Source organism: Aquarana catesbeiana, linkage group LG01 (genome assembly GCF_042186555.1).
Source record: "Aquarana catesbeiana isolate 2022-GZ linkage group LG01, ASM4218655v1, whole genome shotgun sequence".
Lineage (NCBI taxonomy): Eukaryota > Metazoa > Chordata > Amphibia > Anura > Ranidae > Aquarana > Aquarana catesbeiana.
This window is the reverse complement of record NC_133324.1, coordinates 318,897,642-318,969,730: the sequence shown is the minus strand read 5'-3', so window position 1 is coordinate 318,969,730 and position 72,089 is coordinate 318,897,642. Positions and strand designations below refer to the sequence as shown.

Below are 72,089 nucleotides of genomic sequence, written 5' to 3'. Positions count from 1 at the left end.
GTCGCTGTGCTCTTAGGAATCTTAAGTGCAGCAGAAATTTTTTTGTAACCTTGGTCAGATCTGTGCCTTGACACAATTCTGTCTCTGAGCTCTTCAGACAGTTCCTTTGACCTCATGATTCTCATTTGCTCTGACATGCACTGTGAGCTGTAAGGTCTTATATAGACAGGAGTGTGGCTTTCCTAATCAAGTCCAATCAGTATAATCAAACACAGCTGGACTCAAATGAAGGTGTAGAACCATCTCAAGGATGATCAGAAGAAATGGACAGCACCTGAGTTAAATATATGAGTGTCCAGGGCTTTTTTCCAGGGGGAACTTGGTGGAACTCAGTTCCACCACCTCTGGCTCAGACCCTTTGGTGCCTGCTCACCACAATCACTTGTAAACACAGAAGTCTGGTTTCTGTGTTTACAAGTGACAGCTCTGCACTCTGTATGTAATGCAATCTTGGTATTTAATGCCCCTTTAAGACCCTCCTACTGTTTTCATGAAATTTAACTGTACACACCCACTATTTGATGTGATTTGGAGGGTGTGTGTAGGGGGAGTGTCACAGCAATGGGTCTGAATACTTAGGACCATGTGACATTTCAGTTTTTCTTTTTTAATAAATCTGCAAAAATGTCAACAATTCTGTGTTTTTCTGTCAATTTGGGGTGCTGTGTGTACATTAATGAGGTAAAAAAATGAACTTAAATGATGATTTTAGCAAATGGCTGCAATGTAACAAAGAGTGAAAAATTTAAGGGGGTCTGAATACTTTCCTTCCCCACTGTAATATATATATATATATATATATATATAGTCTATCTTCATTTCTTTTTTTAAATGGAATGGGTTGTTTTATAAGGAAAGGGTTCACATATACTTTAATATTCAGAACAGATAGTAGACAGTTGTTATACTCTGAGAATACTGGAATATATTAGCTCACATGCCGACTTGAAACACGTGCAATTTGCTTCATTTATTCCAGAATCTGAAAAGTTTGAAATGCAGCAAAGTGCACAGAAATGCAGCAAAACATTGACCAAAGCCTAGTAAAGGACACGAAATAATGGTAGAATGCACGTTAAAGGCACGTTAAAATATGTATGTATCCAACTGAAATAAAACAACAATACTTCAACCAACTCTTTTTTGCAGTTGAGTGTTTAAAGAGCAAGGGCGCCTCCTAGTGGTTGACAGAACAGAACATTTACATTTGTATATTATTTCTTTGCTTAGATATACATACATTATGTTACATTTCACTGATTCATGTCTCTCCGTTGTTACTTGATTTCCCCCTCTAGCATTAACCCTTCATCAAGGTGATGCATTAAAGGAGTATTGTGCTCTCAGGAACAAAATATATATATATATATATATATATATAATTTTTTTTTTTTTTTTTTTTTTTTTTCCTGCATGCTAGGTTTGTATTAGAGGTTTTTTGTGGAGATTCCAGTTATAATTTTTGCACCTTTTTTATTTACTCATGTATACAAATTGGATGATTTGGAAAAATAGTTAAAACCAGAAAGTAGATGTGTCTAAATTTACAACATTTAAAATTTAAATAAGGGATGAGAAGTTTTCCTACATTAACAAACCTACACTACCAACTAGCACACACTAGAGGGTTCTACACAACATATACATTTCCTGTATTTAGTGATGACAGAGAAGAGACAAGGCTATTCAATGCCTGCCCAAGTGACTTGCCCCAGTATAGCATACCTCCAAATTAGAAAGAGGGCATGTCTAGTCTGCTCATACTCTTTCTCAAACTTGATTACACGCCACACTTCATTCCTACTAACTCTTCCTCCTCCATGACCAGGGCCATCTTTAAGGCAGGGCAAAAGGGACAGCTGCCCTGGGCCCCATTATTGTTGTGGGGCCCAAAGCAGCTGCTTTATACTTTCCAACTATCTCAGTTTAAATTCCCTTGTCTCGTGAAGTTTTAGTCTGGTGCTATGTCCCAATATCTCAGTGTGAAGTTCTGTTACTAATGCTGCCCAGCTCTGCCCTATTGCCATGTGCAGATGACTCACCTGCAGACCCTGTGTTTACATGTAAATAACCTGCATTGATATGTAAATAGTGGCAGCATTAATATGTATTAATATGTAAATAGCGTCAGACCAGCGGCATTGATATGTAATTAGAGGCCGCATTCATATGTATATCATGCCCCCCTGAGGTCATATCCACAATCACTTCTGCTGAATGCTGCCCACTAGAGGGGTAAAGGGGCATGCTTAAAAGTCCTGCCTACAACTGTGTTCAATAAGCCTTACATCAGCCTGTTCTGCAAAGGTAAGCAAATTGGAGGTGGAACCCTTTTTCAAAATAACATGGTGCCACAGCCCTGTGAATTTTGGTGCATGTGAATATGCACATCTCAGAAGATGTGTGAGGGTGTCATTAACAATTAATGGCACTGCTGTGTATCTGCTAAAGGGCAGCACATTTTTTTTGTGTCAGGAAAGCGATTTTGTATGCGTTCCCGACACACACAAATGTAATCGCAGGCTAAATGTCTCAGTTACATTGGTGGTCAGTGTAAATCTTCTCATTACATTGGGGCTTGGTGTACAATCATTTAATTCACACTAGTGGCTAATGTGAAGGTTCCCCTTACATTGGTGGTCAGTGTAAATCCCTTCTTACATTGGTGGTTACTGTGAATGCCCCTATTACATTAGTGGTCAATGTAAATTCCTATTACATTAATGGTCAGTGTTAATCCCCATTACTTTAATGATCAGTGAAAATCCCCATTACATTAGTGTAAATCCCCATTACATTGGTGGACAGTGTAGAAACTCCTCTTTATATTGGTAATTGGTAAAAAAAAAAAATCCAAACTTTTATTTGTGGTTGAATGCTCCCTTACACTGGTTGTCCATGTAGAAGCCCGCTTTAAATTGGTGGTGAGTGTAAATCCCCCTTTATTGGCTGTTGATGTAAAATACCCTATTACATTGGTGATCAGTGTACATTTCCCTTTATATTGGTGATAATTGCAGAATTGCCCTTACATTGGTGGCCAGTGTAAATCCCTCTTTACATTGGTGGTCAGTGTAAATCCCCCTAACATTGGTGGTCGGTGTAGAAGTGTCACCTTGCATTGGTGGTCAGTACAAATCTCCATTGATGGTCAGTGTAAATTCCCCCTCACATGGAGATGATTGTATATCCCCCTTACACTGGTAGTTGGTGTAAATGCTCTTATTACGATGGTGTCAGTGTAGAAATCCCTCTTTATATTGGTGGGTGGTGTAAAATCCCCTGTTACATGGTGGTCAGTCCAAATTCCCCCTCACATTGGTGGCCAGTGTAAATCCCCCCTCACATTGGTGATAATTATAAATTCCCCTTTACATTGGTGGTCAGTGTAGAATCCCCCACTATATACTTGCCAATGATTTCCAGCTTTGCTCTACAAGATTCAGAATTTTCCACAGTGTACTGCCTCTTAACTAATCCCATCACCCCACCACTGCCACTGATCTCATCAACCCCCCCAGCATTGTCATTGATCACCCCCCCCCCCCCCAGCATTGATACTGATACTAGGGGTCCTAGGATTCCTTGGAGTTTCCTGTCTACTGATGGGTCCCCTCGCCTCCCCAGTCCATGGTGTGCAGGCAGTGAGAAGATTATGTGCTATAACCTTTAGCAACCAATCAGTGAGCAGTAATGATGTGCACTAACCTCTTGCAACCAATCATTGAATGGTAAAGATATGCAGTAACCTCTAGCAACCAATCAGTGAGCATTAATAACGATGCAGTAACCTCTAGCAACCAATTAGTGAGTGGTAAGGATGTCCAGTAACCTCTAGCAACCATTCAGTGAGCAGTATTGATGAACAGTAATCTCCAGCAACCAATCAACAAGCAGAAGTCATGTCCTGTAACCGCTATCAAATAATCAGTGAACCATAATGTGTGCTGTAAGCTCTAGCAGCCAATCAGTGAGCGTTAATGATACACTGTAACCTCTGGCAATCAATCGCAATTACTACCTGATCTGATTCATTAAACTGATTTTGAGTCTAGCTGCTTTTTATTGTATGTCTCAGAGCAGGTGGAGAGCAAAATTGCATGGAGGGAGGCCAAAGAAAATGTTTGCCCAGGGTCCAATCAATATTAAAGACGGCCCTGTCCATGACCCAAAATATGAAAAACCTAGTTAAAAATTGGGCTGTTGGTCCATTTCCCAGTTTCTCTTGCATTTTCAGTTCATGTGGTTTGACACTTGGCTTCTTTCTTATCATCATTGGTGCTGTCAATAATAAGTAACTATTTTTGGTGCTTACACAGGAGAAGGTTATCTACACTGCCCTGTGACACTGACAGTGACCAGAAATGAACCTATCAAAGATGTACTATATCTTTCTCTTGAAAGTAACCTATTGTCAGTGAAGAAGTTCAAGAAGCAAGGATACGTAGTAACAGCTGTATTATCACAAAAGATAGGCACATATTTGTAAGCAGGTTAAAAATAGCCAGTTAGGTGCTGTCCCAGATGGGAGGGAAGGAGTTAATGTTTTCCTGGGTCTTTGGTCTTTTGGCGGGTTTTTCTCCGTGCTACTTCAGCGCAATTTCAAAGCCGCCGGTCTGTGTGATTTCATGTGCGGCTTGCGGACATCTGTACGAGTCGCATAGGCATAAAAAGGATGCGACTTGTCATGCAATTTTAAACTGTCAAATCACATGACAATTTGCATCAGTGTGAACTGGGGCTGAGAGATGTTGGTTTTCAGTAGGGACTTCGCAAGTCTTTCAATTTTGGTTGCAAGTTTTGTTGAATAGGCTCACAGTCTTCACACTGCCAGGTCTGCAAGCTCTCACTATGTGACATTAGGAAGCAGACAGGAGAGCCAGGATCAACTATGGTTCCACTGGGGCCAACGGACGCAGGGGCAGCAAATGTGAGCATCTCATCCTTAACTGGATACAAACTCTTTATACTGCCCCCCAACCTGGTCAGCCTGCTGCCTTCACTACTGTCAGGTAATGAGCCCTGGCTGGGTGTCACTGCAGACCACTGAGACCAGGTGCCAAGACTATACAGGTTGCCACATGGGTGCAAGCTGTTTACCTCTTGAGTGGCTGGAAAGGAAAAGGCACCTGAAAGACGATTGGCACCTGCATAGTATGAGTATAGAAACACTGCCAGGGACAATGCTAGGATGTGTGTTTGCCGGAGACACATCCCTCGAAAACTTGGCATACAGGGATGAATGGTAACCACAGACCATTAATTGTGTTTTATGACCAATGATTGCTAATTAACTAATGCAGATGTATTATATAGAGACTTATTCATTAGTGAGCCTATTATAAAAAACAAGGCAAAGATCAAAGTCCTAAGTGCAAACTGTGTACATAGCAACCAATCAGAAACCAATATTATTAGAAGAACAACTGTAGAACTCAAATATATATAAGAAAGCGATTATTTCCATACTCATGATAATCTGCTAGCTCTCAGCTCCTTAGTTTTGAATGTTAAAGCGTTTGTTACCCCAACGTTTGATATTCCTGATATGTGTCTGCTGTACCATGTACTTGTATGAAAGAGTATCTTCTTCCCTTTGTATTGCTTCCTTTGTGTGAAATCCCTGTTGTTCCTGCCAGTCCCTCTGCTTTCCTATTAAAAATTGACCACCAATGATCAAACTTGTTCTGACATGCTCCCCCTGCACAGCCTGTCACTGGGATGCTCAGTGTGCTGTTGCTTCTCCTCCCCCAGCTCTTATGCAGCTGGGAACAGAGGGCATGTGATCATTTATAAAAAAAGGAAAAAAGGTATTTATTATTAATTTTTTTATATCTATACAATAATTGTTTGCCTTTTCATTTCTATTTTAAACTGAATGGGTTGTTTTTGCAAAGTGATAGTTTACAATCACTTTATCTTGTGAGTTTTAGTTTACATGTAAATCTATACTTCCCAAATTTCTGAAAGGGAACAGAGAGACACCTTTTATAAACAAAAATACTGAGCAGTCATGCCCTTGCCTTACCTTAATTACAAAAAAAAAAAAAAAAAAAACATACAAATCACATAAAAGCTATAGTGATTTTCCCTACCACCATAAACAAAACAATGTAATGAGTAATAAATTGGACATAAAATCTAGCACAACATAAGCATTTTTAGTAAATAATACAAACCCTAGTACAGCCTTAAAAAGAGACAAATTGTGAAGAAAAAAAAAAGCAATGGATGGATTTGGTAATCAAAACAGAAATAGTCATTGTAAATGAAGGACAGGTGGGAGCTATGCAAATCTGTTAGATCTGGCTGTATATGTGACGTTGGTGTGGTTGCAACTTGCAAGGTTCAAACACATCCAGGATTCAGTCTCTCACTTACCTTTCAAACAAGTTATAAACCTGAGCAGTCATGTACTAACAGTAGGAGTAACACCAGTCACTCACCACCCCTTATCACTCAATTGTCAAATGGCCAATCTTCAGTTGGCAATGAAGGCTTTTGACACATGGCTGACCACCAGAAAGACTGGGGCTTTGTAATATCTTGAAGGGCTTGTTCATACATGCAATATCTCTCGCTGTCCCTCTGAAAAGTGTTGTACGGTGGATTGCAACACTGCTGCCTCCTGAATTTCCTTTTTTTTAATCATTGAATAGGGATTATATATTTAAATACTATGCTGTAACCATATTGCAAACTTTTTTGGTTGCAGGTGCAGCTCCATTCACTGGAATGGTTTACATTTGGCAGCACTTTGGCCCACGGAAAATGACAGGGTGTATAACTTTTCCTGAGGCCTCAGTACAACGCTGAGCTGCTGCATGCTATGTATTACGTGGGCTATTGGGCGCAGTAAAACTGCAGCTCAATTGACTGTTTTGCAGCCCCTGGTTTGCCCATGTAAGCAAGGCCCAAGAGATGTAAAGGCCCTGTGTACAGAGACCAAATAGGCTCCACATGGAAAAAGAGCTATTGGTATCACAAGGTACCCAGATAGCAAGCAATTGTGCTGCAAGTTTGAAAATGACTTGCTAAGCTATTGCTAGACTTGCCAGGCTTCACAAATGTGTTGCACAATTTAAACCGCACTGCATGACTCCAGATCAACTTTCTTTGCAATCATTCTGCAAGTCTGCTGCAAGTTCTGGTTCAGTTATGTTGTGCAATAGTCATCCCGTCACTGTGGATTTTTCATGCTGTTGATGTGCAGAGCTCTTGCTGTAGACTCACCACTGCAACTTTGCTCTTGCTAGAGACTTGCTGCAGAAAAGCACTGCAGGCGCTGGAGACAAATGTGTCACACAGAAGTCAACAATATGATCAGATTACATAAAGCCGTTACTCTGTTCCTAAAGTTTAACTGGATCACCTCAGAAAAATGCAATTATATGTTTGAGAGCCAGCTAAAAACAGTTGCACGTTTCTGTCAGGGTTCCTGATTACTCCTGACATTAGTTGTCAGATATACTCACAAGGTGAACTTATGTACTTTTACAGAAGTTGCAGCAATAGTTTATTGTGCTATTACTGGCATTATAACAAAAAAGTAAAGCTGGAGTCACAATGCTGCGATACAATTATGATCAGACTTTCAGTGCGATTATGTAGTGCAACTTGGATGCTACTTTGAAGTGGTTTGCATATTCTATAGGGCCAAAATCATACTGGAATCACACGAAAGAAGTACAAGAACCTTTTGCAAATTTGTGCCGTGCTGAGCTGTATTGATGTGAACAGGCACCATTGAAAGCAACGTAATTTCCATTGTCATGTGATTATGTGCGACTCAAGTCACATCTGAAATTGCACTAGTATGAACAGAACTTTATTGTTTAAAATCAATTTTTAAATATTTTTTTTATTAGGACTTGGTAGGCTAAAACACAGGACAAACTTACATCCAGTGTAAAAAAACATATTGCTAGTGCAAATATAGTATATACATTTTTAGTTTTCTATTTGTTTCTTACCCTGCAGAAATTACAATACCTATACCCTAGCTATATAATAAAATATTATTTGCATGTGCTTATATTATGAATCTCTTTGCTGTAACAATGCTGTACTGTGGTGTACTGTACAAGATTGTTACAGGCACTCTATTCGTTGTGTGACAATGGCTCAACAAATATTCTTCTAGAACGCAATTAAAATGTCTATTCTTGTGTAAGATTCTAGCTTTCTACGTTACCTTCCTGAGTCCATCCTCAACCAGCTTGTACCATTCATTCAATTCTTATAAACAGAGGCGGCTGTAGGCTTTGTGAGGCCTTAGGCAAAACTTAGACATGAGGCCCCACTCACGCCCATAATGGGAAAATAATTCAAGCAAGAAAAATGTCTGCAGAAAGATGCATGGATCTAGCACACAGGTGATCAGCACCATTTCCAAGGCACCCTCCTCACCCATCAGACATATGCAGCCAATGCCAGAGGGGGAGGGGAGAGAGAGGGGAGGTGAGAAAGAGAGAGGGGTGATAGAGAGATCCCTAGCCCTGTCTCTGTCTGCAGCCCCTCCTGTGCCCCATGTGCCAGTCTGCAGTCCCTGTCTGTGGGAAGGTTTGTGTGATGCTTGGTACAGTAACTTCCATGCCAGCAGGATGTTCATGACAGCCAGCAGCAGGCAGGGTCCATTCTTGTTCCGGGTGGGGACAATGTTCTCCTCCTTCCAGAGGATCTGTTTGCTGTGAGATTGAGTGGTCCCTGGCCGCCAGCACCTTCTGCCCGACTTTGTTTTCTGGGCCCCAGTCAGCCTGTCCTCCAGTCCTGGAAGGTCTTCAGAGCTCTTTTCCCTCCAGGGCTATCAGTCCTTGCTGCCAATGCTTCTCACCTTCCCCACCAGGCCCGGACTGGGACAAAAAAAAGGGGGCCCAGGCATTTTAGAATGAGCAGCCCATGAAACTGGTCCCCTCCCTGCTCTCCATCCTGACAGATCCCCTGCAGCAGCCAGCAGAAGAGAGGAGACTGAAACCTTGCAGAGCTGCGGGGGGTGAGGGGGGCCGAGAAAGAGCACAGGGGTGGTGGATAGCATGGGAGTGAGGCGGAGAGCACCGGCGGGGGTAGAGAGCAGCCGGGCTGAGAGCACTGGGGAGGTGTAGAGCACGGGGTAGGGCAGAGAGTAGGGGGGAGCTGGAGAGCACTGGGGGAGCGAAAGAGCACTGGTGGGGCAGAGAGCACTGGTGTGGGGGGCAGAGAGCACTGATGTGGGGGGGGCAGAGAGCACCGGGGGAGCCAGAGAGCACTGGAGGGGCAAAGAGAATGGGGATGGAGAGTACAGGGGCTGGGGAGCATGGTGGGGTGGAGAGCACTAGGGAGAGGAGCCAGGGAGCACATGGGGGAGGCAGAAAACATGGTGGGGTGGAGAGCACCAGGGAGAGGAGCCAGGGAGCACATGAGGGACAGAGAGCACTAGGTGAGAAGGAAAGCATGGTGGGGTGGAGAGCAGTGAGGGGGGGGGCGACTGGAGAGCACAGTGGGGTGTAGAGCATAGGGGGAGCCAGAGAGCACATGGGGGTGGGCAGAGAGCACTGTGGGGGGGGACTGAAGAGTATGGTGGGGTGGAGAGCACTAAGGAGGGGAGCCAGGGAGCACATGGGAGACCGGAGAGCACGGTGTGGTGAAAAGCACTGAGGGGAGCCAGGGAATACATGGGGGGGCAGAAAGCACTGGGGGAGCTGAAGAGCACTGTTTGGGGAGCTGGAAAGCAAGGTGAGGTGGAGAGCATGGGGGGTGGAGAGCAGATGAGTGTTCAGAGCATGGTGGGGTGGAGAGCACCGGGGGGGGCGGAGAGAAGATGGGGACCGAGAGCATGGTGGGGTGGAGAGCACTGGGGAGGGATTCCGAGAGAACAGGGGGGGCGAAGGAGATCATAGAGGGTGGAGCAAGGGAGCACATGGGGGGACCGAGAGCATGACAGGGTGGAGAGCACAGGGGGGATGGAGGAGATTGTGGGGGGGAGCACATGGGGGACCGAGATCATAGTGGGGTGGAGAGCACAAGAGGGCCAGAGGAGATCATGGGGGCGGAGCCAGGGAGCACAGGGGGGGAACTGGAGAGCACGGTGGGGTGGGGAGCACTAGGGAGGGGAGCCAGGGAGCACATGGGGAGGCAGAGAGCACTGGGGGAGCTGAAGAGCACTGTGTGGGGAGCTGGAAAGCAAGGTGAGGTGGAGAACATGGGGGGCGGAGATCAGATGGGGGTTGAGAGCATGGTGGGGTGGAGAGCACTGGGGGGGGGGGGCAGAGAGCAGATGGGGGGACCGAGAGCATGGGGTGGGGTGGAGAGCAGGGGGGGCCAGAGAAGATCATGGGGGCGGAGCAAGGGAGCACATGGGGGGACCGAGAGCATGGGGTGGGGTGAAGAGCACAGGGGTGGGGCCGAAGGAGATCATGGGGCGGAGCCAGGGGGGCAGCAAAAAAGGATGGATAGGAGGAGCGGCAGAGCCGCTGCATATAGAAGAATTGATCTTTCCATATTCCTCCTGCAGCCGATGAATGCTAGTTTCTCCTCCCCTCCTGCAAACATTTAGCGGCTGTTGGAGGAATATGGAAAGATCAATTCTTCTATATGCAGCGGCCCCGCCGCTCCTCCTATCCAGTAGCACACAAGGGCTGCATGGCCAGGCAGCATCAGAAGATCGGATCCACTGAAGCTCCTTCCCCTTCACAGTCATGGGGCTGCGCTGCTGGGTAGTTTCTGTCCCTGACTGCTGAACTGAATTGGTGGTCGGGTCACAGGTGAGCGGCGCAGACTGAAGGAGCAGCCCAGCTACCTCAGCAGCTGTGTGCCTTATGGCTACCTGCACGCCTTGCTGAGATCGCACCTGGAGTCGGGTGCTGGCACCTAGAGGTCTTTGCTGTCCTGCTCCCCGCACCTGCTGCCACCAGACCGGGATACTCCATGATTGGCCCAGGGGGCCCTCAGGCAGTGCCCGATTGGTCAGTCCGTCCCGGCAGAAGGGGCAGGCAGAGCCGCCGGCGCCGACATTAATATTGATCACAGGCAAATTAGGCGGCCGCGAGGCCCCTGTGAGTGCGAGGCCTTAGGCGCCGCCTAATTTACCTCATTAGAGAGCCGCCTCTGCTTATAAAGTCATCCACATAGGGTATAGTGAATTAAAGGGCCAGTCCATAATTTCATTTTCAGTTATCTTTACCAACCAGATCCTCTAATTATTTTACTAACTTAAGTCTAGATCATTGCCAAATCCCATCTCTGCCTTCATGCCACGACCTTAAACAGTGGTCTGACTCACTCTTAGGGTACATTCACATTGGAGGCGGGATTGAAATCGTGCGAGTACAGCTGAACTCGCACGATTTCAAACCTGCATTTCATTCGGCGGCAATCTGAAAGACATCTGTGCGGGTTCTTGCACAGCTGTCTTTTGAAATTGCCCCCAAAGGCGCCAAAAGTAGTGCAAAGTCGGTGTCGCACCGATTCGGATGGTGCCGTTACCAGCATTAGGCTTTGATTTGGCATGTGATTTGACATGGCATGTCAAATCGCCCCGATGTGAAAAGGGGCTTATGGATTTTTTTTAGCTGAACTCCAACCTTGCCTATTTTCCCACACTTGTAGCAAATCTTCTCCTGTGTTGAAACCTATTTTTCTTGATTCCCTGCAATCTTGCATCTCCACAATATAAGCCATTAAAGCTGCAGCAGTTATCTTGAGCCCCCTTTATTTCCTCCCTGAATGCCTTTATTTATCAATCACTTCTCTACTTGATCCATACTTTTATTTTCCCTCTCTCGTAGCGATAAGCTTTCTCTACCGTCAATCATTTTGTTCCTGAGAGTTATATAAAAGAACCCATCCCTGCCATCAGTAGTGCATTTAGGTTTTGTGCTGCCCTAGGCCTGACTAAACTTGTGTACCCCCTAATTTAAATATGACCCACCCCTTCCTGTCAAGGCCACACCCCTTGCTGTTTAAGACCTGCCCTGAAATTTTCGAGTGGGGACACTAGTTCTGAGGGCCTGGGGGGGGGGCAATGGATTCCCTTAATTTGCATAGATTTCCTCTCACTTCCTGTTTGGCTTCACTTCGGCAGGAAGTGAAGGGAAATCTCTGCAATGGGACAGGGATGGTAAAAAATAAACTGACAGGGGCTGTAACCCTCCCTTACGCTATCCAAAATAAAAAAAAAGTGTTGCCTATAGTTCTACTTTAAGCACAAATTTCTGATAATTTTATGGAGAGGACTAAGAAGATGTAACCATGCCAATGGTGCAGCAGAAAACATAGCATAGTGAGGAAGGTTTGTGGTCCAGGATGATAGGACAGTCAAAAGAAGTAGAAGCGCACACAGTTGCGGAATGCCGGCCGCCTGCGTACTGGAAGCAGTGCGGCCGCTTTATGGGGGCGCTAGACTAATTTGCCTCTCAGCCCAGTCCATAAGACAAGGTAGCGCAAGCCGGTGGGGACTCTTTCCATGCTGCCCCCCTGCAAAGTGCTGCTCTAGGCCGGGGCCTTGTCGGCCTAGGCCAGGATACAGCGTTGCCTGGCATCCATTGGCCAACAGGGAGGAGATGGCACTTTTAAGGGATCCTGGAGATATGTTCTTTCATATAAAGAGTTGAAAAAGATCTAATGCTTTAATACAGAAGTTTTCTGGCCACTCACACCAAACTCAGAGCACAGAGTAGCAGAGATACTCAGTAAGACAAGCTATACGCAGAGCAAATTTCTTTCCTGTAACCATATGTTGACAGGGGAATCCCTCCTGCTGAGCCATTGTATTGTATTCAGGGGGGTGGGGGAAGCCAGTGATTATTGCTAAAGGCTATATCAGCCACTAGTGATAATCGCATGTAAAATCCAGCAGGCTGGTTGTACCTAAGTAGATCGATTGATCACTTGGCACATTCAGCCTGCCCATACATGGTTCGAATCATCTATGGTCGGCCTAATGAGGTCACTGGGGTTTAAAAAGTGAAATTTGAAAAATAAAATTGTTTGAAATTAATGCTGATTAGGGGTGGGGGGAGGGGACATGGGGAAGGTTTAATTTGCATACACTACAATGCCATTGCTGGCCTCCTGAAAATTCAATTTTTTCTGGCTTTTTTTTAGTTTTAAAACTTTATGAATCACTGATCCAGGACAAGTGTCAAGTGAATTCAGGGCTCCTAACCACATACTTGTCTTAGATCCGTTTTCAGATCAGAACAGCCAAGCAACTGATTTTTTCAAGAGAGGTCAGCAATAGCAACCTACACAGTTCCCTCAGCATGTTTCAGTATTAGTTCGTTTTATATTACAGTATACAATAAAGCATAAAGACGAAACTTTTTTGGGGGTGGGGTAAGCTAGGAACTCCTGCATGGGAATCTAGCAGCTGAATTCCCTGAGTTTGTTTAAGATGCAGGTCACTAAAGTCCAAGCATAGCTGAAATATCAGCTTTGAACTGACCTTTTAAAATTCTTTTAAAAGTTCTCACTAGTTCAGTATTCATTATCAATGCATTTTATTGCTCCATCGCTGGAAACAATTCCAACTATTTGTAAACTAGACGAAAAACACTATTAAACCTGCAAAAACTAGTTTTAGGCTTATCCTAATAGCATTACACAGTTTGACACTATACTACATACGTACAGTACATTTAAACAGAGTCCTTTAAATACTACATATAAAAACTGACAAAAACAAGTCATTCTGTTAGTGAGACCTCAGTCCCTTTTGCAATATAAGGTCCTGTTCACACCTGAGCGATTTTCTGCTTGAAGCTTGTAGCTCAAATACGCTCAACAAACAAAATCCCATTTATTTCAATGGCCCCTGTTCACATCTGAGCATTTCATCACAATGCCTGTAGCTCAAAAAAGTAAATGAGCTTCTTTTAGGCAGATTGGCCTCATAGACTTCAATAGGAATGCCTGAAAAATGCTCAACATGAGTGTTTTACAAATGTTTTGGTGCATGTTTTCTGGCAATACCTGATACCATGCTGCTGATATTTAATGCTAATTTCCAAGTTGTTGCTCAGTCAGTGGGCCTACTTTGTTAAAATTTGAGGTGTGATGAGGCATTGGCCCCATCACACCTCAAACTTTAACAAATCAGGTCCATTGTTTTCATGCAGGCTGTCTGGGTGGACAAAGGACCAGGGAAATATTTTCTCTCGGATATGTAACTGCTGACAAAGTTTTTCTGACCCAATTACCACCATGGTAAGGTGCATATTTATCATTGACCTCCAACATAAGAGAAATCTTCCTCCCACTGACAAACAGTGTAAAGGGGCACTTCTTCATTAACCATCAATGAAAGGGGGGTACTTCTTCGCTAACCACCAATTTAGAGCGGCACTTCTTCACTAACCACCAAATTAAAGTGGATGTAAACCTGAAAAAAAATTTTTAATTAAGACTTCTACCTGGTACAGTAGAGGATGTCATGTCATCTGTGCCGAGGCTTGCCACGAAGAGTTAATCCTGCTCTGAGCAATCCTCTTGTCCTTTTTCAGCCACATCCCCCACTGCTGTGTGTGTTACGATTCCAGCTTCACATCCCTCCTCCTTTCTTCTCCAGCTCTCCCAAGATTGGCTGCTCCACACCTCAGCATGATTGGGCATGTTGAAGTCATATGGTGCCTTTCCTGAGTTTTGACTGGATGTTTTGGACATGATCAGTGTGACTGAAGAGTAGGAGAGTGTAGAGGTGGGCGGGGAGTGACATCACGACTCCGGCCATCAAGCTCTGGCAAAGAGACCCAACCACTGATTCCAGAGTTCTATGGGGCTCCTACTGCTGAAGGGGGTGACATTTGCAAGGTAGGGATACATGCAGGAGGCTTGCATGTATATATACATTAATACTGTGCCATTAGTTTATACTGGGTGAGTGGTGGGTTTACATCCACTTTATGGAGCACTAACCATCAATGAAAGGGGCTATATTTTCACTAACCACCAATTTAGTGAGCACTTCTTCACTAACCACCAAGTTAAAGGAGTTGTAAATGCAAAAGTTTTTTTTTAATCTTAATGCATTCTTTGCATTAAGATGAAAAAACCTTCTGTGTGTAGCAGCCTCTCCAGCACCCCCTAATACTTACCCGAGCCCCATCTCTGTCCAGCGATGTCCACGATTCCCTCGGCTGTCCGGGACTCTCCTTCTGATTGGCTGAAACACAGCAGCTGTGTCATTGGCTCCTGCGTCTGTCAATCAAAGTCAATTAGCCAATCAGAGGAGAGAGGGGGTGGGCCGAGTGGCAGCTCCGTGTCGGAATGGACACAGAGCTGCAGCTTGGCTTGGATGCCCCCACACTCGACAGGAGGGAGGGGCTAAGAGCAGCAAAGAGGAACCCAAGAAAAGGAGGATCTGGGCTGCTCTGTGCCAAACCAACTGCACAGAGGAGGTAAGTATAACGTGTTTGTTATTTAAAAAAAAAAACAAGACTTTACAGTCAGTTTAAGGGCCACTTTTCCATTACACACTATTGTAAATGGGCAATTCTACACTGACCATCAATGTAAGGGGACACTTCTCCACTGATCTCCATTAACCACCAATTTAAGTGGACACTTGTCCACTAACCACCAATGTGAGAGGACATTTCTGCATCGACCATTAATGTAAGGGGCCAGTTCCCCCACTAACCCCAAATATAAAATCACTTTCCACTAACCACCACGTTTTTAATATAGGGGAAGAGGTTATTATAACAGGTATCAAATATGCTAGCTAGATAATTAGATGTCTGAAACAATATATATGTTTGCTTCACTCCATATCGTTTCATGCCACCTCGTTTCACAGTTTAGAGAACCAGTCCCAGTCTACCCAAGTCTGCTGTGACACCTTATTAAATGATTACAACTTTCCACATAATAATATATTTCTTAATTGGATAATAACACTGTTCTGGTGTTTTATTATTTTTGTTATTTAACAAGTCAAATAAATTATAATAGGCCATAACTTTAATTGTCCTGGGCATAGCTAAAAGGCATACAATTGTGCAGTATATCAAAATATAAAAGGAAATTTCAGGGAAAACTATTTTAAGGAGTAAATCCTAAATGGTGGAAATTAGAAACCATTGGTAGCACCAAATAAATACTTTATAAATGTAGCGTAAATGTAGCGTAAATGTAGGGTCCTAATGTTTTTGTGTTAAAGACTAGGACTCAGAAGACTGGTCTTTTAGATCCAGGAGATGCCATTGGAATGACTTATGCCTGGTACACACGGCAAGTTCTTTTTCCTTCCACCCAGCGAGCTGAATGGAAAAAAACTGAGGAGGTCTCTGTACTAACTATGCAATGTTAGTACAGTGATCTCCCGGCTGTGCTATTGTGTTCTGACAGGGGAACACCCCCCAGAATACACTGGTCAGCTGCTGGTTTTCCAGCATGCTCGTTTGACAGAGGCTGGTAGTGAGATTGGCTTCTGTCAGACAAGCACCCGTACACGCGGGCTGAAAGTTGTCCAGCTTCTACTGTAACTGTAATTTGGCCCGTGTGTATGGGGCTTTACCAGCAAACTGCTTATATTGCCCATAGTTATATTGATAAGCTATTTGCTGAGCCCCTATCTGCTATTTATTAGTAGAAGTGAATGGAAATGTTGAAACCACTGCCTGTGGGGTAATTGTGACTTTCTCATGACACTTTGCGCCAAGCAAGATAGCTATGGCTGTTTAGGGGGCATAGCTAGTCACTCAAAAGGGAGATCTCCGTACCAAAGTTCCAAACATTTGCATGTCATTTTTGATTACAGTAGATTACACTCATTAGAAACAACATTTTGCAGGTCTAAATTATCAAGAAGTTTCCAGTTTTTAATATCTTTACACATAAAGCTTTGTAAATTCCAAGAAACCTGTCACGGAAGAAACATGAAGGTTGGCATAGCTGACCTCTCCTGAAAATGCTGGTCACCCATAATGTACATGCAGATAAGGACTTGTTTACATCTTTCTTGATCTGCATATTTGTTTCAGGTCAGTAAATTAGAAAGTATTTAAGCCCGCATAACAGAATATCAGCCAAGCAAATAGCATAGCAATGAGGAGGTCAGCAAAGGTAGCCTTCACATGGCTGGCTTATGTTAAACAACTATCAATGCCCTGCAGGTCTGCATGCTTCTTAACATATAACACTTTTAATTAACAAGATTAGAGAGATGAAAAATAACCGACTTCTTTTTATGAGATGTGTAAGGAAAAGTATATTTCAGTTTAGAGTTGAAGTTTCACAACCAGACAAGTTCCCACATGTCACATGTGACTCATATTGAGCCAATGAGTGCCAAAAATCAGGTCTACTTTTTTTTTCTTTCTTTCTTCAATAAATCCAGATAAGTGATATATTTCGAGCGATTGTTAATATGCACCAAAAGTTTGTAAATGAAAGAGCATATTGTAGTAAAGTTTTGATGTTATTCCCAATCACGCTGGTGTGAACAGAAGTGTCTTACAAGATTTATTGCACTAGTGATCAGGCAAAAAGCTATTCAATGTGGTGTTGTCGCCATCACTTTCTTCTGGAGCGGCGAATGTCCTCAGTCTTTTGGGTTTTACTTTGCTCTGTTGGTCATTCTCTGGCAGTAGAGAAGAGATACATCTCATTTCTGTATAGGTGGCTGGATGACGCAGTTTCTGTTTTTGCCTCATAGTGGTAAGTTTGGCAGCAAGTGCAATGGTAGTTGTAATAAAGATTGTGCACACAACAGCAAGAATAAGTATAGTGAGCATACACTGTTTTATTAGCGACTGGGTAGATATTTTATCTTCTGAAGTGGTGGATGTTTGTGTTACTGGTACAGGTGTTGTGGAAGAACCTTTAAAATCTGGAATCCACCCAGTTGTTTTTCCATGTGTAGTTGGCTCAGCTGATGTCAATATGGGTTTGGATGGTGTGTCAGTAGGTATTTTTGATGGTTCAACAGCTGTAGTTTCTGTAGTTTCTTTCTCCCCTTTATTACTGGTACTATCAGGTATACTGCTTAGAACTTTATTAATTGTTGAATGGATTTGACCAGATGTGGTGGCTTCATTAACTGTATTCTCTGTAAAAACAGGCAAATCATCAGATTTGGTGGGACTTGGTGTAGAAAGTTGTTCTTGAGTGCTTTTAAATTTCATTTGTGTGGATATTGTTTTTATTGCTGCAGTGGGCGATTTGTCTGTTTGTGTTGTTTCAGCTCCAATGAGTTTTACTTCTTCTGTCGAAGTGTGATTTCGTTCGCTTGAGGGTGTGGTTTCATCTCCTTTAAGTTGCGCCATGACGGGAGGTTTCTTATATGGAGCTTGGGATGGCAACACAATAAGCGGGACCCCTGGAGACTTTTCCACTGGGGATTTTGAGTCCTTTTCAGTCTTTGAAGGGAACTTCTTATCTGGCTGAGGTTCAGCTTTCTTTTTATCTGAAATATCTCTTACCATGCGGATTAAAGTAAGGAGTGTTTTATCTGATTTGTCTTGTGTTTTCCATTCGAATGCTAGAGGAGGACTCCTATTGTCTTCTCTACTATGGGAATCAGTCAAAGAGGATTGATCTGGAAGGGGATGCTTGTAACCAGTGGCAGAGGAGAGGACTGTTAGGTACAGCAAAATCGTAGCCCACGGCGAAGGCATCATCCCTGTGCCAGAGATATTACAATTAATTCATATGAAATAATGGTACATCATATTTGTTAACGATAACCTCTAAAGCAAATACATTTGTATATAAAAATAAATACGTGTGTGTTAAGCTCTAGCTAAGAAAAGAAGTGAATGAATATGTGATAAAAGAAGTGCTAGATTGCTGGCAGCTGTGTCAATCACTCTGATAATCTACAACACATTGACACTGATTACATTTTAGGCTTAAAGTGATTGTAAAGCTTTAATTTTTTTTATTAAAATAATAAACATGTTATACTTACCTGCCCTATGCAGTAATTTTGCACAGTGTGGCCCGGATCCTCCTCTTCTCGAGGTCCCTCGCTGACGCTCTTGGCCCCTCCCTACTGTCGGGTGCCCCCACAGCAAGCAGCTTGCTATGGGGACACCCAAACTGCTGCTCTGTGTGTCCATTCACACCGCTCTCTCCTGTGATTGCCAATAGCCAATCAGGAGTGCAAGTTCCTGAAGAGGCAAGGCTCTCATGGACATCGCTGGATCAAGAGGGGGCTCAGGTAAGTATTGGGGGGGGGGGGGGCTGCTGCACACAGAAGGTTTTTTCCTTCATGCATAGAATGCATGAAGGTAAAAAAAACCTTGTGCCTTTACAACCACTTTAGGCCCGGCCTTACCTTTAGTTTTATCCAGTTGTACAGACTCTTCTCCTTTACTGAAATTGCTTACTCTGATTTTACTGCCCACTGTGAGCTTCTTACAGTGTTCATCAAAAGCTGAAGCAAGGCAGATTGAGCATGCCTCACTGCATTTCAGTTCCGTAAATCATGTGAGCATTACATGATTACATGCAAATGCAGCATGCCTAGAAAAGTTCACTACTCCAGACTATCATCCACCTATCAAGGCATTTTGATATGTGCTTAACCATACCTCCCAACTTTTTTCAGATGGGAATGAGGGACGCCTATTAGCAAATGTATGTAGGCATAGGACATGCCCCCTTAAAGGAGAATTATACAAAAAAAGATTAGTTAAACCCACAAATGCTTTTTACGACTACAATTACTTTATATTGGCTTTTGAAATTTAAAAATGCAGCAATTTAGAAATTGGATGATAGGTTTAGCACTGGGAAACACTTTTTCAAAGATAAAAAGTGAATTTTATATACAACTATATAGATCAGACCAAAATGACCGACAAATGAGGAGGAATGAGGGATAGAGGGATTTTATTTCTAATCAGGGACAGTCCCTCAAAATCAGGGACCGTTGGGAGCCATGGTTTAACACTTCCCAAGAGACAGATGACAAATCTTAAAGTACAACTAAAGGCAAAACATTTTTAGTTTTGGACAGAGGGTAGATGAATTGCAGCCCCTGTCAGGTTTATAGAGCTGTCTGTGCCCCCCATTAGGGAGATTTACTCTCTCTACTTGTCCTGTGTACCATTATCATTAAAAGTAAAAGAATATCACACATTTTGGGTTGAGTCCCCAAGGGATTCCCTTAATTTGCAGGAATTTCCTTTCACTTCCTGTTTTGGCTATTGGGCAGAAATAAGGTTGCCACCTGTCCGGGATTCACCCGGACAGTCAGGGTTTTGAATCCTGTGTCCGGGTTTCAAGAAGACTGGGCTGTGGCTCCTCAAGTAACCAAGATAGTCACACACAAATCTGCTGCCGTCCGGGAGCTGTGGGCAGCTGTCTGGGGGCAGGTTCGACATCACTGGGGGGCAGGCCGATGATGTCAGCAAGTGCATGACTATGCATACCGCATTACTACTCTCCCTGGGGCACCCAAAGGTGTCCCAGGGTGCTAAAGTGTTCAGGTTTGGCTTGAAGAAAAGGTGGCAACTCTAGGCAGAAAGTGAAAGGAAAACTCTGCAATGGGACACACATGACAAAAAATAAACTGATAGGGGATATGACCCTCCCTTACTCTATTGGAAATGAAAAAAAAAAAAAGCTTTGTCTATAGTTCTACTTTAGGAGGAATACTGAGGCATTGTGCTGTTATGTTTTCAGGAAGCTATGTATAGCACCCTACTGGCCCGACCCACCAGCTATTGCCTGCATTCCATATAGAAGAACAGAGAGCCCGTGATGACTTCACTGGGTCTAAAATATGATGCGTAATGAAAATGGAAAGGTTTTATTTAAAGAAGTCATTAACGTGTTGATGAGGTGAAAGAGAAAAACCAGGGAAGACAAAATATAAGCAGATTAAAGTGGTTGTTAATAACCCACTTTCACTACGTCATATAATCCTCCTTGTTTCCTATTATGACAAGTGCTCCTGTCTTTGGGTTTTATAAAAAAAAAACTGTATTTCAGAGAGGCTCCCTGCGATCATGTGACCGGCCAACTCTGTCCTCTCCCCGGCTGACAGATGCAGTGGGTGGGGCCTAGATTCCCCAGCTGATGTCAGCTTAGATGAGAGGAGAGACAGAAAGCCGGCCGGTCACATGATCGCGGAGATCTGCTCTGAAATACTGTAAAAGAGGCATTTTTTTTATAAAACACACAGACAAGAGCTCCTGTTATTAGGACACAGCGAGGATTATATAGGACAGCGAGTTATTTGAGCAGCAGGAGGAGAGGGGGGTGGGCACTTACACAAGCAGACTGGCAGGGAGGGGGGAGAGAGCACAGAGAAGGACAGCGCAAGGCTGCGGATGACGGAGGGATGTACACTGACCACTGTAGTCAGGGCTCAGTAGCTCTGATTTTCGTGGTCAGCACAGAGAGGGGGACACAGGAAGTGGCAGGATCAGCCAGGTTTTTTACAGTTTAGAGAGGGGCAGATTAGACAGCACAGGCACTGTGCTGTTTAATCTGCTTTAACGGACAGGATCTCTAATTTTTTTTTTTTTTTTTTTTTTAGATTAACAAACACCTTCAACTACATCTTTAAAATAATAGGCATGTTTTATGAAATATAAACATATGGATAAATTAAATTTTGGATATGACCATTACATCTACAGCGGTACTGTATATTGAAAGTATGTGAAAAAGAGAAATAGATATAATGGCCTTGAATAAATAAATAATGTTTTCGGTGGGTAAGGGCTTTACACAGCCTGAAGTACATGGCTGTGTAAAGCCTGAAGTACACCATTCACCATGAGCAAAGACAGGTACATGTCTTGTCACCCATCACCCTTGGTGAAAGATCTGCCACTCCCTTGTCACGTTACATTCAGCTACCCATCACATTTTGCTACCCACTGGAGTGCGCATGTGCGACGCTGCCATATGCGTTCCAACAATGATGTAAGACCGCTTTGCCACAGGGCCGCTCGCCACGCTTCGGGCATGGCCTCCCTTCGCTCGGCATAATTATTATCTAACTCTATGTCCACTTGGATGGTGGGGCTTGAACGTGGACTCAGGGGTGTGGCCACAAAATTCTGCGCAAGCGCAGATCGCCACAGTGTTGGAACGCATATGGCAGCGTCCCGCATGCGCAGTCCAGCGGGTAGCCAAATGTGATGGGTCACCATATGTGACACTACACCCTCACTACCTGAAAAAACAGAGAAATGTAATCATTTTAGAACATACAAGCACACTTTCCAAATTCCGGAAAGCTTTCATCATCCTAGGCTGACTTTATAGTTACTTAGCATAGTGACATCGGGTTGATTTACTTTAAAAGGAAAGTAGCACTTTGCAAGGGAATATTCCCCAGAGCTTAGTGAATACAAGGAAGTTTCGTTTTGTAAAGAATACCCAATCATGTGCAAGGAAAATAAACCAAACAGCATTTTGCTTGCACGTGATTGAATGATTGAAGTCAGCTGAGCTTTACTTCATTCACCAAGCTCTGATTAAAATTCCCTTGCAAAGTGCACAGATTATCAGCCTTTAGAAAATCGACCCCAATATATCCTGCTGTATATTAGTATTTGTTACCTGAAGTTGATTGTCATTTCCAGAGCTTTAGTTATTGATACTCATAAAAAAATATTTGCAATGTGCAAACCTCAATACTGTCAGTATGTTAACATTTACTGTAAAAATACCAAGGGTGTCTTCACCACCAGTGTTTCGCAACCTCTTTATGACATATGTCTCCAGCTGTACACTACAACATTTCAGGAAGTGATGCTTATGCTTCTAGCACTTTGAAAACTGTTGTCAGAAAAGGACATCAGTATCTAAATGCAGACTTGACACAGTCAATCTAATAGTAACCCATGACATTTCACCGAAGGGAAACTGCATATCTTTCCAATATCCCTGCTTTTTATAAAAAATAAAAAAAATATTACTATGGTTACAGCAATGAAGTACGACTTTCCAGCCTGCAATGTCAAGCTCAATCTGTTATGTTATTAGTCTTACCCTTACTGTCATTATATTTGAACAAATTGTATATATACCTCAAAAACAGGGGCAATATTGGCAATATTGTGGCACGTAGAGACCAATAAACCCCACAAACAGGGGCAATATTGTGGCACGCTGATATCAATAAACCCCACAATTAGGGGCAGCATTGTGGCACGCAGAGACTAATAAACCCCACTAACAGGGGCAGCATTGTGGCACGCAGAGACCAATAAACCCCAAAAACAGGGGCAGCATTGTGGCACACAGAGGCCAATTAACCTCACAAACAGAGGCAGCATTGTGGCACGCAGAGACCAATTAACCTCACAAACAGGGGCAGCATTGTGGCACACAGAGACTAATAAACCCCACAAACAGGGGCAATATTGTGGCACGCTGAGATCAAAAAACCCCACAATCAGGGGCAGTATTGTGGCACGCAGAGATCAATAAACCCCACAAACAGAGGTAGCATTGTGGCACACAGAGATCAATAAACCTCAAAAACAGGGGCAATATTGTGCCAGGCAGAGATCAATAAACCCCACAAACGGGGCAATATTGTGGCACTATAGCTTTAGCACTACCAGTCTTTTCATGTGACAACACTGAAGAAATGACACTTTGCTACAATGTAAAGTAGTGAGTGTACAGCTTGTATAACAGTGTAAATTTATGATATAACAAATATTCATAAAAAATAAAACCACACATTAAATATAAAAATCTAAAACATATATAAAATTTGCATGAAGTGAAAATGTTTTGCAAATCAGTGATGAAAAACAAAAGCAATGTCCCATTCCAGTAGAGAATCCGTGTAATAAAAGAAATCAGTAAAAATCCATACAGTGTAAAAAATGATAATCCAAAAGAAAAGTATAGTGAAGAAAGATCCTTTATCCAAGATGCTTCACACCTGAGTGAGTATTAAATCTTACCGACTAAAAATGAACAGCAGAAGTGTTGTCACATGAAAAGATAGAATAAAATATTTACAAAAATGTGAGGGGTGTACTCACTTTTGTGAGATACTGTATATAAAATCCATATATATTGCAGGCATTGAAAAATGTATGTGCTGGATGGAAACAGAATTATCTGTAGTGTGGGCGCAAAACTCACATTCGTGCTGTTTCATTACTGAAACTTGATTAAAATTGTGACAAAAACAGACTTTAATATACTTGCATTAAATTAGAAACTAGTGGGGAATAAATGGAAAAAAATGCTCACCTACACATTTAATTAGCTGCATTTTCGGGTTCTTTTCTAGATTCTATTCTATGTGTACTCGGTAGATTGAGGACAATATTTTGGCCTATTCAAAAAGGTAAAAAGAACGTTGTAGCAAATAACTTCAGCCGATATTGATCCATTTTTTACTGGTTTTAGTTCAGTAAGGAAAATGTGTGCGCCTGCCACAGATTAGTGAATGTCAGACGTTGTCATGATACTGCTTATTGATGAATAAGTCTTTCTCTGTTGTGACGCTATGATACTGTAATACTATGAAGTGGCACTGTTGTGGCACTATGATACTGTAATACTGTGAAGTGGCACTGTTATGGTACTATGATACTGTAATGGGGCGTACACACGGTCGGACTTTTCAGCTACAAAAGTCCGACAGCCTGTCCGACAGACTTTCGACGGACTTTCGACGGACTTGCGGCGGACTTTCTAACGAACAGACTTGCCTACACACGATCACACAAAAGTCCGTCGAATTCTTACGTGATGACGTACACCGGACTAAAATAAGGAAGTTGATAGCCAGTAGCCAATAGCTGCCCTAGCGTGGGTTTTTGTCCGTCAGACTAGCATACAGACGAGCGGATTTTTCGACCGGACTCGAGTCCGTCGGAAAGATTTGAATCATGTTTCAAATCTAAAGTCCGTCGGATTTGAGGCTGAAAAAGTCCGTTGAAAGTCCGGAGAAGCCCACACACGATCGGATTACCAGCCAGCTTTAGTCCGTCAGCGTCCGTTGGACTTTTGTAGACGAAAAGTCCGACCGTGTGTACGCGGCATAATACTGTGAAGTGGCACTGTTGTGGCACTATGATACTGTAATACTATGAAGTGGCACTATGATACTGTAATACTATGCAGTGGCACTGTTGTGGCACTATGATACTGTAATACTATGAAGTGGCACTGTTGTGGCACTATGATACTGTAATACTATGAAGTGGCACTATGATACTGTAATACTATGAAGTGGCACTGTTGTGGCACTATGATGCTGTAATACTATGAAGTGGCACTATGATACTGTAATACTATGAAGTGGCACTGTTGTGGCACTATGATACTGTAATACTATGAAGTGGCACTATGATACTGTAATACTATGAAGTGGCACTGTTGTGGCACTATGATGCTGTAATACTATGAAGTGGCACTATGATACTGTAATACTATGAAGTGGCACTGTTGTGGCACTATGATACTGTAATAATATGAAGTGGCACTGTTGTGGCACTATGATACTGTAATACTATGAAGTGGCACTATGATACTGTAATACTGTGAAGTGGCACTGTTGTGGCACTATGATACTGTAATACTATGAAGTGGCACTATGATACTGTAATAATATGAAGTGGCACTGTTGTGGCACTATGATACTGTAATACTATGAAGTGGCACTATGATACTGTAATACTATGAAGTGGCACTGTTGTGGCACTATGATACTGTAATACTATGAAGTGGCACTGTTGTGGCACTATGATGCTGTAATACTATGAAGTGGCACTATGATACTGTAATACTATGAAGTGGCACTGTTGTGGCACTATGATACTGTAATAATATGAAGTGGCACTGTTGTGGCACTATGATACTGTAATACTATGAAGTGGAACTATGATACTGTAATACTGTGAAGTGGCACTGTTGTGGCACTATGATACTGTAATACTATGAAGTGGCACTATGATACTGTAATACTATGAAGTGGCACTATGATACTGTAATACTATGAAGTGGCACTGTTATGGTACTATGATACTGTAATGGGGCGTACACACGGTCGGACTTTTCAGCTACAAAAGTCCGACAGCCTGTCCGACAGACTTTCGACGGACTTTCGACGGACTTGCGGCGGACTTTCTAACGAACAGACTTGCCTACACACGATCACACAAAAGTCCGTCGAATTCTTACGTGATGACGTACACCGGACTAAAATAAGGAAGTTGATAGCCAGTAGCCAATAGCTGCCCTAGCGTGGGTTTTTGTCCGTCAGACTAGCATACAGACGAGCGGATTTTTCGACCGGACTCGAGTCCGTCGGAAAGATTTGAATCATGTTTCAAATCTAAAGTCCGTCGGATTTGAGGCTGAAAAAGTCCGTTGAAAGTCCGGAGAAGCCCACACACGATCGGATTACCAGCCAGCTTTAGTCCGTCAGCGTCCGTTGGACTTTTGTAGACGAAAAGTCCGACCGTGTGTACGCGGCATAATACTGTGAAGTGGCACTGTTGTGGCACTATGATACTGTAATACTATGAAGTGGCACTATGATACTGTAATACTATGAAGTGGCACTGTTGTGGCACTATGATACTGTAATACTATGAAGTGGCACTGTTGTGGCACTATGATACTGTAATACTATGAAGTGGCACTGTTGTGGCACTATGATACTGTAATACTGTGAAGTGGCACTGTTATGGTACTATGATACTGTAATGGGGCGTACACACGGTCGGACTTTTCAGCTACAAAAGTCCGACAGCCTGTCCGACAGACTTTCGACGGACTTTCGACGGACTTGCGGCGGACTTTCTAACGAACAGACTTGCCTACACACGATCACACAAAAGTCCGTCGAATTCTTACGTGATGACGTACACCGGACTAAAATAAGGAAGTTGATAGCCAGTAGCCAATAGCTGCCCTAGCGTGGGTTTTTGTCCGTCAGACTAGCATACAGACGAGCGGATTTTTCGACCGGACTCGAGTCCGTCGGAAAGATTTGAATCATGTTTCAAATCTAAAGTCCGTCGGATTTGAGGCTGAAAAAGTCCGTTGAAAGTCCGGAGAAGCCCACACACGATCGGATTACCAGCCAGCTTTAGTCCGTCAGCGTCCGTTGGACTTTTGTAGACGAAAAGTCCGACCGTGTGTACGCGGCATAATACTGTGAAGTGGCACTGTTGTGGCACTATGATACTGTAATACTATGAAGTGGCACTGTTGTGGCACTATGATACTGTAATACTATGAAGTGGCACTGTTGTGGCACTATGATACTGTAATACTATGAAGTGGCACTATGATACTGTAATACTATGAAGTGGCACTGTTGTGGCACTATGATGCTGTAATACTATGAAGTGGCACTATGATACTGTAATACTATGAAGTGGCACTGTTGTGGCACTATGATACTGTAATAATATGAAGTGGCACTGTTGTGGCACTATGATACTGTAATACTATGAAGTGGCACTATGATACTGTAATACTGTGAAGTGGCACTGTTGTGGCACTATGATACTGTAATACTATGAAGTGGCACTATGATACTGTAATAATATGAAGTGGCACTGTTGTGGCACTATGATACTGTAATACTATGAAGTGGCACTATGATACTGTAATACTATGAAGTGGCACTGTTGTGGCACTATGATACTGTAATACTATGAAGTGGCACTGTTGTGGCACTATGATGCTGTAATACTATGAAGTGGCACTATGATACTGTAATACTATGAAGTGGCACTGTTGTGGCACTATGATACTGTAATAATATGAAGTGGCACTGTTGTGGCACTATGATACTGTAATACTATGAAGTGGAACTATGATACTGTAATACTGTGAAGTGGCACTGTGATACTGTAATACTATGAAGTGGCACTATGATACTGTAATACTATGAAGTGGCACTGTTGTGGCACTATGATACTGTAACACTATGAAGTGGCACTATGATACTGTAATACTATGAAGTGGCACTGTTATGGTACTATGATACTGTAATGGGGCGTACACACGGTCGGACTTTTCAGCTACAAAAGTCCGACAGCCTGTCCGACAGACTTTCGACGGACTTTCGACGGACTTGCGGCGGACTTTCTAACGAACAGACTTGCCTACACACGATCACACAAAAGTCCGTCGAATTCTTACGTGATGACGTACACCGAACTAAAATAAGGAAGTTGATAGCCAGTAGCCAATAGCTGCCCTAGCGTGGGTTTTTGTCCGTCAGACTAGCATACAGACGAGCGGATTTTTCGACCGGACTCGAGTCCGTCGGAAAGATTTGAATCATGTTTCAAATCTAAAGTCCGTCGGATTTGAGGCTGAAAAAGTCCGTTGAAAGTCCGGAGAAGCCCACACACGATCGGATTACCAGCCAGCTTTAGTCCGTCAGCGTCCGTTGGACTTTTGTAGACGAAAAGTCCGACCGTGTGTACGCGGCATAATACTGTGAAGTGGCACTGTTGTGGCACTATGATACTGTAATACTATGAAGTGGCACTATGATACTGTAATACTATGAAGTGGCACTGTTGTGGCACTATGATACTGTAATACTATGAAGTGGCACTGTTGTGGCACTATGATACTGTAATACTATGAAGTGGCACTATGATACTGTAATACTATGAAGTGGCACTGTTGTGGCACTATGATGCTGTAATACTATGAAGTGGCACTATGATACTGTAATACTATGAAGTGGCACTGTTGTGGCACTATGATACTGTAATAATATGAAGTGGCACTGTTGTGGCACTATGATACTGTAATACTGTGAAGTGGCACTGTTGTGGCACTATGATACTGTAATACTATGAAGTGGCACTATGATACTGTAATAATATGAAGTGGCACTGTTGTGGCACTATGATACTGTAATACTATGAAGTGGCACTGTTGTGGCACTATGATGCTGTAATACTATGAAGTGGCACTATGATACTGTAATACTATGAAGTGGCACTGTTGTGGCACTATGATACTGTAATAATATGAAGTGGCACTGTTGTGGCACTATGATACTGTAATACTATGAAGTGGAACTATGATACTGTAATACTGTGAAGTGGCACTGTTGTGGCACTATGATACTGTAATACTATGAAGTGGCACTATGATACTGTAATACTATGAAGTGGCACTGTTGTGGCACTATGATACTGTAACACTATGAAGTGGCACTATGATACTGTAATACTATGAAGTGGCACTATGATACTGTAATACTATGAAGTGGCACTGTTGTGGCACTATGATACTGTAATACTATGAAGTGGCACTATGATACTGTAATACTGTGAAGTGGCACTGTTGTGGCACTATGATACTGTAATACTATGAAGTGGCACTATGATACTGTAATACTATGAAGTGGCACTGTTGTGGCACTATGATACTGTAATACTATGAAGTGGCACTATGATACTGTAATACTATGAAGTGGGACTGTTGTGGCACTATGATACTGTAATACTACGAAGTGGCACTGTTGTGGCACTATGATACTGTAATACTGTGAAATGGCACTGTTGTGGTACTATGATACTGTAATACTGTGAAGTAGCACTGTTGTGGCACTATGATACTGTAATACTATGAAGTGGCACTGTTGTGGTACTATGATACTGTAATACTATGAAGTGGCACTATGATACTGTAATACTATGAAGTGGCACTATGATACTGTAATACTATGAAGTGGCACTGTTGTGGCATTATGATACTGTAATACTATGAAGTGGCACTGTTGTGGCACTATGATACTGTAATACTATGAAGTGGCACTATGATACTGTAATACTATGAAGTGGCACTGTTGTGGCACTATGATGCTGTAATACTATGAAGTGGCACTATGATACTGTAATACTATGAAGTGGCACTGTTGTGGCACTATGATACTGTAATACTATGAAGTGGCACTGTTGTGGCACTATGATACTGTAATACTATGAAGTGGCACTGTTGTGGCACTATGATACTGTAATACTATGAAGTGGCACTGTTGTGGCACTATGATACTGTAATCTCATGTATATAAGACAGCTTTTACGGACTGCATGGATCCTTTCAACTACTGTCCTAAAGAAGTGTATAGTGCAATGTCCCTACCACAGTTTAGCTTTAAACCCCCGCTTGCCATAGTCGATCCTAGTATGGATTTATACATGTGAAAGCCTCAGTCAATGCCGCTCTTCGGACCATGCCCCCTAGGATCAGCTATGGCAAGCGGCGATGTCAAGCTAAAATGTTCGATGCTCACTGGATGAGTTTTTTAGACTGGTATCTCTACTATCCTGAGCACTAATGGGGCTCTACACCTCAGCCTGGAGCGGCACCACCAAGTACTTATGTTCCCACCACAGTCCTCTAATCACACATTCATTAGAGCCAATATGGTCCTAAAGCAGTATTAAACCCAAAAGAAAACATTTATTATATGGCAGCTTACCAATTCTTAAATGTGATGCCTGCATTAGTTTTCTTTTAGACCTCTTTCACACGAGCGGCTGTTCTGCCGCTGTTAAAAGCATGTTTTGTTATTTTGAAATTCAGAGGATCCTGGCACAGGGTTCACTTGCAGTTGTACATTGTGATTAGCTGCATTTACATGCGGCTGTGTTTAGCTGTGTTTGGAACATTTTTGTCATTTCTGATGTGCTTCCTGTTGTTTTTTTTTTTCTTGTTGCCGCTGCTATCTGCAGGAGAAATAGTACACTGTGATTACCTGCGGTTATGTGCAGATAGCTGCGCTAAACCAGTCCTGGACGCAGTCACATTTATTTTTTCTAACTGCACAAAACCGTCACTAGATGCAATGTGTGAATGGAGCCATAGGAAAGCATTCTGGGAGTTTAGGTGCGGTAGATAACTTCATCCGTCCGCAGCTAAAAGCTGAATTCTATTCACCCGTGTGAAAGGGGCCTTATAGTCTTTCTTTATTTTCACCTGGTTTTCCAGCCAGTAAAGTCTGTTGTTTTTCAACAGAGCAAGCTGTCCTGGAGATGTACCAGTTAGAGGGCTGAGACATTATTAGTATTATTATTAGGTACACCTGTTCAATTGCTTTGTAACAGAAACTGCTAATCAGCCAATCACATGGCAGCAACTCAATGCATTTAGGCATCTAGACGTGGTGAAGATGACTTGCTGAAGTTCAAACTGAGCATCAGAATGGGGAAGAAAGGGGGATTTAAATGACTTTGAATGTGGCATGGTTGTTGGTGTCAGACGTGCTGGTCTGAGTATTTCAAAAACTGCTGATTTACTGGAATTTTCACACACAGCCATCTCTAGGGTTTACAGAGAATGGTCTGAAAAAGAGAAAATATCCAGTGAGTGTCAGTTGTGTGGATGAAAATGCCTTGTTGATGTCAGAGGAGAATGGGCAGACTGGTTTGAGATGATAGAAAGGCAACAGTAAGGCCCCTTTCACACTTATACGACTTCAAAGTCGCGCGATTTTACAGCGATTTCATGGCTGCTATTTTGCAGCGATTTTACTGTGATTTGGGAGCAGTACTACTTTGTATGACTTTGCCACAACTTTGGCATTAACCATTCTCAGCTTGTGCTTACAAAGTCGTAATGAAATCGTGTCTATATTATTCAGGTACGATTTGCATGCTACTTGAGGGTTTAACATTGAGGTCTATGGAGTACAAATCGTATGAAAGTTGGACCAAAGTAGTGCAGGGACTACTTTTGAAGTCGGCACGACTTAAAGTCGTGCCAATATGAATGGTAGTCATTGAAAATCATGGAGAATGACTTGTCATACAATTTTGCAGTACAAAATCATGGGACAAGTCGTATAAGTGTGAAAGGGGACTAACTCAAATAACCTCTCGTTACAACCAAGGTATGCAGAATACCATCTCTGAATGCACAACACATCAAACCTTGAAGCAGATGGGCTACAGCAGCAGAAGACCACACCGGGTGCCACTCCTGTCAGCTAAGAACAGGAAAATGAGGCTACAATTCGCACAGGCTCACCAAAATTGGACATAGAAGATTGGAAAAACGTTGCCTGGTCTGATGAGTCTTGATTTCAGCTGAGACATTCAGATGGTAGGGTCAGAATTTGGTGTAAACAACATGAAAGCATGGATCCATCCTGCCTTGTATCAGTGGCTCAGGCTGGTGGTGGTGGTGGTGTAATGGTGTGGGGGATATTTTCTTGGTACACTTTGGGCCCCTTAGTACCAATTGAGCATGGATTAACCACTTCAGCCCTGGAAGGATTTACCCCCTTCCTGACCAAGCCCTTTTTTGTGATACGGCACTGTGTCACTTTAACTGACAATTGCGCGGTCGTGTGCCGTTGTACCCAAACAAAATTGACGTCCTTTTTTTCCCCACATATAGAGCTTTCTTTTGATGGTATTTGATCACCTCTGCGGTTTTTATTTTTGCGCTATAAAAAAAAAAAAGAGCAACAATTTTGAAAAAAAGCAATAATTTTTACTTTTTGCTATAATAAATATTTTTTCCACGGTTTGGGCCGATATGTATTCTTCTAAATATTTTTGATTAAAAAAAAAAAATCGCAATAAGCGTATATTGATTAGTTTGCGCAAAATTTATCGCGTCTACAAAATAGGGGATAGATTTATGGCATTTTTATTAATATTTTTTTTTTACTAGTAAGGGCGGTGATCTGCGATTTTTATCATGACTGCGACATTGCGGCGGACACATCGGACACTTTTGACACTATTTTGGGACCATTGGCATTTATGCAGCGATCAGTGCTATAAAAATGCATTGATTACTGTATAAATGTCACTGGCAGGGAAGGGGTTGAACAAAAGGGGGCTGAAGATATAGTAAAATCAAATCATTTCTTTTGAAGAATAATAGGAAAATAAAAAAAGGTAGTGGGACTTTATATATAGACACTCGGGAGCGGGAATAAAATTAATAATTTTTAATGGAATCAAATGATTATAGAGTTTCTGTATTCGAATAATTCAATGCATGATGCTATATATAAAATCATTCGTACAACTATTACAATTCATTGAAACCAGAAAAGATATACATACATACATGTTCCAACAAGGAATCAATACATAATACATAATGTAAAAACATTTAGAGCATGATTACATGATTAATTGGAAAAGTTGGAGACCAAAAAGAAAAGGGAGGGTTGCAGATCATAGGGGGCAAAAAACAAATTATTATGGAACGGCCTGGTGGAATGCATCAATATGTACACTAGGTTGATATTGGCTCTACGCGTTTCAAGGTATTTGACCTATCATCAGGAGCAAGGAACCATAGTGATAATCTAAAAATTAAAAGAAAAATTGTTTCATTGAAAGTATAAAGGGAGAAAAAAAAAAAAAAAAAAAAGGAAAAGACTCAGAACAGGCAGGAAGGGTCCTCCCTGATGGACCCGAACCGCCTGTGCACTTACATGTATGGTCCACACAGTGGCGGTGCGGCCATGAAACGCACAGGCCAAGCCAATCATGCCATGCACGGGAGCTGAGGGGACATGTAGCAACGGGCAAGACACAGGAATGGACGACGTCCCGCAGGAGTGTCATTGTGGATGATGGTGAAACAAAGGGACCAAATCTGTAGGGGAAAGAAAATGAAGTGGCTGTGAAGTGGATGTGGGGCAAGGTGAAGGAAATGGGTGGAGAGGGAGGAGATGTGGAACAAGGGGAGGAATGAAGGGGGTTAAAAAAGGGTTAGTGTGATTAGAAAAAAGGTTGAGAACATGAGAAAGGTAGATGGAATAGGAATAGGAAAATGAAAATGAAAAGGGGAAAAAAAGAGAGGGTAGGATAGGCGGGGTGATATAAGAGGGGCAAGATAAGGAACAGAATAGAGAAGGAAAGGCAAGAGAAAAAGAAAGGGCAGGAGTGAGAAGGAGGAAAGGGAAAATTGCAAGGATATGAAGGTGATGAAGGGAAAGTGGAACTCGGTTTGAAAGTCAAGAATAATGAAGGAGAAAATGTGTACCTGATAAACAAAGTGTCCAGACAAAATTGCATTGATGCATAGGTGATAGATAGGAAGATGGAAACAAGTGTGTACCAAACGAGGTGCGGAATCCAAGCGGGAATGGGGTCCATAGCCGTCAAGCCCCCGCAGTCATGCCCCCAACGTCAGACGCTGGCCCACAGATGGGGAGAGAAGGGGAGGACGCCGACAGCCCAGGAACCAAGCCAGTGATGGCTCCACCGGCGGCGGCGGCAGCCAAACCACCCCCCAATGGGCCAGGAGATGATGATCACTCGGACGGCACGCCGCGCTATAAGGCGCCAGCGTGTCCGGCCGGGATGTGTGACGTCGACGCGCAGTGAGCACAACCCCGCCCACCCTCCGTCACAACAGGGTGGAGGGGGGGTCCGCAGTGCGCGTCGCAGCTCCCGAACAAGACCGAGAGGCAGGCCCGGCAGACCAGCAGACGCACGCACCACTGCGTGCATGTAAGAAGAAACGAGATAAAAAATAAATACAAAAAATTGGAAATAAAGCTAGAATTGGAGATCAAAAAAGGGAAATGAGAAAGGACAATAACTAAGATTATCAAAACAAATAAAAATTAGTATTGAATTGAAAAGTGATATTAATGATTATAGAAGCAATTAAACCTCTGGCAGGTAGAGGTGGGAGTCAAAATAATATTTTAATGTAAATTTTTGGTTAACGCCGCCGTGTGCCTATCATCCCTAATTGGTTAATATTAATTGGGAAAAAAAGGGTAGAGGGAATTAGTGGGACTTTATATGAGGTATAGGGGTGCCGTTCAGGTCCCCCCCTCCATCCCGGTTAAATGAAGAATAATAAGAAAATAAAAAAAGGTAGCGGGACTTTATATATAGACACTCGGGAGCGGGAATAAAATTAATAATTTTTAATGGAATCAAATGATTATAGAGTTTCTGTATTCGAATAATTCAATGCATGATGCTATATATAAAATCATTCGTACAACTATTACAATTCATTGAAACCAGAAAAGATATACATACATACATGTTCCAACAAGGAATCAATACATAATACATAATGTAAAAACATTTAGAGCATGATTACATGATTAATTGGAAAAGTTGGAGACCAAAAAGAAAAGGGAGGGTTGCAGATCATAGGGGGCAAAAAACAAATTATTATGGAACGGCCTGGTGGAATGCATCAATATGTACACTAGGTTGATATTGGCTCTACGCGTTTCAAGGTATTTGACCTATCATCAGGAGCAAGGAACCATAGTGATAATCTAAAAATTAAAAGAAAAATTGTTTCATTGAAAGTATAAAGGGAGAAAAAAAAAAAAAAAAAAAGGAAAAGACTCAGAACAGGCAGGAAGGGTCCTCCCTGATGGACCCGAACCGCCTGTGCACTTACATGTATGGTCCACACAGTGGCGGTGCGGCCATGAAACGCACAGGCCAAGCCAATCATGCCATGCACGGGAGCTGAGGGGACATGTAGCAACGGGCAAGACACAGGAATGGACGACGTCCCGCAGGAGTGTCATTGTGGATGATGGTGAAACAAAGGGACCAAATCTGTAGGGGAAAGAAAATGAAGTGGCTGTGAAGTGGATGTGGGGCAAGGTGAAGGAAATGGGTGGAGAGGGAGGAGATGTGGAACAAGGGGAGGAATGAAGGGGGTTAAAAAAGGGTTAGTGTGATTAGAAAAAAGGTTGAGAACATGAGAAAGGTAGATGGAATAGGAATAGGAAAATGAAAATGAAAAGGGGAAAAAAAGAGAGGGTAGGATAGGCGGGGTGAAACAAGAGGGGCAAGATAAGGAACAGAATAGAGAAGGAAAGGCAAGAGAAAAAGAAAGGGCAGGAGTGAGAAGGAGGAAAGGGAAAATTGCAAGGATATGAAGGTGATGAAGGGAAAGTGGAACTCGGTTTGAAAGTCAAGAATAATGAAGGAGAAAATGTGTACCTGATAAACAAAGTGTCCAGACAAAATTGCATTGATGCATAGGTGATAGATAGGAAGATGGAAACAAGTGTGTACCAAACGAGGTGCGGAATCCAAGCGGGAATGGGGTCCATAGCCGTCAAGCCCCCGCAGTCATGCCCCCAACGTCAGACGCTGGCCCACAGATGGGGAGAGAAGGGGAGGACGCCGACAGCCCAGGAACCAAGCCAGTGATGGCTCCACCGGCGGCGGCGGCAGCCAAACCACCCCCCAATGGGCCAGGAGATAATGATCACTCGGACGGCACGCCGCGCTATAAGGCGCCAGCGTGTCCGGCCCGGATGTGTGACGTCGACGCGCAGTGAGCACAACCCCGCCCACCCTCCGTCACAACAGGGTGGAGGGGGGGTCCGCAGTGCGCGTCGCAGCTCCCGAACAAGACCGAGAGGCAGGCCCGGCAGACCAGCAGACGCACGCACCACTGCGTGCATGTAAGAAGAAACAAGATAAAAAATAAATACAAAAAATTGGAAATAAAGCTAGAATTGGAGATCTTTTTGGTCTCCAACTTTTCCAATTAATCATGTAATCATGCTCTAAATGTTTTTACATTATGTATTATGTATTGATTCCTTGTTGGAACATGTATGTATGTATATCTTTTCTGGTTTCAATGAATTGTAATAGTTGTACGAATGATTTTATATATAGCATCATGCATTGAATTATTCGAATACAGAAACTCTATAATCATTTGATTCCATTAAAAATTATTAATTTTATTCCCGCTCCCGAGTGTCTATATATAAAGTCCCGCTACCTTTTTTTATTTTCTTATTATTCTTCATTTAACCGGGATGGAGGGGGGGACCTGAACGGCACCCCTATACCTCATATAAAGTCCCACTAATTCCCTCTACCCTTTTTTTCCCAATTAATATTAACCAATTAGGGATGATAGGCACACGGCGGCGTTAACCAAAAATTTACATTAAAATATTATTTTGACTCCCACCTCTACCTGCCAGAGGTTTAATTGCTTCTATAATCATTAATATCACTTTTCAATTCAATACTAATTTTTATTTGTTTTGATAATCTTAGTTATTGTCCTTTCTCATTTCCCTTTTTTGATCTCCAATTCTAGCTTTATTTCCAATTTTTTGTATTTATTTTTTATCTCGTTTCTTCTTACATGCACGCAGTGGTGCGTGCGTCTGCTGGTCTGCCGGGCCTGCCTCTCGGTCTTGTTCGGGAGCTGCGACGCGCACTGCGGACCCCCCCTCCACCCTGTTGTGACGGAGGGTGGGCGGGGTTGTGCTCACTGCGCGTCGACGTCACACATCCCGGCCGGACACGCTGGCGCCTTATAGCGCGGCGTGCCGTCCGAGTGATCATTATCTCCTGGCCCATTGGGGGGTGGTTTGGCTGCCGCCGCCGCCGGTGGAGCCATCACTGGCTTGGTTCCTGGGCTGTCGGCGTCCTCCCCTTCTCTCCCCATCTGTGGGCCAGCGTCTGACGTTGGGGGCATGACTGCGGGGGCTTGACGGCTATGGACCCCATTCCCGCTTGGATTCCGCACCTCGTTTGGTACACACTTGTTTCCATCTTCCTATCTATCACCTATGCATCAATGCAATTTTGTCTGGACACTTTGTTTATCAGGTACACATTTTCTCCTTCATTATTCTTGACTTTCAAACCGAGTTCCACTTTCCCTTCATCACCTTCATATCCTTGCAATTTTCCCTTTCCTCCTTCTCACTCCTGCCCTTTCTTTTTCTCTTGCCTTTCCTTCTCTATTCTGTTCCTTATCTTGCCCCTCTTGTATCACCCCGCCTATCCTACCCTCTCTTTTTTTCCCCTTTTCATTTTCATTTTCCTATTCCTATTCCATCTACCTCTCTCATGTTCTCAACCTTTTTTCTAATCACACTAACCCTTTTTTAACCCCCTTCATTCCTCCCCTTGTTCCACATCTCCTCCCTCTCCACCCATTTCCTTCACCTTGCCCCACATCCACTTCACAGCCACTTCATTTTCTTTCCCCTACAGATTTGGTCCCTTTGTTTCACCATCATCCACAATGACACTCCTGCGGGACGTCGTCCATTCCTGTGTCTTGCCCGTTGCTACATGTCCCCTCAGCTCCCGTGCATGGCATGATTGGCTTGGCCTGTGCGTTTCATGGCCGCACCGCCACTGTGTGGACCATACATGTAAGTGCACAGGCGGTTCGGGTCCATCAGGGAGGACCCTTCCTGCCTGTTCTGAGTCTTTTCCTTTTTTTTTTTTTTTTTTTTCTCCCTTTATACTTTCAATGAAACAATTTTTCTTTTAATTTTTAGATTATCACTATGGTTCCTTGCTCCTGATGATAGGTCAAATACCTTGAAACGCGTAGAGCCAATATCAACCTAGTGTACATATTGATGCATTCCACCAGGCCGTTCCATAATAATTTGTTTTTTGCCCCCTATGATCTGCAACCCTCCCTTTTCTTTTTGGTCTCCAACTTTTCCAATTAATCATGTAATCATGCTCTAAATGTTTTTACATTATGTATTATGTATTGATTCCTTGTTGGAACATGTATGTATGTATATCTTTTCTGGTTTCAATGAATTGTAATAGTTGTACGAATGATTTTATATATAGCATCATGCATTGAATTATTTGAATACAGAAACTCTATAATCATTTGATTCCATTAAAAATTATTAATTTTATTCCCGCTCCCGAGTGTCTATATATAAAGTCCCGCTACCTTTTTTTATTTTCTTATTATTCTTCATTTAACCGGGATGGAGGGGGGGACCTGAACGGCACCCCTATACCTCATATAAAGTCCCACTAATTCCCTCTACCCTTTTTTTCCCAAATCATTTCTTTTATTTATACAATGAATCAAGATACAAATGAATTAAATTCTTAAAACTATAAACTCTGGTTACAGGCATCAGATGGACTTGTCCCCACCCCGCATGCTTAGATCTACTTTAGTCTTAACTACAACATGTGTCAAGATTGATTTGTTGTATTATATTATTATAACTATATCTAAATATATTGTTGTTGTGTATATTGGTATACCACGACCGTTGAGGTTCGATAAATATAATGGGTAATAATAGGTGGAGTCAACCACATACTGATAGCGAGGTGATGAAAAGTGGATGATGACTGTATAGGAAATCAGGTATCTATTGGGTGATCTGTGAATGTATGTATGTGGAGTGTGTATAGGTAACCAGTGTCAAGGTTTGAGGTGTGGGTGTGTGTGCAAGGGAATGGGGTAAAACAATATGACAAAACAACTAGGCCGGGGAAACTACAAACTGAGTGAATGAAAAAATAAAAGTAAAAAGTGTGTGAGAAAGGAGTGAAGGTGTGTGTGATGTGTGATTATCATTATGGATATGTACCCCAAATTATGTTGTTTTGTAATTAAATCTTTACCATAATAAGGCCTCATGCACATGGTCGTTTTAAAAAAACGTGTTGTAAAGCTAGGTCCGACGCCTGGAAAAAGCGGCGTTAAAAACTCGATTTTTACCGCGTTTTTGCACGTTTTTTAGCGTTAGCGTTAAGTAGCGTTTTTAAAGAAAAACACGTCTCTCAGCTATATGCACTCCCTTTGGAGCAAAAAAACGCCGGGGCTCAAAAACGCCGCATCGGCATTTTTGTGCGTTTCGCATTTTTACAGCTCTAGCGCCGTGCCACGGAACGCACTGGTCCTGGGTTTCTTTTACAGCTTAAAAACGCCTATGCCATTTGCAGCTCAAAAACGCCTAGGTGGGCATGAAGCCATAGACTAACATAGACAGGTGTTTTTAAGCTGCAAAAAAAGCTCAAAAAAGCAGCTGTAAAAACGTCCGTGTGCATGAGGCCTTAGGCTTAGAAGGAGTACTAATGCTGGTAGCAGTAGCAAGGTTGTAGAATAAGCATTGAAAAGTTGTTCAGTAGTGGGGGGGTTTAGTTTAGTGTGCTAAGTATAGTACTTACATTGACTACAATCCTATATGTATGTATGGAAGGAGCTCTCCTGGAATGGATGTCAATTTTATAATTGCATACAATGTACTGTATTGTTGACCTTTACTAACATTGATGGTACATTTCTAATGCCCTGAACACACAATAGGATTTTTCGACAACAAAATCCATGTTTTTTTTTTTCGACAGATGTTGGCTCAAACTTGTCTTGCATACACATGGTCACACAAATGTTGTCAGTAATTCCGAACGTCAAGAACGCGGTGACGTACAACACGTACGACGAGCCAAGAAAATGAAGTTCAATAGCCAGTGCGGCTTTTCTGCTTTATTCTGAGCATGTGTGGAACTTTGTGCCTCGGAATTGTGTACACACGATCAGAATTTACGCCAACGGATTTTGTTGTCGGAAAAATTTGAGAACCAGCTCTCAAATTAAATCAATTTAATTCATTTGGATCTGGATTCATTGTATAAATAAAATAAATGATTTGATTTTACTATATCTTCATCTCCTTTGACTAATATACCATGTCGCTAAAAAACCCCCTGGGGGAACATTTCCTCCTTTTTTCTATATATTCTTTGGGGTGTGCAGCCTCCGGACTCTCATTATATGCATTTTCCCATTTTATTTAAACACTAGGGGGCGATAAAGGAGTTAACTGTGTTCCCTCAGCATGTTCTAATTGTAGGGGGGGTGGGCTCACTAGAACATGACAGAGATCACTGCTCCCGATCACTGGGAGCAGTAGATCCCTGTCATGTTGCTAGGCAGAACAGGGAAATGCCTTGTTTACATAGGCATCTCCCTGTTCTGCTTCTCCATGCCACGATCGCAGGCCACCAGCGGACATGGAGCCCGCGGGCACGCTCCCGGGGCGCACGCGCCCGCTACCCGCGGATGATGCAGCGACGTACAGGTACGTTGTTTTGCGCACCCGTGCCACTTTGCCAACGTATATCAGCGTGAGCCAGTCGGCAAGTGGTTAAACACCACTGCCTACCTGAGTATTGTTGCTGACCATGGTGTGGAGGATGTTTTTGGCACACTTGGACCCCTTAGTACCAATTGAGCATCATTCAAATGCCACAGCCTACCTGAGTATTGTTGCTGACCATGTCCATCCCTTTATGACTACAGTGTACCCATCTTCTGATGACTACTTCCAGCAGGATAATGCACCATGTCACAAAGATCAAATCATCTCACCACTGGTTTCTTGAACATGACAATGAGGTCACTGTACTCCAATGGCCTCCACAGTCACCAGATCTCAATCCAATTTGGGATGTGGTGAAATGGGGGATTCACAGCCAACAAATCTGCAGCAACTGAGTGATGCTATCATGTCAATATGGACCAAAATCTTTGAGGAATGTTTCCAACACCTTGTTGAATCCATGCCATGAAGAATTAAGGCAGTTCTGAAGGCAAAAGGGGGTCCAACCCGGTACTAGCAAGGTGTACCTAATAAAGTGGTGGTTTAGTGTGTGTGTGTGTGTATATATATATGTATATATATATATATATATATATATATATGTACATATATATACACATAGCAGCATAGCATACCCACAGTAGCTACCATTGATAGTATACACATATAGCCAGGGCCGTTTTTAAGGCAGGGCAAAAGGGGCAGCTGCCCTGGGCCCTGTGATTGTTGTGGGGCCCAAAGCAGCTGCCTCATACTTGCCAACTATTTGAACTATTTTAAATTCCCTCATCCCTTGAGGTTTTAGTCCTGTGCTGTGTCCCAATATCTCAGTGTGAAGTGCTGCTACTAATACTGCCCAGCTCTGCCCTATTGTTGTGTACAGATGACTCACCTGCGGACCCTGTGTTTACATGTAAAGTACCGACATTCATATCTAAATAGTAGCAGCATTCATATGTAAATAGCGGCGGCATTGAGATTTATATCATGCCCCCCTGAGGTCATATCCACAGTAATCTCTAGCAACCAATCAACAAGCAGAAATCATGTGCTGTAACCTCTAGCAACTAATCAGTGAGCCGTAATGTGTGCTGTAACCTCTAGCAACCAGTCAGTGAGCGGTAATGATACACTGTAACCTCTGGCAACCAAATGCAATAGCTGCCTGATCTGATACAGTAAACTGATTTTGAGTCTAGCTGCTATTTATTGTATGTCTCAGGGCAGGTGGAGAGCGAAACTGCATGGGGGGGGGGCCAAGAAAAGTTTTGCCCAGGGTCCAATCAATATTAAAGACAGCCCTGCATATAGCCATATTAATATAGATCAGCAGCAGAAGAATCATATACCGAAAGATTGGCGAATCGCTGACTTGCATGTTTCTATTCACCTTTCTGTCTTTGATTTTGTCAGAGAATGGATGCAAACACATAGAAAACAATCAGCACTCCTGATGAGTTACAGACCCCAATAATGCTGTAATAAATATTGGACATCACATGCAACATCTGGTTACTTTGCCAGTATCTACTATCGTTTCTCCACTGGTGATGATTAAATCAGGGAAATTGAAAATGTTGTTATTTTTTCAGGTCTATGTGATCTTCACAAATTGTGCATTTCAAGAATCTGGACGTTTACAATTGATGTATGTATGGTATGATTCTTTAAAGATGAGACAAATCTTTGAAAATACAAAAATGTGTAGTTTGTCAATTTGCCTGATTTTAGAAACACTTTTCTCAATAATTAACCATTCTATCTATCTATCTATCTATCTATCTATCTATCTATCTATCTATCTATCTATCTATCTATCTATCTATCTATCTATCTATCTATCTATCATATATATAGATCTATCTATATATACAGATTTATATATATATATATATATATATATATATATATATATATATATATATATATATATATATATATATAGATCTCTCTCTCTCTCTCTCTCTCTCTCTCTCTCTCTCTCTCTCTCTCTATATATATATACACTTTTTTTTTTTTCTGGGACAAAAGACGTTGTTAAAACTTGGCTATTACTGATATTCTGCAACCATTTTAACTTTTGAAGAACATTCTATATTTTAGATTTTGTGTTTTTTTTTTTGTTTTTTTTTTGCATTACAGCTACCCGTGTATGGCCAGAATTAGGTCCCATAGCAGATTACCAAACATCGTCTAGACATCATTAACATTTGAACTGCCACTATGGGATCTTAGTAGCTAGTAAGTGGTAAATGGTATATTTCTGATATATACTAGAAGTGCTGCAAGGTTAAACACCCACAATATAAGTTGATCGATACACTTACCGTAAACGTTCCTTTTTCTGCCAAACAGGATACGTTAATGTTGAGGATAACCCGGGCCTGTCCTCAGCAGCATTTCAGGGCTGCCTTTAAACAAGGTACCTGAGCAAGACAGGAAGCATAAAGGAGGGTGTGGAGTCTTTAATAAATAAGGAAGGACAGGACCGCAGGCTGTGGTTTCCAGAGAGGCGGGGGGGTTGAAAGATAGAGTGTGTGAAAGACACAAAACGAAAGAATACAGTTTATGAATATAAAAACAAGTGACAGAAGAACAGATTAGACAAGACAGGGACAAAGTTGGTGTAGAGATAAAAAAAAAACAAAGGCTGATATCTGCTCTGTCACCCAAAATGTAGCACAGGTAGGGTGGATGGGTGGAAAAGGCTCAGGACGTAGCTATGCAGACATGATTTTACATGCTAACACATACTGCTTGCAGGCAAAATCTGCCTTTTTGGGAATTTTCAACTAATAGTTGCAGATCTTGTCTGATTTCTATAAGTGACGAAAACGTGGTTCTGTTTTCTGTTCTATGACTGTAACAAAAAGCTGTTGTAAAGAGTATTTGAGAGAGTCTCTAAAGGAGTTTCATTCTGCTCATACCCACATACATTGGTTTCACAAATATAAATGCATATGGTATAAAAACGTGACTTGATTTCAGTTACTTATTAATCTCTTGTACATCAATACTCAAGCTGGAAAAGGAAGGGGCAGCACTAGTGCTGACAAGGAACTAGCTGACAGGGGGAGAGATCAGAGAGGTGAGCTCATCAGACTGCAGCTTTTTCTTGTCTGTCCAATCACAGGCTGTGGTGAGCAAGGTGACCCAGGTGTGTTGATTAAAATGTACGTAAACTCATTAGAACTAATCGCATATGACCATTAAAGTGAAATTGACGCTGACAGACAGGGTTTTTATAACAGAAGAGACCCTAGTGCCTGTCAGCGGTAATGTAATCTGAGCCACACATGCACAGCTCAGGCCACATTTACAGCACCCGCTCTGTACTGTCATGATGTGACTCCTGCGCAGATGTGTAGGAGTGATGTCATTGCGACCCAGCCATTGTAGCAGCCAAAGAGGCAGAAAGATTGGGCAAAGATGGCAGGTAAATCTACCATAATGTGCTAGTATGTGGTGCATACTAGCAAATTATGGCATAAACCTGCAGGGTAAGAAAAATAAACTGGCGCAGCGTTCTAAATAAATAAACAAAATAAAATATCACTGATATTATAAAGTGCAACAATAAAGTGTCCGTAAACTCCAGTCCACTTCTTCACACGTATCAATAAAGTGATTAGTATTTTGTCTCTGTTTCATAAAGTGCTTTCAAGTAAACTTCCCAATAAAGTGCTCCTTCTGAATCAGTCCAAGCGCAATATTCCCTGCTCACACGTTCAAGAATATGGCTGTTCAGTATGCTGGGTGCTCTAATGACCATGGGCTGGAAACCGCTGACGATCAAAGTGAAGAAATGTCATCAGCACACCAAGGATTCCTCAAAAGGGTCCAAAGCTTCATTTTCATGGTCAAATGGTAAATAAACACAAGTCACTTGCCTGACGAAGGGGCCCTGCGTGGCTCTGAAACATTGCTGCATGTTTACCATGTGACCACGAAAATGAAGCTTTGGACCCTTTTGAGGAATCCTTGGTGTGCTGATGACATTTCTTCACTTTGATCCTTCTGAATCAGTGACTCCTTCCAATTCACAAATAATGCTCGTGCGTCAAACTCCTTTCACCACACCCCTTTGTAAGCGCCACTCACCAGATACTGTGTGACCTCCTTATTTAATAAGAAGGTCTCAAGCGCTTATAAACTGACTCCAAGGGCTCATCCGCGCTGTGCTCTCCGGGAAATACATCCAAATGCTTGTCCTCCAGTCCACTAGCTGTCAGCAATTGCACCATAAAAAGAGGACCTCTAATAGTGTAACATCGCTTTATTTACAATATAAACCAACAGTAATGCACTTACTGTACATTGTAACAATGGAGACCGTGCTCTATGTACTCTATTGGCTCCTTCACTTTTTTTTCAATATCTTTATTACATTTTTTTCTTTTTTGTATCTTATAAAAAATTCAAAACAAAGAATCAAGACACACTTCATTTTCGAGACACAGGCTCCTTCACTTTCTGATCAATTATGGCTTTGCATTTCATCACAGTGGAAGTGACGCCCAACGCGTTTCACTGGTATGACATCTTCAGGGGTTCCCCTGAAGACATCATACTGATGAAATGCATTAGAAAGTCACTTCCGCTGTGGTGGAATGCATGCCACTAGAATACATAGAGCATAATCGTCACTGCTTTAATGTAGATGCGTTACTGTTTTTTCATTGGAAAAAAAAAGCGATATTACACTATTAGAGGTCAACTTTTTATGGTGTTATTGCTGAGTGGACTGGAAGGCTAGCATTTGGACACATTTTCCGGAGAGCACAGCGCGAGTGAGCCATGGAAATCAGTTTATAGGCATTTGAGACCTTCTTATTAAATAAGGGGTCAGTATCTGGTGAGTGGTGCTTACAAAGGGATTTGTTTATTTAAAGTGCTGAACCAAGTTTATTTTTCTTATTTGCACTATTACCCCACTTGGGGGTAAAGGAGGGTGCCTAGCAGCTTGTTTAAAATCTATAGGAGAAGCCATAAGTGCAGAGTGTAGTGTTATTTTATAAACCTGCAGGGTGTAAAAAATAAAAAAATTCTCAGACTTTAACCACTTACGGACAGCCGCACGCCGATATACGTCCTAAGTTTGACAAGGAATATCGTTGTTATGGCAGCAGCTAGCTGCCATGACCCCTGTATCCTCTTCTTCGGCCAGCGATCCGCTTTCCGATAAGAGTGGTCTCTGCAGCAGTTTCGCCGCGAGATAACTTTTATCGGTGGCGGGAGAGGGGCACCCCCCTCCCGCCATGCTCCGCCGCTTACCGGAGCCGTCGGTAGTGGCGGTGGCGATCGAATGTTGCTCCTTGCTTGGTATTGAGACGAGTGAGGGGAAGATGCATTTTAGTGCATTTATTGCATTTTAGTGTAAATATGAGATCTGAGGTCTTTTTGACCCCAGATCTCATATTTAAGAGGTCCTGTCATGCTTTTTTTCTATTACAAGGGATATTTACATTCCTTGTAATAGGAATAAAAGTGACACAATTTTTTTTTTTTTTTAAAAAGAACAGTGTAAAAATAAAAGGTAAATAAATAATAATTAATAAATAATAATAAATTTTAAACGTGCCCTGTCCCGCCGAGCGAACGCATATGTGAGTAGTGCCCGCATATGATGTGTTCAAACCACACATGTGAGGTATCGCCACGATCGGTAGAGTGAGAGCAATAATTCTAGCCCCAGACCTCCTCTGTAACTCAAAACATGCAACCTGTAGAATTTTTTAAACATCGCCTATGGAGATTTTTAAGGGTAAAAGTTTGTCGCCATTCCATGAGCGGGCGCAATTTTGAAGCGTGATATGTTGGGTATCAATTTACTCGGCGTAACATTATCTCTCACAATATGAAAAAAAAATTGGGCTAACTTTACTGGTGTCTTATTTTTTAATTCAAAAAAGTGTATTCTTTCCAAAAAAGGTGCGCTTGTAAGACCGCTGCGCAAATACGGTGTGACAGAAAGTATTGCAACGACCGCCATTTTATTCTCTAGGGTGTTAATAAAAGAAATGTATAATGTTTGGGGGTTCTAAGTAATTTTCTAGCAAAAAAAAAATGTTTTTAACTTGTAAATAACAAATCTCAAAAAGGGGCTCGGTCCTTAAGTGGTTAATACCACTTTTTTTTTTAAAAACTGACAATAACTGATTATAAAGAAAATATTTCACTAAGCTCATGTAACCTTTTGCCTCTTATTTTGTGATCATGTTATGAAGGCCATGATTCTCCGCACTTCACTGTTCAATAGTGGGGAAGAGATTAGCGTTATAGGAAAGAACACGTTACCAGCATCCAAATTTGGCACTGGGTGGTGGAGGCTTTAGCTCGTTCAGCCACTTCCTGTTATTGAGTGACAACTGTCTGTCCTTTGTGCTCCTGCGTTGTCACTCTATCACGTGTCGCTGATGAAGACTACAAGTGGCCATGCCAACTCATATTGCACTGGTATGATCCATCGTTGTCAGGAGCTGGTACACAACAATCATAGGTAGTTGACACTGGAGCATATTATAGGAAGTGGCTGAAAGAAGCCAGAGGAGAGCAGCAACATAAAAGTTCATCTGCCTGTATCTCTGGATTTACTAATCGTTTGGACCTATTGTTGTCACTTCAGCATCCCCTTCAGCATATTTTTATCATGTGCAGGGGACATTTCAGACCGCATCTTCAACATTTTACAAAGACTTAAAAGAGCAGCATATTTATTACTGTATATGCAACCTGACTGCATTATAGTAATAAAGAGCGTTGATGAAATCATCCAAAACTACTCAATGTATAGGTATACATTTAAATTAGCTAAAACAATTATGCAGCACTGCTTCCTATACACCCAAATTTGCTTGATAGCAACCATTGGTGCTCAGGCTAATGGCCTATGTAAGCCACAACTTCTATATGGTCCAAAAAAAGGTGGCACTTGAAGATCGGCTAAAGAGTGTCCATTTACTGGAGAGGAACAGTAAAACACAGCCACATAAAAAGCCTTTTTATGTGTTTTTTTTTTATACTGTTCCTCGCCAATAAATAAACACACTTTAGCGGTTCTTCGTTAAGGTGCCGCCTTTCTTTTTGGACCATATACATTTACATTAGGACTAGATAACAAACCTACAGACATTTTTTTTCCAGGAGAGGTTAAGTAAAACATATTTGCGTTTCATGTAAATAATGCTGGTGGTGCATCAAAGGAAGTGTGTTTGCACAACATTTGTTGTGAACACAGTGTTTAATCATCTACCCTGTAACTAGACAATCCAGCAATTATTTCAGCAGTTCCTCTTCTCAGAGCTCAGCAGTGGCCTCTACCTTGGTGCAGTCATGTGACATGTGATTGGAGGATGTGGAAGAGAGACCAGAGAAGACATCACATTAGCAGCATTTATTTTCATCTTAAGCTTGAAAGTTTCTTTTTAAGCTGGAAACTTCATTTTTAAGATGTTGGACGAAACAAGATGTTGGATGAACTACAATCCCCGCAAAGAGGAACTGTGCAATAAAAAGAGGAAATGTACCAATCAAAGGTGCTTTACTCTCTTACCTTTTTTTTGTGTTTCTTTTATGACTGTCTATAGCCTTTATCCGGCCCTTGGAGCTTTATTCTTCCCACTGATATGAGGCACTATTCTTCCCACTGATACCAAGGGGAAACTATTTCTTCCACTGATTCCAATGATGGGATACAATTACTCCTACTAATAGGGACACTACTCCTTATCCTGCTGACCACAAACTCTGAGGCCATTTTTATTCTCACCAATGCTGGCCCCGGGACATTTTCTACCCTCGCTGGCCACAATCCGGCCCTCCTAAAGTCTGAAGGACAATAAACTGGCCCTTTGTTTGAAAAGTTTGGAGACCCCTGGTCTAGAGCAGCCATTTTTAACCGGGGTTCCGTGGAACCTCATAGTTCCTCCAGAGGTTACTCAGGGTTCATTGATATGTTGCTAAATGACTTCCCATTTCACGGGGGCTGCATCAGTCTAGGGTCAAAGCCACTTGGCAGAGCCAGCTTTTTAGCTATCTGTAAAGGTGGCATACTGATCACCATTGTAAGAGGGGGGCATTCTTACCACTGGCAAACAATATAAGGGGTGCTTTTCCCATTGCCCATTAATGGTCTCAGAAAAGATTCCACGATACCTGAAAATTGTTTCTAGGGTTCATCTGGAGTGAAATGATTGAGGAAGGCTGGTCTAGAATGCCATGTTTAGTTAGGATATGGCCGTGTTTTGGGCAAAAAGCCTTGGCCCCAAAGTCAAAAACAATTATTATTGTTGATCACTGGTCATTGACTAGAGCCAGTGATAGCAGACACTGCAGCACCCCTGGTGAAACAGTTTTGCTCACTGTGTCCATTCTGCAGCAAGACATCTTTATGAATCTGTCTAACCCAGTCTTTCTCAACCTTTTTACTCTACAGCAGCGGCCTCCAAACTGCAGCCCATGGGCCAGATGCGGCCCTTTGCTTGCTTGTATTTGGCCCTTGGGATACTATTCAATCCGCTGACACCATCAAAAGGGCACAATTCCTCCCACTGACGCCAACAGTGGGACACAATTCCTTCCATTGACACCAACGATGGGGCATAAAATCCTTCCATTGACACCAACAATGCGCCACTATTTCTCCCACTGAGACCAACAATGGGGTACTATTCCTTCTACTGACACCAACAATGTGGCACTAGTTCTCCCACTGACACCAAAGATAGGGCATTGTTTACTCCCACGGGACACCAAGACATTTTATACTTCCACTGGCCCTAGTCCAGCCCCCATAAAGTCTAGACCCCTGCTCTAGAGGAAAACATTTTCAGGTCTCAGGGTATCCCTGATAAAAGCAATCAGTCAATCAGCCACAGCTTAAAGAAACCTCTAGCCACCTCTGAAAGAACCCCAGAATTCCACAGAACCCTGGCTGAGAAACTCTGTTCTAAGTAATGACAGATATGTGCAGATATGTTGTATGTCTCTGATTCGCAATCTGCAGCTTCATAAAACTCCATTCTTGCTAGAACTACTGCTTTTGTGCATGCATATTTCATCCACTAATCAATACCTTGGCTCCAGACACAAACCACAACATACCATTATGTTGCTCGTTAAATACTCCAGGCTTTCCTTTAAGTAATGCACACATTTAGCCTACAAGCCATGTCTTTTCCAGTCTCCCATCTCTTCATATCATACATGATGGAACAGACCCAAGCTCCAGGGAAACAGGCAAGTGGTTGGTTTGTTGAAATAGCTCTTGTATTTAAAAGTCAATGTTCTTCTGCTCCATTACTCTACAGTTGCCAGCAGTCTGTAACTTACAAAAACGCTCACAGATATTCAAGACGATCTGTTCCCTGGATCTGAGCACTTATAGCGGTGTTCCTCCCGCAAATCTTTTTTTTTTAAAGTCAGCAGCTACAAACACTGTAGCTGCTGACTTTTAATAAGGACACTTACCTGTCCAGGGAGCCCGTGATGTCGGCCCCCCAAGGCCGATCCGTCCATCGGATCGGATGCAGGCGCCGCCATTCTAACTAAGAAAAACCGACAGTAGAGCCTTGCAGCTTAACTGCCCATTTCCTACTGCACATGCGTGAGTCGCACAGCTCTTTGTAAATGGCCGGCTGTCTTCTGGGACACACACATGTCCCAGAAGACAGCGGAGGGGCTCGCTGAAGAAGAGGATATGACGTCCTGCACCGCGGATCAGATGGATCGGAAGTACAGGATGTACTTCATAAAAAGGTAAGTTAGAAGAATGAATTTTTTTTTTTAACTAGCCAAAAACGAGGGGTGGTGAGGTGGTCTTTCATTTAAGACCACCTCTCAAAAGTGGGTGGAACTCCGCTTTAAGAAATCATATATATACACAAGGATAAGTGATGATACCATGTAAAACATCTGTTTAATCTCACTTCCACTGACCCTTGTACATCAGAGTATGTCAGATAAAACCTGTCTGCATAGGCATGTGTAGGGGGTGTGCCTGGGCACAACCTAATCACTACATCACACCCGTCACTCAGGAAATGGGCTAGTAAATATGTAATTTACCAATGCCTTCCTTTTCTAAAGGAACACACTCACTCATTGTGTTCATTCATAATTGAAGCATAGTAAACTGTTTTTACTATGCTTCAGTTTGTAAATGAATAGGAAGCTGCTCAGCACAGAGCACTTCCCATTCAATCCCTGTCAATCACTGAGGCTGCAGAGAGAGGCATGTGTATTTGAGCTTTGGGGTGTACACCCTAATGCAATAGGCTGCGCACACCTATGCCTGTCTGTATTGCCCTTTAGCCACCAACCAGATTCATACAACTAGTGTATCCTGCTGATTTATTGCTGTTTAGTATAATATTTATTTAATCCAAAACATTTAATCCATATACCTTAAAGCAACCTTCCTCAGCCTTTTTACTATTGAGGAACCCATGAAATACTTTGTGCCATAGGGAGCGTACAGTATATTAAAATTAATATGTCCACAGCTAAGGGTTCATGCTAATCTGCTATTTGTATTATAAAGGTTGTAATGATTTATGCTGGGTTCACACCTAATGCCGATGCGGCTCCCAGCAGGGGTCTGGTGCTTCCCCGTTCACCGTTTCAGGTCCGATTTCAGCCTGAATTTTTGGCTGAATTTGGACCTGAAACGGACTAAAAGATGCACAGGACTCCTGTGAAAATTCACACTGGAGCCACTGCGGAGATATGTGAACCGGCTCCATAGAGAGCCGGTCAAAATCTCCTGCTATTGCAAATTGGATGCTGTGAACCCGCATCCAATGAGCAATGGTGTGAACCCAGCCTCAGTGTGTAAGATACCACAATTAGATGGCCCTAAGTAGCATAGGGATTTCTTAACCACTTAATCAGTTCAATACTGGGCACTTTGACCCCCTTCCTGCCCAGTCCAATTTTCATCTTTCAGCACTGTCGCTTTTTGAATAACAATTTGCGCGGTCATGCAACACTGTACCCAACAAATTTTTTATCATTTTTTTCCCACAAATAGAGCTTTCTTTTTCTGGTACAATGGAACCTCGGATTGCAAGTAACGCGGTTAACGAGCGTTTAGCAATATGAGCACTGTATTTTTAAAAATCGTAACTCGGTTTGCGAGTGTTGTCTCGCAAAACGAGCACGATTCAGGTCAAAGCGGTGTGTAGTACTGCTTTTGGCCTGAGGTGGGGGGGCGCCGGAGCCGAGCAGAGCCGAACTTCATGTTCGGAAATGCACGGAAAGGCCCGAGTACAGCACGGCTGACCTCAGCAAATCTCGGGTAGGAAGTCCTTCCGAGGTTCGCCAAGGTCAGCCGAAGTGTCCTCGGGCCTTTTCGGCCATTTCCGAGGCTCTCTGGCGCCCCCCTGCCTCTGGCCACATGCGGTATTGCATCCCATTGAAGTCAATGCGGAACAAATTATTTTTGTTTCCATTGACTTCAATGGGAAAACTCGCTTTGATATGCGAGTACATTGGATTACGAGCATACTCCTGAAACGTATTATGCTTGTAATCCGAGGTTCCACTTTATTTGATCACCACTGAGGTTTTTATTTTTTGCGCTTTAAATTAAAAAAAAGACTGAAAATTTTGAAAAAAAAAAAAGTTCTGTAACAAAACATTGTAAATAAGCAAGTTTTCTCCTTCACTGACGAGGCTGCACTGACGGGCACGATGATGAGGCACTTATATGCAGCACTGATGAGCACTGATAGGCGGCACTGATGGGCAGTGCGAGTAAACGGCTCTTCCTGTTTACACTGTGATCAGCTGTAATTGGACACAGCTGATCACATGGTAAAGAGCCTACGTCAGACTGACACACCATACCACTGATCGCTGCGCTGAGTGCCCCCGCGCTGGCAGCTTATCCTGCTGGGCATCATATGACGTCCAGTCAGGATAACTTAACCACTTTGCGGCCCTCATTTTGTTAAATGGTGGGCGGGAAGTGGTTAAGGACGGCTCACCCGCAATGTACAGTGGACGGGCGGCCCATGTAGGCAAAGCGACATACTGGTACATAGCTGCCTGCTTCTGGGTTTAGGGCGTGCGTATGTCCACCCCTTGCCGACTGTGATTGTACACAGCGGGAGTCTGTCAGCATACCCCGCCCAACGATTCATATGCTGGCCATACACTATACAGAAAATCGGCCGAACCCATTTTCGAAAAACGAACGTTCGACCGTGACTGCAAACGATCGTGCCATCATATAATGACCGATAAATTGTTCAGTGGACATGAATAAATAATTTTTTGTTCGTTTTTTTACATATACCTAGTGCAGACAGTTCGGACGGGAAACACATTAACCTTGCAATTTATCGTACGTTCGGCAGAAATTTTCCAAACTTCCCGTTCGTTTTTTTCCCACAAAAATGTCACAAACGATTATCGATTTGTGCCCATTAACTTGCCGAAAAACGAACGAAGTGTCTATACGAACGATTTTTCGGCCGATTTTTCGTATAGTGTATGGCCAGCATTAGTTTGTAGATGCTATACCTTTCACACAAACCAATCAATATACAGGTATTGGGATTTTTTTTTTTTTTTACCAAAGACATCTAGGAGAATACATTTTGGCCAAAATTTATGAAGACATTTTTTTTTTACTTTTTTGTTTTATAGCAAAAAATAAAAAGTATTTTTTTTCCCCCAAAGTTTTCGGTCATTTTTCATTTATATAAAATAAAAATAAAAAACCCAGTGGTGAACAAATACCACCAAATGAAAGCTCTATTTGTGTGAAAAATAATGATATACATTTTGTTTGGGTACAGTGTTGCATGACTGCGCAGTTACTAATTATTAAAGTAGCGCAGTGCTAAATAGCAAAAAGTTACCTGGTCATGAAGGGGGTAAAACCTTTCGGAGCTGAAGTGGTTAAATAATACTTAATGCCCTCTAGTGGCCTAGTGTGGTATTTTCTCTTTTAAATCAATGGAAAACATTCGTCCAGGATAGGAGATAACTTAATAACACTCGTTTAGTTGGCCCATTTGCACAGAACAAATACACATGCACTTTCACGGGGTGAATTGTTATGCCTTTTTTTTTCTTTTTATAAATACACTCCCAAGTTGTACATAGAATAATTCCTTGCTGATGTTATTCATAATTATCTGGATGTCTGCCTGTGACTGTGGGGCCGTTCATCTGAGCACGTGCCACACACAGGCAGACGCTGATTACTGAATGGTCACTATGGGTCGTTTGCTGTAATTGTCATTTGCATTGCCTTATTAGCTTGCCTACTGAAAAAGAAGGAACAAAACAAATGTGACCTTGGATGGCTTATAATTCTAGTCATAACAGAAATTCTAAAAAAAAAAATAGTGGTAAATTAGTCTTTATCAGCAAATTATGAAAGTAACTTATTTCTTAATAAGGATTGGTTAGCAAAATGTCTGTCAACTGAACCTGATTGTTTAATCAGATTTAGAGAAGATCAATCTATATACCATAGCGGAGCTTAAAGTCAATGACCTTTATATTTTCCAGTAAGCCCCAATCTGTGCGCTTTCATTTGAACGGGCTGTCAACCACAGCAAAATCACACGATAAAAGTGCATGATTGTTTTTTTTTTTTTAAGAACACATAGTGCCAAATCACATTGTAATTAGATATCATGCGTTCTGGTGCAGTTTAGAGCACATGTTGCCAAGCATGTTTGGGGTGCCATTAGATATGAATGGCACCATAGCACATCTGCAATAAAGACACAACACACAATTTCATGCACGTTCCCCCCATTGCACAGGTGTGAATGGTGATTATGTCTCCGAATTCCAGCAGCACGTACACTCACTGGCCACTTTATTAGGTACACCTGTTCAGTTGCTTGTTAACACAAATTGCTAATCAGCCAATCACATGGCAGCACTCAATGCATTTAGGCATCTAGACGCGGTGGAGACAACTTTCTGAAGTTCAAACCGAGCATCAGATTGGGGAAGAAAGGGGATTTAAGCGACGTAGAGCGTGGCAAGCTTGTTGGTGCCAGACGGGCTGGTCTGAGTATTCCAAAAACTGCTGATCTACTGGGATTTTCACACACAAGCATCTCTAGGGTTTACAGAGAATGGTCCGAAGAAGAGAAAATATCCAGTGAGCGGCGGTTGTGTGGACGAAAATGCCTTGTTGATATCAGAGGTCAGAGGAGAATGGACAGACTACTTTGAGATGACAGAAAGGCAACAGTAACTAAAATAACCTCTCGTTACAACCTAGGAACACAGAATACCATCTCTGCAGCAGAACAACTTGAACCTTAAAGCAGATGGGCTACAGCAGCAGAAGACCACACCGGGTGCCACTCCTGTTAGCTAAGAATAGGAAACTGAGGCTACAATTCGCACAGACTCATCAAAATTGGACATAGAAGGTTGGAAAAATGTTGCCTGGTTTGCTGAGTCTTGAATTCAGCTGCAAACAAAGATTTGGGGGGCACACCCTAAAAAAATGCATAAGAGATGGTACAGCCATAAGACCATACAGACAGGAAAAAAAAAAAAGATTACAGCGCACACATACAAAAATGACATTTCCTGCAAGGCTAGTTAAAAACACCTGAACATATTAAAAAAATACGGGGGTTTGGTCACACTATATGGTCATATAGTGCTAAGCCCACTTACTGCGACAAAGTACCCCAAATTAGTGGGCCCTACGCTATCCATAGAATGGAAGATCCTGCTTCTCTGAACCATGGAAGCATACATTACTCTAAATGGGAGAATTTCAAGGACTCCTCCTATAACACAAGTGGACACTAATAAGATGATTTCAGCTGCGACATTAAGATTGTAGGGTCAGAATTTGGCACAAACAACATGAAAGTATGGATCCATCCTGTGTTGTATCAACAGTTCAGGCTGGTGGTGTAATGGTGTGGAGGATGTTTTTGGCACACTTTGGGCCCCTTAGTACCAATTGAGCATTGTTTAAATGCCACAACCCACCTAAGTATTGTTGCTGACCACGTCCATCCCTTTATGACTACAGTGTACCCATCTTCTGATGACTACTTATAGCAGGATAATGCACCATGTCACAAAGATCAAATCATCTCACCACTGGTTTCTTAAATATGACAATGAGGTCACTGTACTCCAATGGCCTCCACAGTCACCAGATCTCCATCCAATAGATGTGGTGGAACGGGAAATTTGCATCATGCACATGCAGTCAACAAATCTGCAGCAACAACGTGATGCTGTCATGTCAATCAAGGCAAAAGGGGGTCCTACCCAGTACTAGCAAGGTGTACCTAATAAAGTGGCCGGTGAGTGTATATAGAATGAATTTGTTATTTTTAACAAAACAAATTGTACATAACAGTCAGTCCCAGAATAAAAATTGCTTGTGCTTTACCATTGTTCCTCCAATTATCCCCATCAAATCAGACAAATTAATACAAGGTGTTACAGCATGCACATAGAAGCTTGGTGCAAAGGTTTGCGCTATAAAGTTTTCCTATATAATTTATCCCAACTGTATTATTTTGTGGAGAGTAAGAGCTGAAGAGATGTCTTAGGGGGCAGGAATTGTTCTTTTCTATACTTATCCTTTAAATGCGTGTTCTCTATAATAGACTTAAATGATTTTTCTGTTTTTATGTGCTTCCTGCTCAAGCCACTCTTCCTTTCTATAGTCAGGGTATCTGCATTTTTCAACACGATTCATCACTGCTTGTAACCACACACCTCAAATATTTATGCCTATCTCCCTAGTAACAAAGTGACGCATCTGAACACTATCAATGTGTCAGAGAGTTATCTGACACACTGAACATTTCTACAAGCATAAAAAAAAGGATGCATTTTTACTGACATGAGCAGACGACTAAAGTTTATACTCACACCGTCACTTCACTAAAAAAAAAAAAAAAAAAAAAAAAACTGAAATTTCAGTTATAGGTAGAGTCTGGGCCTGTCATTCCAATGCTTTGTATGTCCCCTGGAGGATCCAACAGCAAGACTTCCCTGGTTCTGTTCCCAACTGGCTTGGGATATTCCTACCAAAAGAAATAATTAATCAGGAACAGTGTTATCCCCTTCGTTATGGCCATTGTAGGTCTGAGAACTCAAAGCACAAATTACCAAGAGACGAACTGGTTGTTACACCTACCACCTGGCAAAACTGAATGACATTTTTAAGGAAATTTAGGCATGCATTGTGGTAATGGGTGTTAAACGAGTGTCAGTCTATGTGTCCAACTGTAGTGCCATTCATTGTGAATGGTGCCCCAATGCACTATATGTTGGCCAATGTAGAACACAAGGTAACACACCACAACATTGAGATCAAATTAAAGTAAGTCAGGGACACTGGGGGTTATTTACTAAAGCTGGAGAGTGCAAAATCTGGTGCAACCCTACATAGAAACCAATCAGCTTCCAGGTTTTATCATCAATGCTTAATTGAACAAGCTGGAAGTAGCTGATTGGCTACCATGCACATCTGCACTATATTCTGGGTGCTCCAGCTTTAGTACATCTCCCCTATGGTCCTGAAGCCACAGTAGCATCTTACTGCATCCAGGGCAGTCTTTAAGGCAGGGCAAAAGGGGCAGATGCCCTGGGCCCTGTCATTGTTGTGGGCCCCAAAGCAGCTGCCTCATACTTGCCAACTATACCAGTTTAAATTCCCTTGAAGTTTTAGTCCTGTGCTGTGTCCCGATATCTCAGTGTGAAGTGCTGGTACTAATGCTGCCCAGCTCTGCCCTATTGTTGTGTACAGATGACTCACCTGCAGACTCTGTGTTTACATTAAAATAACCTGCATTCATATGTACATAGTGGCGGCATTCATAAGTAAATAGCTGCGGCCAGCGGCATTGATATGTAAATAAAGGCGGCATTCATATATATATCATGACCCCCTGCAGTGAGGAGATGATGTGCTGTAACCTCTAGCAACCAATCAGTGAGCAGTATTATTGTACAATAATCTCTAGCAACCAATTAACCAGCAGAAATCATTTGCTGTAACCTCTAGCAACTAATCAGTGAGCCGTAATGTGTGCTGTAACCTCTAGCAACCAGTCAGTAAGCAGTAATGATATGCTGTAACCGCTGGCAACCTGATCTGATACAGTAAACTGATTTTAAGTCTAGCTGCTATTTATTGTATGTCTCAGAGCAGGTGGAAGAGTGAAATTGCATGGGGGGGGGCAAGAATATTTTTGCCCAGGGTCAAATCAACATTAAAGATGGCCCCGACTGCATCCACCCCTAGAAGGTAACTACACTAAGATCTGCTGACACTTTAGGATAGGGTTGCCACCTTATCCCTTTAAACCCAAACACATATTAATTACACAGGTTCTGTGGCTGACTAAGCTGGTAATTAAACTCACTTGGTGCCTTATCTGCATTTAATAAGCCTCAGAACCTGTGTAATTCAAAGGTGTTCGGGATTAAAGGGATCAGGTGGCAACCCTACTTTAGGACCTCTTCTAAGTCCTTAAAGAAATAATTAAGTGAACTTCCGGTGCTAGACTACATTTCCTTTACAAATTATCCTGTGGATCTAGACAGTTATGTCTTGCACACACGGTCAGATTTTCCGATGGAAAATGTGTAATAGGACCTTGTTGTCGGAAATTCCGGCCGTGTGTGGGCTCCATCACACATTTTCCATCGGAATTTCTGACACACAAAGTTTGAGAGCAGGCTATAAAATTTTCCGACTACAAAATCCGTTGTCGGAAATTCCGATCGTGTGTACACAAATCCGACGCACAAAGTGCCACACATGCTCATAATAAATTAAGAGACGAAAGCTATTGGCTACTGCCAGGTTTATAGTCCCAACGTACGTGTTTTACGTCACCACGTTTAGAACGATCAGATTTTCCGACAACTTTGTGTGACCGTGTGTATGCAAGACAAGTTTGAGCCAACATCGGAAAAAATCCATGTATTTTGTTGTCGGAATGTCCGATCAATGTCCGACCGTGTGTACAGGGCATAACACTTGCCATTGAAGTATAGTATTTATGCTTGCTTCATTACTCATTCAGAGCCTCAGAATTTTAAGGGATAGCCGGGTACTAATGCTTCTTCAGCTTTGATTGTAATGACTCTAGTGCAGGTATGTCAAACTCCAATAATACACTTCAGTCCAAACTTCAAAAAGTGCTAAATCACTTTGTAATAAACATACTAAAATAATAACTGCAGCTCCGATGTTTTTATCCATGATGTGCTATAGATTTTTTTTTATATATTCTGAAGCTAGTCGGGTTTCAGAGTGAACTTTTGGCAACAAAATAGTAGAAAGAGGGCAATGTCTGTTGTAAAGGCAAGTGACCTCCTTACAAAAAACGAAATGTTAAATAGTAGATGTACCTGTAAAGAACATAGTGAAAACGTACTTCTTCTGTTGTCCATGCTTCTGAACAGAGGAATTACTACCTTTCTTTTGAAACTGACACTTCCAGAAATGTCCCCAACAGCCCTGACATTGGGGTTGGCAGGAGAAACCGCCAAGGGTTAGGGACGGAGGAGATCGGCTCTGCCAGAAATGTCCGTTTCAGAAGAAATTTTCAGCAGTGTCTCCACTTGAGTGGTACTTGGTGGCACGGGCAGCAGGAGGGTTAAATATTTACTATGTTCAATAAAAAGTAATTTACAAATTAAATAAATAAATAAATTTACTATGTAATATAAATTTTTTCACCAAAAACATTTTACTGTTTACTACTTTTATAATTTTGTGTCGTCTGTAAAATGCTGTTCAGGTAATGATTGCTAAAACTGCAACAAAAACAGTAAAAAGTTGAATATGGGAGGAAGGTGACAGAGGCCATCTCAAAACTGAACAAACTAGGGAAAAATTTTGGTCTAGATTAGCATTTCCTAAAATATGAGTTACCACCCGCAATACATGTCGGAGCAAGGGGCAGAGTAACGGCAGAGTAACGGTGCATAGACACGAACATCAAGTAGAGCTGCCTGCATAAAGCAAACAGAGGTGAAGAGTGATGTAAGGAGTGGAGGAGGATGCAGAGGTAAGCAGTGTAGGTGGAAAAGTTATCAGTGGTGTAAAGGGGGTGCAGATATGAGCAGTGTGGGTGCAGAGTTGAGCAGGGGTCTGGTGGAATAGGGGTGCGGTGGTGTAAAGGGGATGCAGAAGTTAGAAGAGATGAAATAAAGCCTAGTAAACACCACTAGTTTCAAGAAAAAACTGACAGCTCCAGTTGGAGCCGCTGTACTAACAATCAAATGTTAGTACCGTGATCTCCCCTGCTGTTCTATTGTGTTCTGTCAGGGTGACGGCCCCTCTGCCAGAACACTACGGTCAGTGCTCTTAGCTCTCAGCCAGTGCTCTTAGCATACTTGTCCAACATAAGCCAGCCATTTGGACCAGTTGCCATACACACGGGCCGAATGTCAGGCGGTTTTTATTGAACCTGTTGCCTGTGTGTACTAGGCTTTAGTGGTGAAATAGGGGTGCAGAGGTTAGCAGTGGTTAAATAGATGTGCAGTGGTGTAAAAGGAGTGCAAAGGTCAGGAGCAGTGCAGTGGTGGAAAATGGGTGGGGAACAGAGTATACATGCATAAAAATTCTTCTAGATTTTTACAGATTTTTTTGTACTTACTTTTTTCTAATTTAAACATGGTGCTAGTTTACGCTTCTGTGTGTATAAGCCTATTGAAATCAATGGGCTGCATTTAGATAAGTAAAAAAAAAGCTTTAACACCTAAAAATTTGGCGTTTTTGGTAGTCTTGTGTAAGACATCCCAATATGTCTGTATGACAATTTTTTTTGTGCCATACTTTGTTGGTACAAAAACTGTGGTATATGTATGGTGTCTATATAGCACATAGGCTCAGGTTCTAGGTAAATACAGTTGTGTGAAAAAGTATTTGCCCCCTTTCTGTTTTTTTATTTTTTTTGCATATTTGTCACACTTACATGTTTCAGATCATTAAACACATTTTATCATTACACAAAGATAACCCGAGTAAATACAAAATGCAGTTTTTAAATGATGGTTTAATATTTTAAGGCAAAAAAGCTGTCCAAACCTGCCTGGCTTTATGTGAAAAAGTAATTGCCCCCTAAACCTAATAACTGGTTGTGCCACCCTTGGCGGCAACAACTGCAATCAAGCGTTTGCAATAACTGGCAATGAGTTTTTCACATTGCTGTGGAGCAAATTTGGCCTACTCTTCTTTGCAGAATTGTTTTAATTCAGGTCCATTGGAGGGTTTTCCAGCATGAACGGCCTGTGTAAGGTCATGATACAGTACCTCAATTGGATTTAAGTCCGGGCTTTGACTATGCCACTCCAAAGCCTAAATTTTGTTTTGTTTGAACCATTTGGAGGTGGAAATGCTGTTGTGTTTGGGATCATTGTGCTGCTGCATAACCCAAGTGCACTTTAGCTTGAGGTCACCAACTGGTGGCCGGACCTTCTCCTTTAGGATTTTCTGGTAGAGCTCAGAATTCATGGTTCCATCAATTATGGTAAGTCGTCCAGGTCCTGAAGCTGCAAAGCCACTCCAAAGCCTAAATTTTGTTTTGTTTGAACCATTTGGAGGTGGAAATGCTGTTGTGTTTGGGATCATTGTGCTGCTGCATAACCCAAGTGCACTTTAGCTTGAGGTCACCAACTGGTGGCCGGACCTTCTCCTTTAGGATTTTCTGGTAGAGCTCAGAATTCATGGTTCCATCAATTATGGTAAGTCGTCCAGGTCCTGAAGCTGCAAAGCAGCCCCAGACCATCACGCTACCACCACCATGTCTGACTGTTGGTATGATGTTCTTGTTATGAAATGCTGTATTAGTTTTATGCCAGATGTAACGGGATGCACACCTTCCAAAAAGTTACATTTTTGTCTCATCAGTCCACAGAATATTTGCATAAGGCCGGGTTCACACCTGTGTGAATTAGATGCGGGTTTCCCCGCATCCAATTAGCATAGCAGGATAAGTGATATGCACTTCAATCTCTGCTTCAAGTTCTGCCTCACCTGAACATTTCTTCTCTGTCTCTTTACAGGTAAGCGTCAGCTCAACCACATCTTCCACCGTTAAATGAAATTGGGATCTGCCTGCTGTCTCTGTGTGTGTGTCTTTGGTATGTGGCCTTTTTTATCTGTTGCCCTGTGTGCATAACCATGACGTTTTTTGTTGCTCTGGACTGTCTTACCTAAGTTTTATGTGTTGATCTTATCTTGGCCTCTGGCCTCTTGCTATTCTGACTTTAGAAGCAAAAAGTCCACTTTGATTGTTAGGCATTCTTATAGTCATTCATGATTAATTAATGAACTTCAACCCCACCCTTATAACAGTATAAATTTGAGCATCCTTAAGGGGGGAGCACATTGCTGGGGGAGCACATTGCAATGGCTTCTATCCTTAAGGCTTCTATCTCTAAGTGATTCTTTCTACAAGTGATATGCACTTCAATCTCTGCACTTCAGCGATTGCACAAAGCAAACAAATATAGCAATCTGCACTGGAAAGCACCTAACCGACTGCAGGTGACCCTGTCTCTCTATTAAGCTCTCCTTCCACTCTGTAACATGCACTCTCTACCACTGCTTCTGACACTCCTGTCCTCTCTGCTCAAACTCTCTTACCTTCACCCCCCCTCTCCACCCCCCTGCTTATACATATCACCCTGCCTTCTGTCCTCACCCTACTACTGCTCCTACCAACTGTTGCTCATTCTACATCCATATACTGATAAAACCTCCAGTACTCTGAGACATGCCCCTTCACATAAATCACATTCCCACATTACCTCCCTCACCCTCCTGCTTCTCCTAATCTCTGGTGACATATCCCCAAACCCTGGGCCACCATCATCTGTCTTTGCCCAACGCTCCCATCCCCCTACACCCTCTGGCAGTAGCCGCAACCCACAGAACTTGGTCTCTATTCCTCTTTCCAAAACCAGCCCCCCCTTTTCCTGTGCCCTGTGGAATGCACATTCTGTCTGCAACAAACTCACCGCCCTTCACGACCTCTTTATCACAAATTCCTTTAACCTACTTGCCATTACTGAAACCTGGCTTCATGAATCAGATACTATTTCTCCTGCTTCCCTCTTCCTTCTCTGGACCCACTCCCCCAGGCCAAGTGGACGGAAGGGAGGTGGAGTGGAACTCCTTCTAGCCCCATGCAGCACCTATGAGGTACTTCACCCACCTCCCTCTCTGACACTCTCCTCTTTTGAGGCACACTGCATTCGTCTATTCTCTCCCATTTCTCTAAGAATTGCTGTCATCTACCGGCCCCCTGGACCAGTATCATCCTTTCTTGATGACTTCTCTGCCTGGCTACCCTACTTTCTCTCTTCTGAAATCCCCACAATTATTCTTGGGGACTTCAACATCCCTGTTAACACTAACACTACTATTACTTCTAAACTTCTCAGTCTAACCTCATCGCTTGACCTGAAGCAATGGATACAGGCTCCTACCCACTCCAACTGCAACACCCTTGACCTTGTCTTTTCCTATCTGTGCACTCCATGCAACCTTTCCAACAATCCACTCCCACTCTCTGATCACCACCTTATTAGTTTTGCTCTCTCCCTGTCTTCCACCTCTTCTCCCTCCAACCGCCTAACAGTTACACGTAGAAACCTTCGCCACCTCAACCCTTCTCTTCTCTACTCTGCTACTGATCACCTCTATGACAAAATCTCACCTCTGTCCTGCCCCAACCTAGCTACTTTCATCTACAACAGCTCACTCCCTAGACAAGCTTGCCCCCCTCACTACACGCAGAATTAGGCCCCGACTGCTACAACCCTGGCAAACAGATGACACCAGAAGTCTCAGAAAACGTAGCCGCGCTCTTGAGCGCCTGTGGCATAAGACTAAGACCCAGGAAGACTTCACACAATATAAATCTCCTAAAATACTATTCCTGCCTTCACACTGCCAAACAGACCTACTTTATCACACTCATTAACACCTTCTCATCCAGTCCACGTCAACTCTTCTCTACCTTCAACACTCTACTCTGTTCTCCACTGCCTCCACCCACCAACTCAATCACTGCCCAGGAGATTGCCAATCACTTCAAAACTAAGACTGATACAATTCATGAGGAGATTACCAATGCGCAAAAACCTCCCCCATGCAACACCCCATGTCCACAGATACAATCATTACTTCCCTCATTCAACCCTGCTACTATTACTGAGGTTGCTAAACTTTTATCTAACACTCATCTAACCACCTGCCCCCTGGATCCTATTCCCTCGCAAATGCTACTCTCACCCTCTGACTCGATTCTACACTCTCTAACTCACATTTTCAACCTCTCCCTCTCTTGTGGCATCTTCCCAAACTCTCTAAAACATGCGCTAGTCACCCCCATACTTAAAAAGCCCTCACTGGACCCCACCAATCTCAACAACTTACGTCCCATCTCCTTACTCTCCTTCTCCTCCAAACTTCTTGAAAGACTGGTCTACAACCGACTAAGCGACCATCTGACCATGAACAAACTTCTTGATCCCCTTCAGTCCGGTTTTCGCCCTCAACACTCCATGGAAACTGCTCTCCTTAAACTCTCAAATGGCCTACTAATGGCTAAAGCCAATGGACACTATTCTGTACTACTTCTCCTGGATCTCTCTGCTGCCTTTGACACAGTGGACCACCCCCTCCTCCTCAAAAAACTCCACTCCTTTGGTCTCCGTGACCGTACTCTTCGCTGGTTCTCATCCTACCTATCCCACCGCTCCTTCAGTGTCACTTACAACTCTACTTCCTCCTCTCCTCTTCCTTTCTCCGTTGGGGTCCCCCAAGGCTCTGTTCTTGGACCTCTCCTTTTCTCAATCTACACCACCTCCCTGGGTCAGTTGATTGCCTCCCACGGCTTTAAATATCATCTCTACGCTGATGACACCCAAATCTATCTCTCCACCCCCCAGCTCTCTCCATCTGTCTCCTCACACATTACCAACTTACTAGCAGACATATCAGCCTGGATGTCACATCACTTCCTCAAACTCAACCTATCCAAAACCGAGCTCATGATATTTCCTCCCTCAGGTGCCACTTCCCCTGATTTCCCTGTCAATATCAACGGCTCAACTATCAACCCATCTCCCCACGCCAAGGTCCTAGGTGTAATCCTGGACTCTGAACTAACCTTTCGACCCCACATTCTATCACTATCCAAAACTTTCCGCCTCAATCTCCGCAACATCTCTAAGATACGCCCCTTCCTAACCAATGTCACCACAAATCTTCTAACCCACTCCCTGGTCATCTCCCGCCTCGACTATTGCAACTCCCTCCTCCTTGGTTTACCTCTAAATAGGCTATCCTCACTTCAGTCCGTCATGAACGCTGCTGCCAGGCTCATCCACCTCACAAACCGCTCAGCGTCTGCTTCACCCCTCTGCCAATCCCTCCATTGGCTGCCACTCAGCCACCGAATTAAATTCAAGATACTAACTATAACTTACAAAGCCATCCACAACCTTGGCCCCAGCTACATCTCTAACCTAGTCACAAAATACCAACCTAATCGTTCTCTTCGCTCCTCCCGAGACCTCCTGCTCTCAAACTCCCTTGTCACCTCATCCCATGCTCGCCTTCAGGACTTCTCCAGAGCCTCCCCCATCCTCTGGAATGCTCTACCTCAATCCGTCCGATTTTCTCCTACTTTATCAACTTTCAGACGATCCTCATCTCTTCAGAGAAGCCTATCTGGCCCCCACCTAACAACTGTACATTTATCTTCTCAATCAGCACATCACCCACAGTTATTACCTCTTGTGTCTCTTGACCTTCCCTCTTAGATTGTAAGCTCTAAGGAGCAGGGCCCTCTGATTCCTACTGTATCAAAGTGTATTGTATTTGTACTGTCTACCCTCAAGTTGTAAAGCTCTATGTAAACTGTTGGCGCTATATAAATCCTGTATAATAATAATATAACAATAATGTGACTGGCTCCCTATGGAGCCGGTTCACATATCTCCGTTGCGGCTGCGGAGTGCACTGCACAGAAACGCTGTGCGTCTTTGGCTCCGTTTCAGGGCCGAATTCAGGCATAGATTTGGCCCTGATTGGTCCCTGAAATGGGGAACAGGGATGCACAGCGCTCCTGTGCGATCTGCAGCTGGTTCCAGTGTGAACCAAGCCTTAAAGTCCTGGGGATAATCAAGATGTTTTTTGGTAAATGTGAGATGAGCCTTTGTGTTCTTTTTGGTCAGCAGTGGCTTTGGCTTTGGAACTCTCCCACGGATGCCATTTTTGTCAAGTCTTTTTCTTATGATTGAATCATGAACACTGATCTTACCTAAGGCAACTGAGGCCTGCAGTTCTTTAGATGTTGTTCTGGGTCCTTTGATGACCTCCTGGATGAGTCTTTGTCATGCTCTTGGAGTAATTTTTGTAGGCCGGCCACTCCTGGGAAGGTTCACCACTGTTCCAAGTTATCTCCATTTCTGGATAATGGCTCTCCCCGTGGTGCACTGGAGTTCTAAAGCCTTAGAAATGGCTTTGAAATCCTTCCTAGACCGATACATGTACATTACTTTGTTTCTAATCTGTTCTTGATTTTTTTTAGATTGTGGCATGATGTGTGACTTTTTGTGATCTGTTAGCATGCTTCACTTTGTCAGACAGCTTCTATTTATGTGATTTCTTGATTCAACAGGTCTGGCAGTAATCGGGCCTGGGTGTGGCAAGTGAAATTTAACTCAGCTTTCCAAAAAAATGTGGTTAATCACAGTTCATTCATGATTCAGCATGGGAGGGGACAATTACCTTTTCACATAGGGCCAGGCAAGTTTGAACAGCTTTTTTCCCTTAATAAATTAAATAATAATTTAAAAACTGCATCTTGGATTTACTCGGGTTTTCTTGTGTAATATTAAAATTTGTTTGATGATCTGAATCATTTAAAGTGGAGGGCCACCCTAAAATAAAAAAGTGCATCAATATTTTTTAAAAAATTAAAAAAGAAAATTTGAAGAAAATTTTTTTTTAACTTACCTGAAACCCCTGTTGCTAGGCAGTCTTCCTAATCTGCCTCTTCGTATTCCGCGGCGCTTCCTCCTCTTCGGCGAGCGGCCCCGATGCCTTCTGGGACATGTGTGTGTCCCAGAAACCAACGGGGCCATTCACAAAGCGTCGCGCGACTCGCGCATGCGCAGTAGGAAACTGCCAGTGAAGCCGCAAGGCTCCACTGCCTGTTTCCCTTAGAATGGCGGGGCCGGCAACTGATCCGATGGACGGATCGACCTCGGGGGGCCGACATCGCGGGCTTGCTGGACAGGTAAGTGTCCTTATTAGAAGTCAGCAGCTACAGTACTGTAAAAAAAAAAAAAACAAACAAAAAAAACGGCCGGAACATCCCTTTAAGTGTGAGGAAAGATGTAAATAAATAAAAAATCAGGAAGGAGGCAAATACTTTTTCACGCAACTGTATGCCCCTTTAAGTCTACTGTGAGTACAGGGTTGCCACACTCACTTGCTGTATTTCCTGCACCACAGCAATGTTCTCCTTGCATTGACCACAGCTACCCCAGGTCTTTCACATTCCTATTAGAAAGACGCTCAGGAATCGTATCTGTTTTGAATGATAAATTCTTAAATCAGCTAACTTTTAACTTTGCTGCTTTACAAAAGAGAAAAAATTAGAACTGTACTTGAATGGAAAAACATACGTTTACTATTTGCTTTTTTTATTATTCAGCTATTGTTACTTGTTTTTGTCTGGCTTTGCTGAGCTTTTGGTAATTACTCTGTTTTTGGATCTCTGCACAGTAATATTTTTTTAATATTTAATATTATTTTAAAACGTAATATTTTTTTCATTTGGGTCCTCATTTGGGTCCTCAAATTAAAAAGTTTAAGGACCTCTGTTCTAGCTTTATCAGCAGGAAGCAGTGGACCACAATCATAATTTTACCATACACAACATCCTTTATCTTCAATTTTCTATCAGAGCACATTTCCTACAAACAGTTGAGATTTATATCTCTAGTAAGAAAAAAAGACTGCTTATGGGAGGTAAACAGCATAGAAAAAAATAGCCTAGATATTATGAAATGGAAGATATTTCAAACAGTGTAATCACAGAATGAAAATCAGTAATGTCCGCAGTTTTACTTGAGTACATTATGGAGGAGTGTTCTTAATAAATAAGCACTGTAGTGTCATTTAGGGTCTACATAAAATACAGCGCTCATCATTAAGCTCTGCAGGTAAAATCTGGAATCACAGCTTCAGGGCTGCCAAAAACTGGAAGTTCCTGGGGAAATCCTCTTTTATTTATATACAATTATAGAAATGGGTGATAATAAAAATAGCTGTGATATTGGTCCATTTGTATATTTTTGTTGCAATATAGTGTTATACAGGGGCTATGTCTTCTAGTGTACCCCAACTGTGAAGTGTCCCCGCTGTAGATGCTGGCTTTTTTCCCTTCACCCAGAGCACAGAAAATTAGAAGCTCATTACATTTTTCGCAGGATCCACTGGTATTTTTATGCATTTTAAAGCAGAAGTAAACCCATCCATAAAACAGTTTAATTTACGGCACGTGCCGGAAATGTAACACTCCCATTGGTTGTGCTCTCAACCAAACTGTCAAACCATCCAATGGCTGGTGTCATAACTGATCACATGTGCAGCATCATGCCAGTTGTAGATTAAACAGAGGAAAAGATGGCAGCTTCCTTGGCTGAAAACGATAGGGGGGGTTTTCTTATACTTTAAATTATTGAATAGATAAACTAGTTTCAATGGTATATAAAAAGAGAACAAAAGGTAGCAAATAAGAGAAATACATTGATTACATTTCAAATGCATGTAAACCCAAAATCTAATTTCCTGGTGCCAACATGGGAGAATACTAGTGATAGAGCTTCGCCTCTTGTCCACTCCCTTAGGACCAGTGAATAGCATAAAAAAGGCGTGGTTAGCCGCCCCCATTCTTCTTTTTTTCCTCATAACTCAACGCGCCACTGATGAAGTAAGCAGTATTATGTCCCCACCTCTGCCTCCGTGCAGAATCCAGCTGGGTTCAGCCTCTCCCAGTATGAAGTCCCAGTGCTCAGGCCGCTAAATGCGCTAAATAGCTTGGGAGCCCCTTCTGTGGGTCTTGATGGGGCCTGCAGTGTTTCCTCACTAGGAATAGAATCTGCCAGTTTTACGGCAGAGCTATGGGGGGGCCAGCTTTTGCCTTTATTTAGTTTGTTTTGCCCACTTGCGCTATGCAGGGTTGCTGTCCCTTTTGTTTCCATTTGTCTTACCCTTTAATCTTTTCTTCCTTTTCCAGGTCCTGGGCAGTGGCTTAGCATTTGCACCATCCTGCGGTGTAGAGCATGTTTATTCGGCTGTTCCATCCGCCCTATAGGACCAGCATGGCCGCCCTGTGCTCCTTTTCTTACTAGGAGCCCTGTGATGACATCATCAGGCTGCGTCAGGCCGAGCATGCTCGATTGCCAGCGGAAGAGCCATCCGCCATCTTTGTTGTGGGAAAAGGAAGTAAAAAAGGCAGCACGCCTCCTCTTCTCCTGAGCAATGCCAGTGCCCTAATAAAAAGTCCTGCTGGGCCTGTGCAGCAGTCCCGATGCCAAACAATTTAGTGTGCAAGGGCTGCCTGGAAGTATTCGCAGTGGACAGAGAGTAGGAGACTGCCCAGGTGTCAACCTTACTGAAAAAGGTAGTGCGAGACTCCATCTCGGAGGTCACTGCTGTTATTCCAGCAAGACAGCCAGTTAGAGGCACTAGTCAAGAAACCCTGCCGGAGCATCAGCCAGGGACTTCAGCAGCTAGTGCTCTTCTTTTTAGTGCTGTTTCTGCGGAATCCGCACAGCAGCTCCTCCTCTGCGGAGAGCGATCCAGAACAGCTTGGATTTAGCTTTTCCTTGGTGGATCCATATATCCAGGCAATCAAGCAGGCCATTGCATGGGAGGAAGATGCTCCCAAGACAGCAATATCTTATTTACCTTTTTTGAGAAGCGCCAATCCCTTTTTCCTTTTATGGAGGAAATCAAGGATGTCATGAAAAAAGAATGGCAGATCACCGAGGAGAGATTCTTGTTTAATAGTTTGCACAAGTTATATAACGTACAGGGGGCAGACATAGCCTCACTTGTCTCCCCCTCCAGCTGTGGGTGTCTCGGTGGTCTGGCTAGCCAAGAAGGTTACACTCCCAATGGAGGATTCAGGCTCCTTCAGGGACATAATGGACAGAAGGATAGATCTGGACCTATAGAGAGTCTATCAAGTGGGCAGAGCAGTCTGTCGCCCAGCCGTAACCCTCACCTCAGTGGCCAGCTCCTTGAAAGTCTGTACTCGGAAAATTGAGTCAGCGATAAAGGAAGGAGTACCAAAAGCAGATATTGTTCAGGCTCTAAAAGAACTCAAGGTGTCTTCAGATTTCATTGCGGCCATAGACACGATTAAGTGTTCAGCCAGGGAAATGTTGCACTCAGTCATGGCAAAAGGGGCTCCTTAGGCCACCGATGCATCGTCAAAACAGAACTGGTGCAAGATCCCTTTTGACGGGAAGTCCCTAATTGGTAGAAAGATGGAGACAGCCATCTCGAGAGTGTCGGGGGGGCAGGTCATTCATAGTAGGGTCCAGGTTGGCACATTTCACGGATGCCTGAGTGGAAAATTGTACAGACCTTTGGGTGAAGGCAACAGTCACCCAAGGCCATTTCTGGCAGTTTCGCAGCACCCCTTTCCAGGATTTTTTTCTCCTCCACCAAGATTCCGGAGGCTCCGCGGAAGGCGGCTGTTCTTCTACTATATACACACACACTTCAAACCCAGCAAGCCGACATACAGATTCCATCTTCAGGAATATATACCAGGGTGTCCAGTCATAGATCTAAAAAGGCTAAACCATTTCATCTTTCTGGAAAGGTTCAAAATAGAGTATATCCACCCAGTCATCCAAGCAGTGCAGCGGGGCGCCTGGATGCTTTTCTTTGAAACTGCTAGATGCCTATCTTCATGTCCCAATCTTGCCCTCTTTTCAGAGGTATATGAGGTTTGCGGTCAGCCGCACGCATCTGCAGTTCACCAGCCTTCCTTTCACTCTATGCACATCCCCGAGAACCTTCACGAACTTTCCTCATCTCAGTATTAGCTCCGCTCAGGACACAGGGGCTCCAGGTCTAGCATTACCTGGATGATGTCCTCCTGTTGGACAGGGGAGTTCGTGACACACAGGGAGATCCTTACCCATACCTTTCAGGAATTCAGTTGGATCATCAACTTCAAGAAGAGCCAACTTGCCCAACCCAGCAGTTGATATACCTGGGGGCACTCTTCAACATGGCCAACACTTCGGTCTCAATTCTGCCAGCAAAGGCATTGATAGTCAGGAAGAGAGTCTTGATGGCAGCAACTTCCACTTATCTGTCAGCAGCCCAGTGTCTCAGCCCGTTGGGCACCATGTCTTCTTGCATTCCAATGCTCCCTTGGGCACATTGGCACATGCTAATAGCAGTGTCTCCCAGTATGAAGAGGAGCCTGCAGTGGTGGCCATTAGACTGGACCATTGTTACCACGGATACCAGTGAGACAGGCTTGGGGGGGCGCCCTGCGAAGGACAGTCAGTCCGGGGCAGAGGGAGATTCCCGGCAAAGGCATAGTGTCAAATGTGCTAGAGATTCCAGCAGCACTTTTGGCTTGCAAGGCTTTGCAGCACAGGGAAAGCCGGTCACTATGCAGATGGACAACAAGGCAGCAGTTGCTTATAAACTACGCCAGGGAGGAACCCGCAGCAGCATCTTACTGAAGGAAGTGGAGCCATTAATGTCCTGAGCAGAAAATCACGTCCAGGCCCTAAGAGCAGTCTATCTCCCAGGGAGGTTGAACATGCAGGTGGACCGTCTCTCTCTCAAACATTTCCAGACAACAACGGGTGGGCTCTACACCCCTGAGTCTTTCCCAATTGGTTCACATGCGGGGTGCACCCCAAATGGATCTCTTTGTTTCTCCCAGTAATTGCAAACTCTCAAGATTCCTGTCCAGGTTTCTGCCTCCTCAGGCAGAGGGGACGGATGTTCTTGTTGCACCTTGCTGATCTATGCCCCAGCCTACGCCTTCCCCCCGGTTCCTCTAATAATGAGGTTCCTTTGGAGGCTGTTGAGAGATAACATGAGGGTCATGCCGGTTCTTCCATTCTGGCCATGGAGGCCCTGGTTTCTGCTGGTAATCCACCTCAGCATACAGCAACCAGTTCCCCTCCCAGTATTCCCACACCTTCTATTTCAGGAAGACTTCCTACATCCAAGCATTAGCAAACTTAAGCTACGAATGTGGCTGTTGAGAGG

General features: G+C 42.9%; 1 protein-coding gene across 3 annotated transcripts; it reads right to left on the bottom strand.

Annotated features, from left to right (window-relative positions):
- Window positions 1-16,771: 16,771 nt before the first annotated feature.
- Window positions 16,772-43,436, bottom strand: SELPLG (selectin P ligand). 3 transcript variants are annotated; one of them, XM_073630107.1, is made up of 3 exons: window positions 43,102-43,436; window positions 30,380-30,626; window positions 16,772-18,598 (listed from the first exon to the last, which is right to left on the bottom strand). In XM_073630107.1, exons 2-3 carry the CDS (start codon window positions 30,402-30,404, stop codon window positions 17,448-17,450), a joined length of 1,176 nt encoding a protein of 391 aa, XP_073486208.1. In that variant the 5' UTR covers window positions 30,405-30,626; window positions 43,102-43,436; the 3' UTR covers window positions 16,772-17,447. The 3 variants fall into 3 exon arrangements, with proteins under 3 accessions (XP_073486208.1, XP_073486218.1, XP_073486228.1); XM_073630117.1 differs by lacking the exon at window positions 30,380-30,626 and adding an exon at window positions 31,927-32,347 and having other exon boundaries at window positions 43,102-43,435; XM_073630127.1 differs by lacking the exon at window positions 30,380-30,626 and having other exon boundaries at window positions 43,102-43,429.
- Window positions 43,437-72,089: the final 28,653 nt, after the last annotated feature.

Coding starts and splice junctions, on each gene's coding strand:
- SELPLG (XM_073630107.1), bottom strand. CDS start 30,404: ATGCAGGCATCACATTTAAGAATTG. Junction 18,599..30,379: donor GGCATCACATTTAAGAATTG/GTAAGCTGCCAT, acceptor TCTCTGGCACAG/GGATGATGCCTTCGCCGTGG.